Source organism: Cyrtonyx montezumae, unplaced genomic scaffold (genome assembly GCF_038088225.1).
Source record: "Cyrtonyx montezumae isolate F1298 unplaced genomic scaffold, pur_monq_1.0 scaffold_10, whole genome shotgun sequence".
NCBI lineage: Eukaryota > Metazoa > Chordata > Aves > Galliformes > Odontophoridae > Cyrtonyx > Cyrtonyx montezumae.
In genome coordinates, this window is record NW_027071826.1 from 25725963 (window position 1) to 25798051 (window position 72089).

Sequence of the window (72089 nt, forward strand, 5' to 3'; positions counted from 1 at the left end):
ACTGATCACCTCATCAACAGGATGCAGAAGATGAGGGCTGGCAGCCAGAGAACTTCTAGTAAAGGTTGAAAACTGTGAGACTGAAACACTTGATGCCTTTTTGCCTCACATTTCAGTAGCAAAATCTTGCAGATTCCCATGCATGTGAGACTGTTTTGGGAAGGAGAACAGTAACTAGTAGTAAGGTCTACAACCAATTGGAGATCTCAGAGTAAAAACCTGGATGTATTGAAATCCAGGATGGTACTGGATAATGCTCTAACTGGATGCATATGCTAGACTGTCATATTAAAATAGTGGTTATGAGGAGAGATTTCTGACAACTGCAAAATCTAACATGATATTCATTCTCCCATAGTGCAAATTGAACATCCAGGAATCAAGGACTTCATTGTCCATAAAAGTTGTAAAATATATATTTCCACCTTTTCTAAACACGCTACAGATGAGAAAGTGTCCAAAAGATCCTATGTTAATTTATCAATGTTAACCCAAACTTGATCCACCTGATTGCCATTTATGTTTAAATAACTGGCTTTGAATACAAGTGGAAAACAATCACTGTAAAGCACCTTGAAAATTCTTTTCACAAAGGCTTTTAGCTCAGTCTCCCATTTCTATTCCCACATATAAACTGAGGAAGCACGGTCTAGATAAATGTATGTAGTGGTTTCATCTAGAATGATTTTTCCTTCATAGTGTCTGGAGAGTGTCCAGAGGAGGATCACAAAAGTGATCCAAGGGATAGAACACCTTCCCTATAAGAGCAGGCCAACAGAACTGGGGCTACTTGGTGTACATACAGAGTGTTGGCTGAATATGAGCCAGCAGTGTGCCCAGGTGTCCAAAAGGCCAAGAAGGCCAATGGCATCCTGGCTTGTATCAGGAATTGTGTGGTGAGCAGGACAAGAGAACTAATCCTGCCCTTGTACTCTGCATTGGTGAGGCCTCACCTCAAGTACTGTGTTCAGTTTCAGGCGTATCAGTACAGAAGGGAAGTTGAGGCGCTGGAGCAGGTCCAAAGAAGGGTGATGTGGCTTATGAAGGGCTTGGAGAATGTGTCCAATGAGGAAAGACAGAAGGAACTGGGGCTGTTTAGTCTGGGGAAAAGGAGGCTGAGTGGAGACCTACGATTCCATGTTTCTATGATGTTATCTCAGAGCTCGTCATCTAAGAAAGATGTCCGTAATGACCTGCCAGCTCTGTTCCATTCCTTTGTCCCTAAAGACAGTTTCCCAAGAGATGTCATTCAACAATTCCCTTAACATCCAGAAGTTTGCTCTCCTGAAATTCAGGATCCTATAACAACAAATATGCCAGGCCCATATTCCTTGAGATCATTAACTCAACCATGGCATGGTTGCTACAGTCCAGACTGACTCCAATCTTCAACTTTTGATTTTCTCTGCAATGGTGAGCACCAGGTCTAGTAAAATTTCTCCTGTGATCCGTTTGTCTAATACCTGGACCAGGAATTTATCCTCAGTAGACACAAGGAATCTCTTGGACTGCTTGAAGCTCACCTTGTTTCTTTCTCAGCATACATCCGGATGGCTGATCCCTGATCAGGATGAGAGCCTGTGTGACTGATGCTTCTTGTAGCTGAAGCAAGAAGGCCATATCCGCAAGCATCCCTTGATTGGCATCAGAGTTTGAACTTCTGTACTGAGATGAATATTTTCATATCTTGTTTAATTCAATGAAATTTTTGTATGCAGGGACGCTAAAGATTTGATTTCTGGTGTTATTCTGAAGTATTAGAACCTGTGAGAAAAAAGCATGAAAAAAAAATCCAGCCTTTGCAAATGGCAAAATGATCTGTAAAGTTTCAGCATTTGCTATCTCCCTAATGTTTATTCAACTTCAAAACATTTCCTGTGTCTCTATGAGGAAACAAAAGTAAAATATTTACTTTATTCCCTTAAAACTAAAGCAAATGAAATCAAATTAATGAATTTCTAAGTGAATATCCACTAGAAGGAACTTTGCCCTGCAATTTTCTTTCTATTCTACACAGAACTGCCACCGTAGTAAGTTTCATGCAAATTTCATCCTCTTGTACACACTCTGACTCGAGATACTATTATTTAATTTTATTACATAATATGCAAATTTTGTTTGAGAAAGTTGATCTCTACTTTGCATATAAACCAGTCCTAGAGATAATTCTCCTGAAATTTACTAATGGAAGCATATTTGGTACCCATTTGTCTTGGATTATAAATGAAACATTGAAGAGCATTATTCAAATATAAATTATTATTTACTCTCATAGAAAAAATATAAATATATTTGTATATCAATCATTAACTTAAGTCAGAATAGAGGGTCTTGGATAATAAACTGGAAAGAGTGGCTTTTTTACTCTTTGCTTACTTGTTGAAAAGAAACAAATAAAAATAGATTAAAGAATATATATATATATGTATTTCCAGTGGGATTGTTGTACAGCAATATACTTAGATTTCATCATTAGTCTGCATCACGACTGTCTTTGTAAACACCTAAGGATTGTTACAGATATTCTGTAAGTACACACTAAGGACTTAAAGTAGGTCACCTTTTTGCCACTGTGGAAATCTTAATCACAAAAATATCATAATGGGTTAAATGTTCTCATAATTGTAGTAGTTATACGAGAAGTTATTTCTGTATGGGTATATTTCTCACAATGGGAAATAGCATGCAGTTAGACATTCGAAATGAACATGACAGGAAATGAGGAAACAAAATACATCATGTCAACTAAATTCTTCTTACATCTCTGGGATGATAGCTAGCACACATAAAGAGACAAGAATGGACAATCAGCTTTTTCTGAAATCTTCTGTTGGGATTATGTGCCATCTCATGCAAATAAGGTATATAAGCATGATAGAGCGCAGTGATACCAATTAAGAGCAAGCTATGAAAAGCAAACATTTCTTTGATATATTAAATCACTTTGTTCCTGTTGCTGTTTTCTCTATGAGTATTTAAAGTCTCACTCAAAGTGTAGCAGAAATGCTAAGTCATGGCTTGAAACAGTGATTGAGAACCTGGTGGGAAGGCTGGGCCAACTCAGGGGAGATCAGGTACTTGCAATGTACCTGAGTGACTGGAAGCAGTGAAGCCAGAATCCCCCCCTTCCCAGATCTCATTTAAGGGTTGGCAGTGGAGGCAAGGGTTTCTTCCTGGATGTTCCTGTGTGCCTGAGATCTTCTAAAGGTAAGCAGCTTCTTTCCTTTGTATCTGTGCCCACAGCTGTTGCATTTGAGCAAGTCCTCACTTGCTGCAACCTAGTACTTAGCTACTCTGCTTTCACTGCTGTGCTTTCTGTTGTGTTACAGCATTATACAAAGCAATAGCATTTTCAACAGGAATTATCTGCAACAATTGGAGTTGGTGAATATGTTTCTAATTCTACAAGCAAACATACTTACACATTACATAGCACTCTTCAGTAATTGTGAAATCACTTCCCTAAGTAGGATTATTTTCATTTAAAGAAAAGGCCAACATGTGTATTCAGGTTACATAACTTATTTCTGCCTTATATGGTAAGGCAGTAGCAGGACTGAGAAGAAAAGGCAAGCCTTCTCAAGACTGCTTTCTGATTAATAAAGATACTTTTCCTGAGGTTATAAAATTCTCTGTTCTGTAAAATACATAGACCTTCATCTTAAGAATAGAATTAAGTTGAAATAGATGCCAAAATAATTGCATATGTGAATTTGCTAACTTTCTAACTCATTTCCTTCTGTTTTAATTTATTTTGTGAAACTTTATGAAGTTATCCCTTCACACAGTCAAGCTCAGATGTCCTAACTGTGTCCTCTGCCAGTTTCTAGTGCACCTCTATCTTAATCCCTGGGGAGTGGGGGCAGTGTGAGAAGCAGGAAAGGCCTTGATGTTGTGTGAACACTGTTTGGGAATAGGTTTTTTATCAACACTGTTGTCCAGTCACAAATCAAAAACGTAGCATCACGTGAATTACTGTGAAGAAAATTAACTCTCTCCCAGCAAAAACCAGAACAGGGATCAACTAGATTGTACAAAGTGAGAGATGTTGGTGGGGGTGGGGAGGGAGTTCTCCCAGGGAGAAAATCCTTGGATTTCTTACAAAAATTAAATCCTTAAAACAACAACAAAACTAACAAAACAAACAAACAAACAAAAAAGTCTACTAAACATTGGGCTATTCTACTTGAATGATTTTACCTTAATTGAGAGTAAATATGAATGTTACAGTAGTATGTTGCTTTCTTGCATAGTAAATGTAAAACAGTATCGCTTAGTCACTGTACATGTACAACAAACACATACACATACTTGCACTCTCTGAGTTTTCATACATTTTTGAAACATAGCAGGCATTGAGATTCACTACTATGTTTGTCACCTATTTTTAAAGAATATGAATTATTTTAAAATATATTGTTTACCCATTGTGAATGAATTGAAAAGTGAAAATTTCTGTAGTGCTTCACTGAGGTGTGGACTAGGCTTTCTTTATTAATCTATTTTACTTAATAATGTAGTATCAATTTTTCTTATTCTGTTTTTATTTTTTAAAGATGAGTAAAAGATTTACATTTTTGTAGTTTTTTTTTTTTAGTATTCTGTTTTTATTTTCAGAGTGTTTGGTATAAACAAATATTTTTTCAATTCCCTTTTTTCTGGGAGAGTTTTCCTATTTTGTAAATAACATTATTTTTCATTCCTTATATTGGCTTAAAAGCCAAATGAACAGTGCAGGGAAATAAATGTGCTTCATTTGTCTTTCTTGGTGAAAAACATTTAATATGAAAAATTACCTCTTTTTTTTTTCCTGGGAAGGCAAATTTTGCATACATTTTACATTCATAAACATGTTATTTTAAATTGAAAACAGTTGTATCTCACTGTAGTGACAGATGTCTTCTGTTGGGTCGTATGACCCCTGAATCCAAGCAATCTGTACATGCTCTACACTTTCCTGGAAACTCTGTATTATTGTGTCTTCATTGCTACAAGAACAGTATGTGTCCTGGCAGCAGTTTTGTATGCAATATTCATTCAGATTAAACATCAGGACATCATACCTCTGTCAGTGTTCTGCTAGATGAACTCATTTCAAAAATATACAGTATCTTTTTATGTAGTCATTTCAAATAAATAATTTTACTTGGCATTCCACTTCTCTGAATTATATTGTACCAGGCTACTTAGAACCTCTTCTATTTGTGCCTCTTAGGAAATTTAGAGGGGCTACATTATATTGTATTTCATCAGAGAGATTCTCTACTCCATCCAGTTTCTGCTTTGGGCCTCAGTATGTGAGACTTGAAAGATACATGGAGGAAATCGTTGAATTTTAGTCATTGAACTTCCCAGATTAACAAACTAAGGAAAAGTTCCAGGTTGTTTCAGGCTTTACAAGGTAGTGCCCTGCCATTCCTGCACTGAACTTTGTGTACTTTAAAGAGTGAGCTTACGAATTCTGTTATGTCACAGCTGTTAAAAAAACAGTCTCGTAAATAATTTTATTGCACTTCATTTTGAGCAAATGACTTATTTAGATTTTTTGGACTTGCTAATACATTCTATTGTAAATCTGTGTAGGAGAGCATATTTGAGTATGAGTGTTCCTTGTTCACTCTCTTTTTATAAAATGAGGAGGAATTAATATTATTAGTTCTTATATACCTAGAATACAGCTGGCAAATCTCAGTCATGATATAATCATAACTTTTTCAGTGTCTTACTCTGTTGCTGTATGTCTTTAATGTATAATTAAAAACAAATAAACAAAAAAGCCCCAAAGCAAGCTGTAAACGTGTACATTGCAAAGAGTTTCTTAGGAGTTATCCACCTCAATTCCTCATAAATCTCTTTTCCCTTCACAAAGCTCTTTTTGCACTTCCTTCTTCTTTCAATGCATGTGACCTAGAGCAATATAAGCATGAAGTTAGAGAGGTCTAAAGAGAAAGAAGAATGCCCTTCGTTGTTTTTTTTTTTTTTTTTTTCAAATACTTAGCTAGAACAATTGCAGTGATTGATGCATGAGTTTGTTTCTAGAACAAAAAGACTGAGATGCTTGGTAGAGAATCATCTGTATCCTGCTCTCTGAGTAAAGGAGGAATTTGTGAGCAAAGCTGCATCCAGACTTTGTAGATTCCAGAGGTCTAAAATTATATTTTAGAAGTATCACAGAATTACATTAGCAGCCTAAATATTATACAAGGAGAAATCTTCTAAATTTGCCTTACCTCTTGACTGTTCTTAAACTGTCTTGGCTTTGAGGAACTGCAATGTTTGCCAGCACTAATTTTATCTTAGTGTCGAAGGAGGAGATTGTTGTAAGAATGAATTTAAAGAAAACTGAAAACCTCTTGCCTAATTACAGAAATGGTCTTGGAGACCAAATAATATTTATTTCCTGATCTGAGAGAAATTTTCAATCACTTGGTGTATTTTATATTTGAAGAGAGAGGAAAAATGTCTTTGTTACTGTATGTTCTCCAATACCATGTTGGTTCCTCTCAAAAAATTAGTGGAATGTTTGCAAGAGCTTTCATTAGACATGCATTTTCAGAAACGCTGGCTTATTACTGTGTATCTTTCTATCTCTCCATCTGAGATGGAGAGAAAGAGGTTAACCTGTTCATCACTTCTGTCTGCGTAATTTGTAGACATCGGAGACTTTGACTCATATATAGAATGTTTTGGGACAGCCTAACCAGTTGCCATTCCTACAGTGTGCCTTTCTTTTTCTTGCCAAGCACATTGCATATTAAAGTCAGTGCCAATTTATGTTTGCATAGCAGTCTATAAACTATGATGGTTCATCAGCATCCATGCCTTTCACAGTCAGCTCAGACATGCCTGCTGTGGAAGTGTAAATTTATGACAGAGAAGTGGGATGCAGAATTGGGGTGGTAACCACTGCAGCTTGAAAAAATTAAGCCAACATTGTAAGTGAGTCAACATTCATAGCTAGAACAGAACACCTCCTAAACTTCAGTCTAACTGGTGTGTTTTGTTCAGAAAACAGATGATGCCTGGTGGTGTTTTTTCCATAGACATAACAGGGATAGCTATATTCAGAAACACTGCAGTGCATGCATTGCTTTATATTGTTGAAGTTCAGTGTATACAAGTTTAGCTAGAGCACTGACTTGCTCATGTCATATTTTTCTTTTGATAATTCTTGAATTTAATTTCAGTTCCCATCTAGGCAACCAGTAGAGATGTAAGTGCAGGAAAAGAAAAACTTCATAGACTGCTAACAGAAAACTATTAAAAGATGAAATAAGAATGATGAAACAATAAGTAAGAATATAATAAAAACAAATAAACATCGAGGTTGGGTTCTCTAATGTGAACTGCCTCTTTCTGAGAACAAAGATGAAACACTGCTTCCAAGATAAGAACAAGAATGTAGTATTTGTTTCATCTGTTTTCTCAGTAAATGTTTGAAGAATTTATAAACAAAGATCTGTGTAAGAAAAGGTCAAGAAGTATAGTTTTTGGGATTAATGAGTATAATAAATGGTGCAAGAAATACACTTACCAAAGTAATATGTCACTATTTTTGATTCACAAAACAAGCTAGTGATTTGGAGATACTTAAGAAAACTTTTATCCAATCAAAATGAACTTTCTGCTGTTTTTTTCAAATCTGAAGTAAAATGACCTGAAGAAAACATGTTTGTGTACTATGACTGACATACGGACAGCATTAGGAAAATATAAGTACACATGTGAAGTACTGATCTGCTGACTTTCAGGAAGTACTGAAGTGCTCCACCATAAGACCTCTTGGAATAAAAGTAGTATTCCTATGGCATGGCAAGTTAATAACTGTTAGTAAGAAGGGAAATTTTCAAGTCCTATGTTAGGAATGACAGATTTAGTGGCCAGAACTGGTCTAAACTCTGAAAATCTTGTTTGAATTCTGTCTGAAATGGCAATGACAGTAAGATTTTTTTTTTTCTTCGAAATTTCCTTTCATTTGTTTATTCATCAAACAAAATGCATGCTACCGCACAAATACAAGTAACTAAAACAAAAATGTTTCTTATTTAAAAATTAAGATGGACATACATATACAGTAGTGGAATTTTATGACTAGTTATCAAAGATTTTCTATTTTCAGGGAAAATAAAATCTGTAGAGATGTCTACTAGCTAAATACACTTCTACTGTGCTTAGACTCTGATAGTTTAGGTCAACTTCACCCTGAATACTTCCTTTCAAATTTTAATGCAATATGAAGGCACTAAATGAATTTTACAGGGTAAGAGTTTGATAACATATCCTGCAGAAGGGAGCATGTCTGTTGAAGGGATTTCCTGTTCCAGTCTGCAACTCCACATCTCCTTCCCTCAGGAGACATTAGTTTTCCCTCAGGTTTGCTAGGAAACCTGTTTGACCTGTTTTAGATAAAAAATTCCAAGTTATTTTAATGAACAGTTTTGCTAACACTGTTCATTTTGACAGAAACAAATAAGGGAGTATTTGCAATGCAGCTTAGATAGATTGGAAGGGATGGAGACCTCCCAGTGGACACAGTGATAAGCAGCTAGCATAGTGAAAGCTTCCACTGACACAGCAGCAGTGGGAAGAGGATGTGTGATCTAGGCCAGGGTGTAAGAAAGACTATCTAGCAAATCAGACAAAACCAAATCTGCTTTATTCTTTCTGGGAAAGAGGCAACCTTCATTCAGTATCAAATAAAGATGCTATGCGAAAATGAAGTTTGTCACTATAAGCTGAGAGTGAAGGATTTTATTTACGTAACAACTTTATTTGTAAGTCTGTAAAGGTAGAAGGTGCCTTAAACATCACTGAGTCTGACTTCCTATAGACAGTAATTATTTGAGGGAAACAGCTCTGCCAAGTTCACATTTCATTTGAAAATCTGATTTGCACACTGTTGAAAATGCTCACTTGATTTTTATGAGATGTCTGGATTGCATAGCTGAAAAATTTACCATAATTTCTGTCTCTTTTTGTTAAGTATTTACTATAGCAAGGATAGATATTTTCTTAGTTCACATTTTCTTTGAAAAAATATTTGCAGAGAGTTCATAACATGCAAATATTTTCACTGTCCATACATCAGAAGGAGTTTTCAGCTTCACAGTTTATGCTTCATCATTAAAACATAGAGATTAAAACTGAATATTAACCTGCTTAATTGTTCTTATACCACACCAGATACTGATAAAGTATCCTATTGTTCAAAGACCACCATAGAACCATTGCACAACAAGATGGGTTACTGACTGGTACTTGCTGAAGTAGAATATTATTTTAAAGAGGTGTTCATGCAGGATTTGTTGTGTGAAAGACAATGGTGTGGGAATTAAGTCTGAGTAAAATAATTAACTTTTCTTAGCTTTGTGGAGCTGCCAGGAATGTGTTTGGGATGGTAGCAGTAATAGGAAGTGTTACTTTTTGCACAGAATGGACAGGAGCTGGTATGCTGACCTCTCCTGGTGTTTAGCACTGAGCCTGTTTCTCACTGTGAGATGAACCTCTGGATTTGAACAACCATTCTGGAAAATCTTGCAGTTGTTCAACTTCACTTGGTCACAGCTAGACAGTTCAAAGAAGCACAGAAAATAATTGGCCATTCATCAGCTTCAAGGTTTTGACAGAGGCTGGTTTTTATTATTATTATTATTATTATTATTATTATTATTATTATTATTATTACTACTACTACTACTACTACTACTATTATTATTATTATTTTTGTTTGTTTCCAATAACTCTGACATTAGCAAAACAAATTTAACAAGTGGAAAAGTGTGGAATAGCTTAGCCACTGTTTTCAGTTCCTGAAGTTAGTGTAGAGGCCTAGACGTATGCAAGCTGTTCTGTCTGAAGCATATGGCCTGGTGTGCTGCTTTTACAGATCCAGCGTATTTTGCATTTTTTTACAGCGTGACATATGGGCTTTCTTTCAGATTTTTAATGACTTGTTGTAAGGAAATCTCTGCATCCGTTGTCCCGCCCCGCTAGGGCCTGGGAGCCTGGGTGAACCAGAAAAACAGAAACTCATGGCTCCTTGAAAAAAAGTAACTACAATTGTTGCACCACCACTAAGCAATTAACAGGCGCTGTCCTGGGCTGTTAACGTATGAGAAGGCTAAATATCCTCCCATCACATTGTCTGCCACTGCCAGTATTGCTTCTCCTTTGCTTCCTCGGTATAAACAGTGCCATAGAATTCAAGAAATAGTCAATGTGTGATCATCATCTTCAAGTCAAAAATCTCAAAGGAACTCTTGTAAGACAGCTGGGTAGATTTGCAGACTGTTCACAAGGTTTGAAGTTAAGATATGTAGGATTCAGCCCATTTGAAATCAGCCAAAAGGAGCTCACCCCTCAGAAGCTTGAATAGAGTTAGCAGGATATTTCTGCTTCTAGTTTTAAAATAGTTTTAAATGTGGTGATGGAGGACTCCCATAGAAAGTTATGATCATCAAAATAGTACCTGGATTTATTTGAAAAACTCTTGACTCCAGTGATGGTCAGTAGTACATATTTCGAGGCTTAACTGGGAGTTACTTTTTAACTTTGTAGCACAGTCCCTTTCATATATCTCAGAATTAGCTGCTGTGGTCAAGAATCACAATTTTAATAGCAGTTGATGGAATAATTTCCATTTTACATTTGAACAGTGCAATGCTTTGCACATCCTTGTGGTGTGAGAACTGAAAAGTTATGTTAAGAAGTTTTGTTGCACTGAGAACATATAAGACAACATTTTTAACAAAAAAAAAAAAAAAAGGAAATGGGAATACTTACATTAACAAACAGTTACATTGTGAACCGTCAGCTTTAGATTACTGGTAGAAGTGTGCTTAAAATAAAGAAAAATCTGATGTAGAAGTAAATATTGCTTTAATATCATACATTCTCCAGGTTCTAAATCCTGTTTCCCTGCTTTATGCTACTTCTGATCAATTGCACAATGAAAAGCAGCTGAGAAATTACTGCCAAAATCTTGTGTATCATGATATGTCATGAAAAGTAAGATTTTTCATGTTTTTAACCAGCTTGCTTCACAAAGAGTGAGCTTGAACCCTTTTTATGGTCTTTAATTGGTGAAAGAACATTTATCTAACATTTAATTCAAACTAATGAGGGTTTTAATGTGCCCTGTGTTATAGCCTTGTTCTAGAGTTATGCAGTAGTCATGCTTGGGAAGCACATCTGTTACTTGTGTTAGAGTGTGTTTACTGTCTGTCTGCAAGACTGTATATCTAAATGTATAAGGGATGGCCCTCAAGCAGTAGCACTTAAAATATCATGTCCATTTAGAGTTTAGGCTGGATTTTTGAGTGTTACAGAAGCAAGGATTGAAATTGAGAGGGCAAGGGAATACATCCATTCTTGTTCTCCCAGGGCATGTGTTCAGTCTTTACTTACATGGTTCTGTTTCTATTGTTGTCAACAACCATTCTGTAGTCTCATATGGAAGAAAAAAAAAAAGGTCTCTCTAAGACATGTGGTGACAGAAAGGAGGGAATTCAGGTGCATTTATTTCTACAGTAGAGTAACTGGAAGCACGAAAGACCCTGAGTAATCCTTCTAGAATGGAGTACTGTACAGACTCACTTATTTATTCATAAATCTACTTCCACAGTAAAACTTAACATGTATTCTGTTTCAGTATGTTGTGTGATAGTAATGGGAAAGTGTAAAAGAACTATGCAAAAAGAGAAAAAGCTGTAGCCCATATTTAAAAAAAATATATAGTAAATATATATATATCTTATTGAACTTTCTATTACTTTTGAGCTTTTCTGCTCATTTCCAAGTCTGCCCTTCCAGCAGCACAAATAACCAGAGATCTAGCTGAGATTTTATACAAGAAGGGATTTAATGTTCCTTGTCAACAATTGTAAAATTGTAAAAATTTGTTTCCTTGACAATACAAAAACTAGGTAAAAGATGCAGTGTTATAGGCTGTCTTGCAGAGGCATCAGTATATGAGAGAGGGTCTCTAAAAGTTGGCAGGTGTATTGAAGGAAGTTCACTCTTGTCCTCTTATTAATAATTTCTAAGACTATGTTAAGGGTCATTATCAAAGACAAGCTTATGTAAAAGCGCATAAACTGCATTTAACAGTTTTAAATGCCATTTTTACTCAATTGTAACTTAGAAAGTAATGTCATTAGGAAGTGTTTCTGTCAGCATTTCCTCTATAAACAGGGAGTTTTGAAGGGGATTCTTGGACTTTTAAGAAATACCTGAGAAAGATGGAGGGGAAAAATAAGACTGAAATATGTCTAACGATATAATGAATGTACTAGTTGTATTGCATCATCATAAAAATAGCATCTGTTCTTATGCTTTCATAGCTCTGAACCCTAGTGCAATAATAGCTCTACTAAGCATCTCACACGTCTCATTTTGAAGCTGGCAGATGATTCCTGTATCTCCTTGTCTTTCTGCTATTATATTTCAGTAGCTTAAAACTCTGTGATGAGAGTTAGAAATGTGACAGAGTTGAGAAGTTTGTTTAAAATGAAGGAATACAAAATATGGGGGGAAAGTACATGTTAGGTTGGAGTAAACTAAACTCAGCCAAAGATGGCTGTCAGTGGTTTATGGGCTGGTTTGTCCTGGTTCTGTGACTAATGGGGTGACAGACCCACACCACAGGAAAGGGGGAAAACGGAAAGGATAGGGAGATGGGCCTAAAAACAGATCAACACCAATGTTCTGAGGAGGAAACAAATTTGCTAAATAAGGTATTGGAATGAAAAATAATATAGTAGAACATAATATAATTGGAATTAAAGCTAATAAATAGAATAAAATGAGAGTGTGTGTCCAAAACTGAAGGTCTTACCCTCTAAAGCTGAAAGTGAGATGGCTAGGAAGCTTCCACTGATGAGATGCACAGTGAAAAGAGGAAGTCTTGGGACTTGCATGCAGTTTTATCTTTCCCTCTGGAATGCAAAGTCCTCTGGGGTATGAAGTTTTCTTCTGAGAGCCAGGTACCTGGAAATTTGGCGCTCCGTGGAATTGGAGCATTAACTTTTTAACTCCCAGTACCTTGCATGATGTTATGATGTGGAATACAAGTAATGGAAATCATAAAACCATAACATTTAACCCCTTATTTCACATCCCTACATCATGCTTTTATATATATATATATATATACACATGGAATTGCTGACTGTACAGACCTGAGTCCCTGGGCAAATACAGTTCCATAGAGAGGTTTTCCCAACATGCTCTTTACATGTACTACAGGAACCCTATTTCCCTCTACAGGATGTAGGGAGCTGGATTGGTTAGGAACATCTCGATTGATAGACCCTTGAGTGGTGACCAACCAGGTGGCTTCTGCCAAATGCTTCTCCAAATGCTTAAATGTTCTGCCACTCATTTCTTTCAACATAATGGGTTGTTAAAACTATATCGTACAATTTTTCCAGAAGCTCTTGCATGATAGGGGATATGATAAATCCACTCAGTGCCAGGATCTTTGGCTCAAGTATTAACAAGAGAATTTTTGAAATGAGTCCCATTCTCTGATTCTCTTCTTCCTGTAGTGCCGAGTTGCTACAGGACTTGTTTCTTGAGACCTAAGATGTTTTGGTTGCTATCATGGGGTACTGTATATGTTTCAAGCCACCCAGTGGCTTGCTCAGTCAAGTGCATTTTAAGTTGATGCAGAATTTATCACATAACCTTGTTGAACTTTTCATATACTTGTCTCCAAATTTCTGTTTCTTCGAAATTTTGATAGATTTTAGTTTTTCCAGTTTACTAGCCAGCAGTCTGAAGACTCTGTTACTGTAAGGCATGCTTTCCGAGTTTGCTGTTTTCTGTGCATGTCTCTCTGGGTAGTAGCTTTCCTTGCTGAGGGTAACTGTAGTATTTGGACATAGAAGAAATCCTCCCTTATTGCACGGTGTTGCTAAGTTCTTAACAAGGTTTTCAAAACAGTCTGCATTTCCTCAGGACTTCTGATTGGGAGTTCTGAAAATATTAATTCTGTAATGGGTATTTACTCATTAGCTTAAAGTAAAACACTGGTAACAACTACTTGGGTTATGAAAGCAATCAATTTCTGCATTAGTTCTGAGGTCAGTCTCTGCCAGGCTCAGACTCAGTGTTTTTGCTGACTTCTAGAGATTTGCCAAGTGGTTATCATACTGAAGGAAAAGACTGACAAAAATCTTCAAGTCCAGAGACAAAAGAAAAAAAAAAGAATTGGGTGAGAGATGTTGTTTTTTATTTCAATTGGGCTAATATTGTGACACATAGGAGTATCCATACATCAGTAAGAATGTTATATGCACGTAGGCTTAACTTATTTTTTGTTTAAGCCATTTGGTGTAGGCTTAAAAAAAAGATAATGCTGAAAATAATAAAAAAGATAAGGAAATTTAAGAAGTATATAAAGAAAAAATAATCTGATTTTTAAGACTGATTGACTTGCATTTAGAATAGATTAATACGAGCATTAATACTCATGAATAATGAGCTGCTCTATCTACTTTTGCTGGTCCCCAAAATTCAGAAACAGGTTTTCAAAGCCGCTGAGAACCACATCTTCTACTAATATCAGTGCTATGCCCTTCTTATCTTGTAGAAGTTGGAATCAAGTATGGTTTCAAAGTTTCCAAATATATGGGAAAAAAAAGTCTCTCACACATAAGTAAATAGAATTCCATTTGTATATCAGAAAAATCTGAGGAAAGTTGTCTGAATGGAAAGCAGCAAAGAAATGTCATATAAACAATGTGACAAGAGTACAAAAAATATACAAAGAAAATAATACTTAAAATTAAATAGTCTTTTCTAAGCAAACCATTCAAATCTAGCTTTGTTCCCAATTTATTTGTAAGGGAGGATATGTTATCAATTGTACAGAAAATACTGAAACTTTGAAATTAAACCCTTAGACTGGTTTGTAGTCATAACTAGCACAGGGATAGCAGAGTTCTCAGCAGTCTGTGATTGGCACCAACTGCTCTTGTCTTAAGCCATTTCCCTCTCCCTAGCTGTAAGTTTGTTTTTTGTATGTGGGACAGTATCAACAAGAATAACTTAAAGTAGTTTATAGAGAATATCTCCTGGCATAGGTCTATTAAGAAGGTCTATTAATTGGCCTGAATCAAGCAAAATATAAATTTTAATTTAAACCTTGATTGCCTGTATACCAAAGGTTACTGTCATAATTCTTGCTTCTTTTCTTCACTAAAAAACATTCCAGACTTAAAAAAATTTCATTATTTCCCTCCACTAACAACCCTGGGAATAGAGCATCTGTCTCAGACTTTGTTTCTTGGTCTTTGGCAATTTCTTGCTTTTCTGTACTATCCACGGTTGGCAGATTGGGCACTGAAAGCATGGGACAGCTGTTTTCATTCCTCTTCTTGGCACTATAGATTAGATATAAATTCATAAATTAAACATGCTCAGGACTGCTCTTGGCACTGAGGCCAGCTGGAATGGAGCATCCCATATCCATGCTATTACGCTACTTCCCTCTTCAACAATGGTGACATAATCCAAACTGCCTAATAGGTGCAGCTCTTGGCCTGCTGTAGCTCCCAGCTGTGTACAGCAATTGTCTGGGAGAGTCATAGCCAACCCTGAAGCCAGAAGTGCACCAGAGACTTTTTAACAATGTGTATGATTATGTTCCAATTGCTGGAAATATTCCCTGCATGATTCTGATGTAAATGCAGTTACATCATTCTTTACCAGAGAGAAACAGCAATTTCAAGGAATGTCTTGTGACAACCCCCTATTCCATTAATTGGCATCCTACAGTTGTACATTTGCATCTGTTGAGCACTATTTTTTTTGAGAAACTACTAGCAAAATGTACACTTTTTTTTTTTTATTCCTGCAACTTGTGTCATCAAATGTATGTCTGGATATTTGTGTCTCCGATGAGAAAAATGTGAAATTATGTGAATTATGTGGTTGAGACTTATAAGTACTAAGCATTTTTGTATTTCATTCCCCTCAAGACTGAGAGTTTGTTTCATTAGTTTCAGCTAGTTATGCAATTTCACAGCTTGTGCAAAAAAATGGGTAATATTAACTAGCAATTTGATTTTGTTTTAGAAAAAGTATTGCAAAGCACTTGAAACCTGCTGCCAGGTTACTTCAATGAGCAGAAAAAAATTGCTCATAGAATTAAAAAGTATTGAAAAGATTAAGATCTAGCCTTGAAAAACACGAGTCAGCATGTTTTTAATTTATTATGAAATTTGGGGAAATATTCTTAAAAGAAAATTTATTCTAGAGCAGGATATTTCAACAAGAATGTGTGTCAATTAAAAAAAATCTGTGATAAACTTAAAATAGATTTATACTGCTTTGAACAGTATAAGGAATTAACACTGTCTTAAAAGCATGTTTTCTGCAGAATTGATTAAACCTTTCAACCTCTTTTGTAGAATTGAGAATAGCAAATTTTAATCTCAGTTACACTGGTGTGAACAGAAAGAAATTTCTTGGAAGACATCAGAGTTACACCTAATACATACTAGTATAATTGAGAGCAAAATTGAGCATACACAATCATGATCTGAAAGAAAAAGCCAGCTGGCCTTCATCTGGGAACACTAAAACACTGCTTGCTAGGCAGTCTAATCAGTGGCACCTCAAGCACTGATTGGAATTTTTATATGTTCATTAATATTATGTTGCTTTTTCATTCTCTTCCCATTTGTATTTTGGAAGTTTCTTCTCTAATTGGCACAAGTAGATTACTACTGTTTTTGTATGATTATTTTAATCTCACATACACATACAGCAGATAGAGAGAGGATGGTGCAAATAAGCCAACTGTTGCTTGACAAGTGTACTAACACATTTTAGTATACTTTAACAAAAAGATAAAAGATTTCCTAGAAAGTATTCATTAACACATAAGAGCAGAAGTCATATTTGATTTCCGAAGGAGCAAAGGCTTAAAAATAAGGGACATGATGCATCTCATAGAACATTAATAACTTCTGTTCCTGTGCAATCTGAAGTTGGATAATTATGCTCCAGCAAATTCTATTTTGAATGCATTCTCATGCTAAATAAGGTCTCTTCCATCTTCTTCATTGTCTTATTTTATTACTGGTAATCTTTCCCTAGCTCTGTACTTTGCAGAAAAGACATGCTATCTCATATCTCTTGCCTCAGGACGTGAAAATATAAGGTGAGGTTTTTGAGTGTTTGAAATAAAAAGTATTGTAGAATCACAGAATGCTTTGGGTTGGAAGGGACAACAAGGATCTTCAAGTTCTAATCCCCCTGCCACAGGCAGGGCCACCAACCTCCAGATCTGGTACTGGATCAGATTGCCCAGGGCCCCATACAACCTCGTCTTGAATACCTCCAGGAATGGAGCATCCACAGCCTCTCTGAACAGCCTGTTCCAGTACATCACCATTCTCTCTGTGAAGAACTTATCCTGATATCCAATCCAAATATTTCCTCTTTGAGCTTAAAATCATTCCCCTCTTGTATTATAACTATCTACCCTTTTTAAAAAGTTGATTTCGCTCCTTTTTATAATCCTCTTTTAAATACTGGAAGGATCCAGTGAGGTCTCCTTGCAGCCTTCCCTTCTGCAGGCTGAACATGCCCAGCTCCCTCAGCCTGTCCTTGTAGGGGAAGTGCTGCAGTCCTCTGATCCTCTTTGCAGCCCTCCTCTGAACGCTCTCCAGCAGCTCCACTTTCCTGTACTGGGGGGCCTCAGACCTGGATGCAGTACTGCAGATGGGGCCACACGAGGGCAGAGTAGAGAGGGACAATCACTTCCAGGTCCCTGCTGGCTACTGCTGCCACCCCTATTCTGATGTAGCCCAGGACACCATTGGCATAGTATAAGCAAAATCAACGCCAATGTTGTTTCCTGAAGTGTAAGCCCAACAAATTAACTCATCCTTCTGTTTTGGGCCTTAAAAGATGTTGGATAGGAGTATGAATTCTCACAAGAACAAACACAGAAGCAGCTATAATTCGATAGTAAAACGGACTCTCAATTTAGTCTAAATGGAATCTCACTTCATCTAACACCATGTTCTGGATGTTCATTCAAATAATATGATTTGTTCAGCTTTCTTCAATATGCCCTAAATCTTCCCGAGTACAATTTCACTCACTGCAGCTACCGTTTTTTCTGTTTTCCAAGTGGAGATCAGTGGAGTTATGCCATAGATGTTACTAACTTTATTATGTTTATATTGCAAAACAGATCTATGAAAGATAAATCAATAAATTCCTTACTTGCATGACCCCATAAAACTCCTTTACCAATTTTTCTACGCAGTAAACAAGTAACAGATATGTGTTGATTTACAAAACAAATCAAGAACAGAGTTGCATAAATAATGCATAGCATAGATGTCTTTTATCAGTTTGCTCAAATGAACATTATGTATTTGCTAAGAAACGAGTATGTTCTTGACATCAATGAAAACTTTTTTCTTCTTCATTAATATTCAGTCTTGACAGAAAAAGAGGAAACAGGATGCACTGAGAAGTCAAAGGGCAGAAACTTGTTTAAGCAATTGTAACAATTACTTGTTTAAAACTTGTTTAAGCAATGAAAGAAGGTGGAAGGGAAAGGGGAAAGGCCAGCACAGGGTAGAGATTTGTGATAAGGTATTTCAAAAGCTGAGTTTGTCACTCTTTGCTGTTAGAGGACATAGATCTGTGCATGAGAATGACAGCTACTATATAAAGATTACAGACTTGAGAGATTGGTAGTTTGGGTTGATCACAGTGTTGAAAAAGCAGATTCCAATTTCTAGCAATACCAGGAAACGAGTCTGGTGCCCTCAGCAGTATGAAATCTGAGTGCTTTTTCAGTTGCCTTATATCTAAAGCTCTCCTTAGATATAAATCAAATGTTTTTGGGTAATACTAAGCAGTGTACATGTACATAGTTACTAAGTTGGTATACTTACAGATGTGACCTTTTTCTACTGGTTTGTTACTTGCCATTTCCTAATAAGAATTCATATGTACAGCAGTAGTTTGTGAGTGGAAGGGAATGTGGTGACAAGGTGATATGGATACACAGATTCTGGATTTCCAAACTATATTAAGTCTAAGCGGTTTGGGACAATGCAGCATGAGCAAAAGACTGTGAAAAACACTCACCAAAATCAAGGTCACACAGCTCGTTACTGGTAGAATTCAGAGTTGTACTTGTGTACTCTGTGAGTTGAAGAGTCAACTGAAGTATAAAACTTTAGAAATTGACACAAGTAAAACAAAAACTTTGCTACTTATAATTTCTGCAGAAAGCAAATTAAAATATTTGAGAACACAGTTGAAATGGAAACATCTAATCAGAAATCATCAAAATGTTTGCAAGTAATTGCTCACTATTCATGTAGTCAATATTCTTGTCAACTATTCAATTTTATCAGGCTACTTTCTTTTAATCCAGTTGGATCAAAGAAAATTTATTGACACCAATATGCAATGCAAGACATTTTAACCTTGTACCTCAAAGCTTTATTTTATAAAAAAAAAAATGTATTTTCTGATTAAAATATTCTTACAGTAAATATTACATAGATTATGTTTTGAGTTACAAAAGAACAATCTGCTCATTTGAAATTCAGAAAACACTCAGATTATGCTTTCAGGTGGCAAAAGCTCCAGGGTTCCCTGGCTGTCTTTTGTGTGACAGTCTTGAAGAGTGCTAAGGGCTGGCAGATGCTTGTCAAACATTCATGTAAACACTGCTGTCAAAACTGTGTTTTCTGGTACTGGCTCCACACAAGAGGTCAGCATGGAACAGAATTAAAGGAAAGTGAAAGACACAAATGTCAGCTTTTGTAATATTACAGGATTCACTGGTTTCTTCAGTAAACTATAAGTGCTAGTAAAGATAAAGATTCAGAAATTAAGGATTATGGGTAGAATTTTTAAAAGTGCTTACTCTCTTTTCAGAGCACATCTGATTAAAATGTAATTTGTCCCAAGCTACTTACTTACTGTTTTTCTCCTTCAAAATCTAACAATAAATGTTCAAACTTAAAAAATCAACTTGCACTCCAAAATCTGACCGTAGGCATGTGGATCATACTTTATTAATATACTATTATTACAGATGATAATACCTATTTTTTAATTCTTTTTTTTTTGTTTGTTTTTGTATGTCAAAAGATAGGTGATGAAGAATAAATAATGGGATAATTCCTAAGGCATTGAAGCCGCTGGCAAAGCTTATTTAGGTACTCTAGATTTAGAACCACAAAAGAACTCCTTCACTGTGCAGGGAAGCACTGTAATGTTCTCTGTTTAGTAGCAGAAATCATAGTGCCACTGCTAAGTAAGCTCAAGTTAAAAAAACTTCTGTCCTCAGATAAAAACTGGATGAGCTGTCCACTGGCAAACCAAGTATTTGAAATTGTCTAGAAGAATCATTTACTTTGAGACTCCTAGAGTCCAGTACTCTGTGTGTCTTTCTGTGCTGAGAATTTCTCAATTCCAGAATTTTCATGTAAAATAGGAATATATGAGACTGAAAATATTGTCCTGTTTACAGTAATATTATGCAGAATGTTCACACGATCCTAATGGTATTCATATCTACTGCTTCCTAAATACATATTCCAGTTCTCAGGTATTAGTATATCCCTGTAGTTCAAGTCATTCTGAATTTAGTTGACATTGTTATTAGTAATTGGACTAGGCAGTTAGTTAGAAAATAACTCTGAAGTGGATTTAATGTAAAATAGATTTTTGAAATATGCACCTGAACTCACTTTGACTTCAGTGACTTTTGAATGAAGTTGTTTTCATGTTTCTGAGAGTATTTGTAAACAGAGATGGGTGGAATTCAGAATCAGGCCAAGGAGAAAACAGTGACAATCTCTGTAGATTCATTTTCTATTTTCTTTCTGCAATGAACTAATTGAAATTCTTTATTCTTGCTTCTTTAATGTGTTTACTGATCATTAAATAGTGATTTTCTTTTTTCTTCGACTATTAACTCTGTGTGGTAACATATTTATGGGATGGCTATATGATTTATTAATATAACATCCACAGGCAGCAACTGCTGACATATATTGAGGTAATAGTAATCATTTGTGTCTGACCTCAAGAGGTGAAAGGTTGCTCAGAGGTGAAAAGATAATTTTTTTTTAGTATTTCAATAGTTCTGTGTTATAGCCTTTACTCTTCACTGCACAAACATTTATCCAACCCTCTGAAACTACAAACCTTGTTGAAGGGGCATAGTGGTAAACTAAACAATGTATACCCACTTTACTAGTCTTATAATACAAAACTTTTTTCTTACATCCAGTCTAAATCTCCCCTTTGTTAGTATGAAGCCATTTCCCCTTGTCCTATCACAGCAGACTCAGCTGAGGAGTCTGTCCCCTTCTTTATTATAGCCCCCTTCCAGACACTGAAAGACCACTATATTGGGCCTTCCCAGAGCCTGTTCTTCTCCAGGACTCCACATCTGGATGCTGCACTCCACATGAGTACAGCACTCCAGGATTAAGATACTTGTAAATAGGTACTCATAAAATTGGGTTTGTGTTACTTTAGAAGCTCTAACAGTGGATAGCAGACAGCCAGGCAATAATACGTAAATGAACATGTCTGATATGATGAACAGCAGTACATCTAAAAATACACAGCTATTGTTATATTTCCCGTCACTGCTATTCAGTCATACTCCCATGACTTGTAAGGATTCCATCATTTAGGAGATGTTGCTTTCAACGCTATTGTGAAGTGCAAGTTAAAAGGTCCTTTTCCATTTTTCAGTTGTAGTGCAATGCCTACTGTCTCTGTGTATAGACAACTTAAAACACAACTCCAAAAATTCTTCATGGCTTTTTCACTGCATATTTGTTGCCACAGCTACATATATCATGTTGAAACTGTATGAAAATTGACAATATATTAAATATAGCTGTAACTTACAAGTTCGAAGACGATATTAATCTTTAACTTATCTGCTTCAGATCATACAATGTATCCACTTTCTGAATAGTAGATAGAAAATTACAACATCTCTTACATCTTTGTAAGTATTGACAGAACAATTGACAAAAATGGTCACTGATCATCCTGAGGTGTATCTAAGCATTTGATGTATATTTATAAACATTTAGATGTAGAATTTGTCTCTAATTAATTATAGCAAGTATTTAACTTTTTTCTTTTCTTTATATTAGTGACTTAATAATTTAGAAATAATACTATGAAGTAAAATTAGTTATTGTATAATTGTGCATATTGAAAATTAATTCTTTTTAATTGGAAAATGTTGGTTGCCTACTAAAAAAGGCAGACTTGTTTCCTGGAAACTGTTAACTTATTAAAGCCAGATGTGCTAATTTTCATTTGTGAGATAAAGTGAAAAGGAAAATAAATCAAATGAAATTAAATCAAACAACAATCTAGCTGTTACTTGGATTAGCAGAACTCCATAAAATGCAAAACCATTCCTCTTTGGTAGATATTTCCTGTCAAACTATTCTTATGAATTCTTTAGAACAGATCCTGGGTGTGTATATATGTATGTATGTGGTATGGCTTATAGCTTATACATAGTAAAGGGTAATATTCTGGTGTGAAAAAGCAAAGATTATATTGTAACATAGGTAAACAGGATTTTCATTTACATGTCATATAAGATAATCTTTCCACTCTATATAAATATTCAGGTAATATTTCATTGTCTTAATAGGGGACACCAGAACTCAATAGAATATATAAAAATATGTTAAGACAGTGAAGACAAGAAAGGTCAGATAAGTTACAAAGAAAGATGAAAGTCTGAAACTCTTTAAAGAAAAAGAAGGCTATGATGAAGTAGGTTAATAAATTTTGGAAGGTAAAAATGTCAACATTTTATTCCCAGTCAGAAAGATCTAATTCTAGTTCACCGCTTTCTCCAATAAACCTACTTACAACAGAAGATTACACAAAGATCCAAATAACTGTCAAGGATAAGTGGACATTAGATTCTCGAGAAGTTTCTTCACTGATAACTCATTTGCTTTTTCTCAACTGCTTTTTTTGTCAGTTCAAAGTCAGCATGTGAACATACCAACAAGTGATGATACTGCATGGGCTGAGAAACAAAAAGAAAAAAATGACTGAGTAATACACAGTTTTAAGTATTTGAAATCAAGGCACTGATTGTTATGTATTTCAGCAGTGAATTTATTCCTTGTTTAGGTCTTTCTGAGAAAAGGAGTTAAGCAATGAAATAGTATTCCTGAATTTAAAAAACTTCCCTTCTTATTTTAACCAATGCTTCTGTTAGAATTGTTCTGAATTTATATGCTTGGTTCACCACAGCAAAAAATTGTTGACCACAGTGTAATTAGACACTAGAAACTTCAGTTGCCCCTCATATAAGCTTAAGATGTCATGAGTTGATAAATTAGATGAAAGAGACTCATTACTCAGGGACTGAGTTTGCCTTCCCTTCAGGCTCTCAGCAGAATATTTGCAATATGGCAGATCTTTTGATGGTATTTTATGTGGCACATTCTGCTAGTTATGAATGCTCTTTATCTTTGAAAGCAAAGAAGCAAGTACAGTACATTTAACAGTCCATTGTCAACTATTGATGAGATTTATGCAGAACTGTGGCAAAGCATTTTGATGACACTGAATGAGAATCATTTACAGCCAAGTCTCAATGCTTACAAAATATAGATGACAAGATAGAAGACATACGTATTGCTGTGTGAGTACTCTCCAATAATTGTAAATGAAAATGCACTGATGATAATGGCTTATGCAAAATGGCATAGACTCTCATGAACTAAGCAAATAGATATGATGACAACAGTAACACTGCTGAACTGCTTTCTTTCTCTCCATACAGGTCATTCCCAAAGAATTTTCCTTCTTGTAGAATAGCATCTCATTACATTGATTAGAGAATGTAGCTGTTTTCTACATATGCTTAACTTTTAACATCCAATGGTTGTTAAAAGGCTGCTACTATAGGAGAATTCATTTTTTGAGAGGAAAATACTCATTTTTCAAGCAAGACAATATTGTTAAAAAAGCAGTATCTCTTCATAAAAAACTTAAATCAGAAGAAAGACTGGGTGAATCCGATCCTTTCTTGTGATGGTGGAAACCATCCAAGTCATCTTTTTCCCTTTTAAATGCTCATTTATTCCATAGAGAATGGGACAGAGAAACAAGTTCCGCTCAGCTACTGAAGACTGAGAATTGTAGTCAATGAATTAAAAACACAGGTACTCTGTTGTGTATGCATAAGTGAACAGAAGTGAACATTTAGTGAACAGAAAATCAGTGGGAGCCTTTCCTACTGATACCTGTTTATCCTGTGGCACTTGTCTTAAAATACATGCTTTAACGTCATGTCTTAAATCACAAGTTTTCTTTGTTCATTCTGTGGTTTCTGGCAAAAAGTTTTCCAAGCCAGTTAAGGATAAGTTTACTGCAACTGATATACCACAGATTCTTGTTTACATAGTGTGTTGTATGGATGTTTAGACCTCTTTCATAACCTTAAAACTCTGCTTGTTCTGAATCAAAGCTTCACCTGTCCTTAATGTTATGCTCCCCTTTAGGAAGACTAGATTTCAGTGGCATTCTGAAATTTTGACATTTTTGTATGCCAAGAAAATTGAAAAGTTGGAGAACACTGGGGAACAGTCAGTGACATCTTGATGTATGGCACCCTGGAATAGTCTCAAAAGTTTTGATGCAAATTGGAAAAAGGAAGTGAGGATAGGAGTACAAAAGCATCTTGAAGAGAGAATAGAGAGACAAATCATATCATGGAAAGTGTCAAGCTGCTTATTTTTATTAAGAAGGGGAAGTGACTTTATTGCAGTCATTGGGTAGGGAAAAATTAGCAGTTCTTGCAGAGAGATGCAAAACAAGAACTAGTGACTAAAAACTGAAACTAGAGAAATTAAAATAGATTAGAAAGACCCGTGCAGTTTTATTTATTTTTGAAAGGTGTCAGCAACTGCCATGGTTCCCTCTCATGTCTCATTTGCTCATTTTATTTGATTTATTAGCTTTAATTCTAATTATATTGTATTATTTTGCATTCCAATATCTTATTTAGTAAATTAGCTTTTCTCCTGCTTTGTTTCTAAGCCCTTCTCCCTTTTCACTTTCCCCCTTTCCCAGGCATGGGTCTGTAGGTCCCCCACACCAATTCTCACAGAACCAGGCCAAACCAGCCTGTAAACCATTGACATTTTTGGAACAGGCAACCCAAGAGGGTTGTCAGCTTAATCCTTTCTTACTAAAGCCAAATTAGGCCTGGTTGCCTTTTCAGAAGATACAGCTTATTCAAAAAGAGATCATGATCTAGACAAGTATTAGTCACCGAGTTCAATGTAGAAGTAAAGGGATAAAGTATTATAGTGTACTATAGTGTAATGGTGTTTTCTGTATTTAAAAAATATTGAGCTGTAAAAATAACCCTATAACTAGAATGCATTAAGATGCATGACATAACTATTATAAGGGGTTTTTATTTTTACCATCCTGCAGTTTTTTTTTTTTTTAGATAGATACCACTATTATCAAAGAAGACTATTGGAGATTTTCCAAGCAAATATGCTCTTGACAAGAAAAGTTTGATTTCAGTTGCAGATGTCTGCATTAAGTTGAAGAAAAGCATTCTCTGATGAGGTACTTCAAAGATGAACATTTTGAGATTCTGATGGTAAGATCTTGCTTATCTAAACAAGATATTAAGGACTCATCATTTACATTCACTGTGAATGACCAGTGGTACAGTTTCTTTGCACAGAAATACCAGATGTTAGAATGATTGGTAAATATTATTCACTTCAGTGTGTAAATATTTACACTGATTGATTTACTAGAGGTAAAATGCACGAGAGCCAGCAACCTGTGAATTGATTACCACAGTGATGTTATACTCACTCAGCATTCATTTCACTGTGCTGAACTGCTGCCTATTTATTAATAAGTTCCTTACTGATCTTATCCTCTAGTAAGAGGCATTTGAAGGACTGTAACATTAAATTGCAGAAACATGAAAATAAATTTGAATGTTACAGGAAATGAACCCACAACAGTTATTATTTTGTTATCATTTGAACGGTTGCTTTATTTCAGTTTAGTTCTTCTTTCAAAATTTTTTAGCTTCTAAGAACTAAATTTAAACTTCCATTAAATAGGATTGTCACTGACGTGCTCTACTCTATGAGATGCTGAGTAGCCACAGCTATTATTTTCCTAATGTCAAGCACAGCAAAAAATTCTCATCTTGTACTCCAATATTTATCTGTAAAGGGTGTGACTATTTTAACCCAACTATTCACAACCACGTTCTCTGTTCTGCTGCACTGTGGTATAGTACTGTAAAACTGGACATTAAAGAACAGAAATCATATCATAGAATCATATGCTGCTGCTAGTGAATTACTGGGTCTAGTCAATTACCTAGCATCAGTATATTGGAAACCAATTGATTAGTTCTATCCTATTAAATCCCTGTCTAGTCACTACTACACAAAGCCAGATTCTTAAGCCTTTCATGCGGACAGAAAGCTTAGACTTCTGTGCGTTCCTGCATGCATAGTGCAGGGAGATTTCCATCCATTACAAAAATTGCTGTCTATTTGAGTAAGCACTGTGCTGAATGTCATCATGGCTGCATGCATCTAAATTACTACACTGAAATATCCCACTCATTTCATTTTTAATGAAACATTCTTGTTGTTTTATAATATTTAAAAGTTGCTTTATATTGATAATATAATGCAATATATGAGCCTTTCTCTTCAACATTCTCCATATAGTTGTATGCATTTGAATGTAATGTATATAAAGTGGGTTTATATTTTATTTCTGCTCTCTCTTTGTTATGCTATTTAAGCCTCTCTTTACTATTCTTCAGTGTTATCTGTAAAGGACCTTATTATCTTCCATCTTGACCTGTATTATGGACACTTTTTCCTACAGGAATGTAATTCTTTCTAAGATACTATCCAATAATTTGTGGCTGGATACCACTATGCACCTTTCTAAAGGACTTGCAGTGCTGAGAGAAAATCATTATGTGATTATGGGGAAATATAACAGTTAGGCTGACTACTCCTGAAAGAGAGGGCTCTTGCCTTTCAACTAGGCAGAAAGCTTTGCAAGTTCGAACTTGCAGCTCACACTCTCTCCTGTCTGAACCATGAACTAGATAGTTTCAGTAGCTTTTTTTTTTTGCTTTATTTCTTTTAGGTCTCTGAATAGCACCTAGGAGATGGAAAGTATCTGCTCTTATGTTGGAACTGGTATGTTTTCTCTGTACATACTATAGTGCAGGAAGGTGAGGCTGCTGTTGTGATGAGACTTCACAGTCTTGAGCTACTATGATCATTCTGTGGTAAATTAATGACTATTTCAGCTGTATTAATTTTCTCAGCACCGTACAAGTGTTAAAGTGTTTAGAAATGTATTTTACTTTGAATGAGAAATCCACAATTTGGATGTTTGTTGTATACATCCAGGAAGTGATGGTCCTGTATGGACCTGTAGAGAATTAGCTGTCACACTTGGGCTTTGAGTCCTACAGAAAAATATTTTGTGAGATTGGACAGGACTGAGGAAATAGGAACCTTAATGGGGGAAGTTCATCTCTGGTCTGACTGATGCTTGTGATCCAGCTACCCCACAGAGCAGAACTATACAATACTGTAGCCTAGTGAATAAGGTCTGTTGAGAAACAGAGAACACACTCACCTGGAAGAATTGCTGCACTAATCATGATTCTATTGCTATTTTTTGGAAGCTAGCTCAGTGTAGTACTATGTAGAGACTCCTATCATGTACACCTTCCTTAAGAGCAGTAAGGCATATATAACAATGCAGTATGTAGTTTCAAATACATATACATAAAACATGACCTTAATTGTAATATGCTTTGGTAAATGTTTTGACTGAATGTCATTCCACCTATAAATACTCATTACTTAAACCCATCCTCAACCACCCAAACCAAGCCTTTTCTGAATGAGGACTATTTTCAATGTATTTCCAGTGGAAAGATATTTTACTGCACAGTTCATCCTCCCATTTTAGCATCTCTGAAAGAAAAAAAAATCCTTTAGCTAGTTTGTCAAAGCCCATATAAAATATCACCAAAAATAAATGAAAGCAGATTTTTGTACTGTAAATACAAATCAGTGTATGTTTTCATTCTTCTAACTGAAGTAATCTCTCTAATAGGTGTTGTGATAAAAATTGAAATCACAAACCTTGTTAGTAGAATGTTTACCTTATAATGTTCCCGAGTTCATTTTCACCCAAATTTATTACATAAATACTACAGTCACAGAATCATTTGAATTGTAATGGACATTTAAAGGTCATCTACACCAGCTCCTCTAAAACTATAAGGGATACCTACAGCTAGATGAGGTTGCTCAGGGCCCCCTCCAGCCTGACCTTGAATGTCTTCAAGGACAGGGCATCCACCACCTCTCTGGGCAATCTATACCAGTGCTTCACTGTTCTTATCATAAGGAACTTTTTCTTATATCCAGCCAAAAAAGAAAATCTGTCCTTTAGATTTCCTTCTCCAGGAAGAATAGCCCCAGCTCTCTCAGAATGTCCTTGTAGCAGATGTGTTCCATCCCTTCGATCACTTTCGCTGCCCTCCTCTGGAGGAACTGATGGGTCCACGTCCCTTCTGTACTGAGGATTTCACAGCTGGAGACAGCATTCCTGGTGAGGAATCACCAGCACAGAAAAGAGGGCCAGGATCCCTCAACCTGCTGGACGTGTTTCTTCTCCCCTATGAGTGCAGGCTGAGAGCTGGGGCACTTCAGCCTGGAGAAAAGGAGACTCTGAGGAGACATTACAGTGGCCTTCCAGTACCTGAGTAGGGCCTACAGAAAAGCTGGGGAGTGATTTTTTAGGACATGTATGAGGGGAAATAGTATGAGGGAAATGGCTGGAAGAGGGTAGTAGTCTAGGCTGGATGGGGCTTAGAGCAACATGGTCTAGAGGAAGGTGTCCTTGCCTGCAGCAAGGGGGTCAGAACTAGATGATCTTAAAAAGCCATTTTACAATTCTATTCTATGATATTGATGCAGACCAGGATGCAATAGGCCTTCTGATCTGTAAGGGCACATTGCTGACTCATGTACATCTTACAACCCACCAATACCCCTAAGTCCTTTTCAGTAGGGCAACATTCAATCCTTTTACCCCCAAGCTTGTATTGAAAATGGAGGTTGCCACACCCCAGGTGCAAGAATTTGCACTTCTCTTTATTTAAGCTCATGAGTTTCTCCAGTGCTCACTGCTTGTCTCTATCACAAGGTTCTCTACTGTGAGTAAGAAACAACATTTGCACAACATAATATACTAATTCATATTAATATAAGTACATTCCTGGGGTTCAGTAAAAAAAAAAAAAAGCCTCACCAGTAGGTCAAGGGGGGTAATCTTCCCCATCTATTCCACCTTGGTGAGGCCTCACCTGGAATACTGTGTCCAGTTCTGGGTTCCCCAGTTCCCAAAATACAGGGATCTCCTGGAAAGAGTCCAGTGGAGGGCCACAAAGATGATAAAGGGCCTGGAGCATCTCTCTTATGAGGAAATGCTAAGCAACCTGGGCCTGGTCAGTCTAGAAGAAAGAAGACTCAGAGGATCTGATCAGTGTCTATAAATACCTTAGGTGCAGCAGGTAAAGAGACAAGGCTGGCCTCCTCTCAGCAGTGCGTGGTGATAGGATGAAGGGAAATGACTACAGAGTGAAGCATAGGAAGTTCCACAGAAAGGTGCACAAGAACTTTACAGTAAGGGTGACAGAACTGGAAAAGGCTGCCCAGGGAGGCTGTGGAGTCTCCTTCTCTGGAGATATTTAAGACCTGCCTGGACACCTACCTGTGCAACCTCATCTAGAGAGCCTGCTTTGGCAGGGTGGCTGGACTAGGTAATCTCTAGAGGTCCCTTCCAGCCTTTACAATTCTGTTTTCTGTGATTAAATTCTTATTTTCTTTAAGCATCATATATATTTCTCTTGAAGTGGTATACTCTAACATTTTGATAAGCAGCAATGATGGAAAGAAAAATACCTTTCATCATAACATTACAGCTGCATCCTGACCCCCATCCTCTTCATTCCTCAACTCCAGTAATTATTTCAAACTGATAACTTCAGTAAGGACTCAAGAAAATACTGACTTTTTTTTTCCTTAGAGGAAGAGAGAGATTTGTTATAGGTTAAAGCTTTTTGTACTGAGAAAATTAAAGTCCATGCAACAGCTGAGTAACCAAAAAAATCAATTTGGAATTATAGTATTATTTAGTTTTTGTTAGAATATTTGTTTATTCTTCATTGGAGACTATTAGCTCAATGAAGATGTTTGTTTGAAGCAATTATTAGAATAGGTACAACTGAGGCTATATTTAAACTTCTTCACTTGTCTGCAAAATTTTTGTTTGACTAACAGTATTCTTAAGATGTTCTATATAACACATGTAGACATTAATTTAGATTTTGAAAAGACAGTCAATACGTTTGAGCAAAATCAATAGGAGACCTCATTTATTTCAATGATAAGTCACTTAACTCTCAAATTTGATCATGCATCACTTTAAAGTATATTGAGGCAAATTCTCAAGCTGTGTAAACTGGTGTCAGCATACACTCGCCCCTTTTTAAACTATTGGAAATGCATTGTGAAAGAAATAGAATAAATTAGTGAGAAGCTGTTGACACCATTTAAGTATTCTTTAAAAGTTGCATTTAATTTTACAATTTAAATTCACAGTAGGATTATTCTTCCTATTGCTGTTGGCAGATTTGAGAGTGGCAAATTTTAGCTGAACATTGAAAATTACTTCTGAATTTCAGCTAAAATGCTAACTATTCTTTGAAAAGGGAAAAAAATCATTTGTCTTATTTTCCTTATGTTCACACAAAAAACATCTTGTTTTCTGGAGCAATAAACCTAGTGCTTTCCTATTTTAAATAAAATCCTGATATTGTCAAGCTGGAGAAACAGAAGAAAGGATCAACATGAGATCAGAGACCTGTTCTTTTTGTTTGTTAAAGACACCTGCATTTGGATGATTTAAACATTTAGCAAAAGTTAGCAACATTTTTTCCAGATGTGTGCCTGTCAATACATTTTCTGAAGAGGGCATTTGTATTAAGCATGTGGCAACACAAGGAAACACTGAATTCCAGAGTCCATTGAGGTTACAGGTACACAAGCCACAAACAAGATAACTCCCTCCTGAGCATGTCCAAGTGTTTCCCTGTGAAGGGAAGATAGACATCTGCAAAAATCCAAGTGTATGTATACCTGGGGACAAAGCTCTATACAAATGCTTTTCTAACTCAAAGAGCTTCTACTTGTGTAGAAAAACATATTTAAGGCATTCACTACAGCTGCATTTCACAGTTCAAGACACTTAAAGGATGTTTTCAATTTTGTGCCTCACAGTCCTAATCCAGAAGCCACAGAGGTCTAACAAAGCACTTCTATGTCTTACAGGTCATATGTCAAATTATAAACTAAGAGGAAATCAGTGAATCTAGTGATTTTCTTAAGGTTTTTTTTTTTCATAGTAATTGCCAATAACAAATACTTTATTTATTAGGGAGAATGATAGCACCTTTGGCATTTGCACAGTTAGCAAGCATGCCATGTTCTCTAACTCACTTTACCCCTCAGTTAAATACTGTTATTTTTGTGAGATATGTTGTTACTTTCTTGGGGCAGTGTGTTAGTTTCTTCAGTAAGAATGAGTTCCTCCTGTTACATGGGGTGGAAAAATGATGCTTTGAGATTTCATTCAAGAAGTAGCAATGGGAAAAGATATTTCCATTTTAATTCATTTTTGTTACGCAGTAATTCATAAGAACTAGATTGTTACACACTGTGGCTGTCTGTCTTTTAGCATTCTTATAGAATATCTGTAGTAACATGAAGCTGACAGTGTTTGGCTGAATTACTATTTAATTCTTACAGCAGTCAACCGAAGTAAGGGCCCTTTCCTATGAAAGGCACACATTGAGAAAATCTTTGCCTAAAAATCAATGCCCTAACCTAAACAAGTAGTGTTAGACAAAACATAATGACCAAGCAAACAAACAAACCATGAAGTTAAATTAAACACTGAGAAATTAACCAACTTGCCTAAAGTCACACAGGAAACTGGCAGTACACAAATTGAAACCTAGTCTTCTGAGAACTACATTGAACATTTCAAGTGGAAACCTGCTAGGGCTGCTGCAAAAATAAGGCCTCTAATTTTATTATTTTGACCCATGTCTGAGAAAGGTATTGGTGGTATGACAGTAGAGGTTGAACCGTCCCACCAATATTCAGTTACATTTTGTTTCTGTGTGACAAATGGGAACAGAGGGGCAGTAATACAATATGGTATCTGATGTGGATCTGCAAGAGGCAAAGATTCACCATTGAATTCCTCCACATTAAAAAAAAAGGCAACTATTGACATTCAATGACACTTTCTGAACATCTATGAAGACCAACACCAAGATGTGTGCATAGGGGGGCAGTGAATGGTGCACTTCAGCAGCAGCAACATCAGTCACATCCAGTGGTGCAGATTCTTAAAGTATGGCATGCAGGTTTACATTCTTCACTACTAAAAATGGCAGCAACTAGGTTGAAAGAGTGTTTTGTAGCTGAGAATTCACTCTATCAATTAGCGTTATTGTACTCTTTGTATCTGTTGTATTTCTCATGAAAATGAAAAGGAGGCATTACTTTCAGAGCAATCCATACATATTGTAACATGAGATGGCAATTAAAGAGATGCACTTCAGCCACCTTGATTTTCAGTGCTTTTGTGGAGCTGCAGTGCTTTTCAGTGTTACCTTTGTCACATCAAGACACATAAAAATGAAAACCAAACTCTAATACACTTCTAGTCAGTCATACAATTTCTCATCCCCAATAGAACTCAAATTAAATAACTGTTCTTTACCTCAATTCTCTTTTAGCTTTCTTTCTCTCCTAACTAGCAATAAATGCTTAATCTTTCTCTAATAATCATAATGAAATGAGAGAAAATAGGTATTATTAGCAACTATTTATTAGTTCATACAGGCAATGGACACCTGGAAGGTTATAGAAAAAAACATGTTCATTGCTATTCTGCTGTATACAGCTTACCAAATTACTTAGTAGGTTATCTGAACTAAATAAGCAATTAAAATTAAGAAGTTTCTTATGATTCTTATTACCGTAATTCATACTTTGCTTGGAAAAATATGATTTATCCTTAATCAAAAATAGGGTTATTTGGAAGAAATCCATAACATAAGAATCATTTCTCCTCTCATGAAGCTTTGGCTTTTTCATTTTGTTTCTGTGATTATGCTTGAAAATGACTCTGCAGGCTTATATCTGATCTCTAAACAACATCTAAAGTATCATTAATATGTTAATAGTTTCTTCCATAAATGAGAATAAACTGAATTCATATCTTCACTCAGTGGGAAATATTAAAACCAGAACCTAATAGAATCTAGAACCACCTAATATACTGTGTCAAATAGGAGCACAGTCTTCCTCCTTTGAAGTGCTAAGCAACCTTAATGTGAAACAGCAGCTAGCTCCTTTACAGCTAAGAAGTATCAGCTCATATTATCACTGAAGAACACAATTCTGTACATGTAGTATTAATATAGGCTCAATCCAAAACCATTTTAAATTAATGCAAATATTCCTACTGATTTTCATAGCCTTGAAAAAAAAGATCTTGTATCTGTGAAGTTTTCATGAAGACTGCTTAGTGTAAACAATGGGAAAAAATATAATGGTAGCAACAGCCAGGTGAAATTCTGAGGTTGAGAGTAGAGGAAAAGACAAAGATGAATCAAAGGATACAGTACTGCCTTAAACTCTAGGAAAGCGCTTAAAAAACCCACTAGTAAAAATGAGATAATGGATATTTAGGCTGTTGAAAAAGGATACCAAGTTTTTACAGTTGGAATAGAAAGTAATGCCTCCTACAACAGACATAAAAATCTCAATGATAGTATTTATAATGGAGCAAATTCTTAGCTACAAAATACTCTTTTACAACATATTCACCACTATAACTAACTTGCACAGAAGAGCTCATTGAAAAGGTCTTCATTTTTTGTGTGTGGCAGCTGTGCACGGCTGTCCAGAAAATGACTTCTCTTCCACATCACTGTCACCACAGCTGAAAATCACCTCCTACTGCTCACATTCACTTTTCACTCTCCACAAGTTTACAGCATGTGTCAGTGTGTGCACCATTTTTTTCTGCTTGGAACAAGAACTGAGAACAAGCACAAAGGCAACATTGTGGCCTATTAAATTAATGCTCATACTGAACCCAACAACCTAAATTTGCTCTCATATCTTGATTAATACATATCAAGAGAATTAAAACTCTTCTGTTTCTCAGTACTTTTATTTCTGTGATAGCTGCCTCTCTTCCAGCCTGGTTATTTTAACTTCTGTACTTTTTAACATATTCTTTCATTTTCTTAATCTGTTACATAAGCTCTTACACTCCAATATTTGGCAGAAACCGTTCTGCTGTTCTTGTTTTCCAGTAATAATATGCTGTTTGAGAGAAGTCTAATTCCAGACAACAGGTCTTATGTATTTCCCACCACAGTGGAAAACATACTTTTGCTTCTACATAGAGCATCCAACCCGAGCTCTTCACAAAGCATCAACAGTGTTGTATGAGTAATGTGATTCAAAATAACTCATTCACCTGGGTGATTCATATATTAAATGTCATTTGTCACCTAATAAAAAAGATGACAGATTGTTTCTTCAGTTTTGCTAAAACTATTAAAACTACACATCTAAAAATAACAGATAGAACTGTGCAAGAGTTACTGACTGCAGAAGACATGACATTTCACAAATGGAGTAGGTTACACAGTAAAACAAGTTGTTTTTTTTTCCCAATGTTAGTACTCTCAAGAAGATTAGTACAGTATAGTCTGTTTCTATATTCTGTATTTAGATACTTAAAATACAGCAGCAAGGAAAGAAAACCATAAAAAACAAACACAAGGAGTTCAGCATTTCCAAATCAAATGTTCATAAAATCAGCTGGACTTTGCAGTCCAGCTTGTATGCCACACAAATTCAACTTGAAACACAACAGAAATAAAATTGAGTTTACTATCTATTAAAAAACAAACAAACAAAAAAAAAAACAGTGGAAATGCAGACAAAATGTTTTCCTTGTAACAAAAATCACAGAAACAAGAAAAACCCGGGATGAAGACTTGAAAAAGATGTGAAACATCTGAAATATTAGACAACTGCATAGTTAAAAGATGTATAGCTAACAGTATGGTAGTCAGGAAGTATAACAAGAAAGATAACAACAATGAAAGGGAATAATCAAAAGTAGATGGAATGCTCACCCACATCCCAGGCTTACAGTAGGAAAACTCCAAAGGGAACACCCTCCAGAAAAAGAACCTTCTCCCATGGCAGACAGCCTTTAAATGAGGTCTAGGAGAGGTAGAGCCAGGCTCCACCCCTTCCAGACACACAGGTGAATTTTCTTCACCTGTGCCACTGTGGATGAGTGCTTGCCTCAGGTGATCCATCAGTGCTGTGATTCAACAAGTCCCATACAAACACCATAGTATCTAGACTCAGAAAACAGAACAAAGCAGAAATTTATATCAATAGAGATGCAGAATGGAACAGTTTGTCTTCATTTTCTCTGCTTTCAGTTTTTCCTAATCTCTCTCACTTTTTTTTTTAATAAGTAATTTACTTAAGGAATTATGATTATACCAGATAGCATTTTGTTTAACTTCTGTTTGAAATCTTCAAGATCAAAACAAAATTTATTTTAATTTTGAGAATTTGGGTTTTGCATTTTAGAAAGGAAGAAGGATGAACCACAATAGGAGAGAAAAAGTATAGGAAACAACAACCACCATAAAGTGAATACCTTTCAAAATAGAGTTTGATTGATTGGTTGTGCGATATTGTTATCTACTCTAGCACTGGTAAGGGAATGGTCTCAATGACCAACAAAGTCCCTTTACGATCATTTCCAGTTTCTTCAGGGATCATTTCTGTTTTAATATGATAGGTGTAATTGAACCATAAGGTGATTAAATATATTCAGTTACAACAAGAAAGTGAACTCTTTATAGAGCCCAAGTAGTTCTCAAACTGATGAGGTTGGAAATTTGCATTCTAAGTAATTGATTCTGTTGGATAATGATGATAAATCTTTTATTTGTATAGCTACTTTCCAAAGCTCTAAATAGCTCTTTCTAACTGCAAGAGAAATGAGAATGCTTCAGTCATTGTCCTGAACCTTAAAAATTTGCTTTCTGTGTGCTTATTTATAAATGAGGGTTATGCTCTGCTTCAGGGTACGCTTCACAGCTTTTCAAGTTAGTTCGTGATTTTGAACTCAACATGGACAGAGTTTGATGCAACTTAAAATACTGAGGAGAAGCAATCAGAAAAAAGTATCTGTTTACTTGTATCCAAGTGAATGGTTCCTAGCATCTCTGTCCTAGGCAGTCTGCTTCATTGCTGTATGGAATGGACCATGAAACCTCATGGTCATCTTCACGGTATTATGTTGTTTTCTTTATAGAGCTGTCAAAAAGCCAGGCATCTAAAATTGGTATGTTGGGAATGAATGGAAGCAAGTGCAAAGGGAAAAGTCAAATAGAAAATATTTTCCCTAAAAATCAAGTAGAAAGGAATACAGAAATATTATACTGTGATAGAAACAACTTATCGTTACAGAAGCAAAAAATGGTGTTGAAGTATTTTCTCGCTGTTAAGATCAAGTTGCAGAGCTTAAATCACCAGTAGCATACTTGTACTTCAGAAAATCACTGCTACTTTACAACACGTCATTGCTATATTTAGCAACAGTGAACTTGCTTAAAGAAACTGTGCCTCAGTTCAAACTGAAGAGATGCATGCTACTTGCATTTAAATTATTGCCCTTGAAGCTATACTATTGATCAATAATTCTCATCAGTTTTTTCCCACTATTTTATTAACAAAGCATCACTTTCTGTTTTTGCTTTATAATTACTCAAGTCACTGGACTAATACTTATTAGTATATTAGTATTAGTATTAGTAGAAACGAAAATACTGCAAATGTAATCTCATGATTCCCTTGAGAAGTGTCTTTTTTTTTTTTTTTAAGGAGGAAAATTAAGTATTGTTTTATTCCTTGATGTTTGTTATTAGTTTCAACTTTTATGTTGAAATGTTGTAGTACATACTGGAGTACTTTTTTTTTACTAGAAATAATTTGATGATATGTGTTTAGGTATAAGGGAAATGAAATTTTTTTTTTCTCAAATATTATCAACATTTAAATACAGGAAGATAATTTTTGTTGCATGAAAAGGAAAAACACATGTGAAAATGAAGTTTAGAAAAAGAATTAACAAAACATAAATAGGCAGTTGAATTTTGACAGATCTGTGATTTTCTTGTGACTGTGGAACTGTTTGACACTGTCTTAGTATCATTAAAAAAAAATTATATATGTATTTGTGGTTTCAAGATCAGCCTGACAGTAATTTTTCTGGAGAATCTTAGGTGGGTATTTCAGTGCATGCTCTAGTCAGCTAACTTTCAGTGTATTTACTGCCTCCTCCTATTCTCATGATAATGTTCCTGTAAAACTCAACAATACGAACTTGACTGGAATTGACATGTTAAATACATTTCTTCTACAAGTTGTCAGAAATCTCTAGGTTTTACTTTCTTATTCAAAAGTCATCACATTTAGATAAGAATTCAATACTTCGTTAAAATTTTTGCAGTTGTTTTCTCTTTTCCCGAGATAAAATATTAATGATTAAAAGTGCCAGACATAAAACAAAGGATGAACTTATAATAAATTATCAACATTACTTTTTATAGTTATTATAGTAATGAGGTACACTGGTTGTCTAAGGGTTTTTTGCTTATAAAGGTGAGACTGAAATCCCAGTGTTCTGGGCTTCGGAATTTTTGAGTGTTAAGAAGATCGTTTGAAAAAACATTGTTTGAAAAGATATTTCATTTAATTCATGAACACTTGAAAGAGGAAAATAAAAAGCGTGTTCATTCAATTATAGATAAAATACGTATATTTTTCTCCTCCATAATACATCTGTGAAATTCAAGTAAACAATAGCACTAGTTTTCTAAGCATGAATAGTAGGACAGAATCATGAGATGACCAGTGTTTTGATTGTTTGAAGAATGGGAAAAAATACGAAGGTAGTAACCTATATTCACTCTCATTCTAATGTGTATTAGAAGAGGTTGCAAAGCATAGTGTCTACACTACTAATGCAAAAATGCAGGTCAAAAAAAGCAATAATAACTACCCCTCTTACACCTTTCAAGTAGCCATCTTTGTTTTCCCTTTGGAGGCTGCGGAGTGCTGTTGCTTATCTGGTAAGGATCAGTGGAAGCTAGGCCCAGAAATACCTTTGAGTGAAAGGGGAGGTGGAGCTTGTAGGCTGCATCCTGCTGTGCTAGATTCTGGCCAGCTGCAAAGCTCTCAACTGCTGCTGTCCTTTTCCCACGCATGGCAACTGGGGCTGTGAGGTCCTGTGAACAGATTGTGTTTGAGAATCCTTGCTCTTATGATTCTTCTCTGTATATCAGAATGAAATATCCTGCTCACTGTCAGCACAGGATATGGGACAGAGAAAAGCTGTGAAAATTGTGATGTAAGCCAATACAGTGACACCACTGTCCTTGTTGATTTTCCACAGAAGCCTTACTAAAAGTTGATCATGCCTACAATTTACAAACAGGTAAGGAAATTGCTTTAGCTGATGGACTCAGTGATCTCTTGTGGTCCCTCCCAAGCCCTGCAGTTACATGATTCTGCAATAGCTGCTTTTAAAATTCATAATCTGCATGGAACAGAGCAATTTGAAATAGTGGAGTGTTGCTCACCTCAGAGAGATGTAGCCATGTTTTAATCACAGACCAGGGGTGTATGCAACTGTTGCCATTGTCCATCTCAAGAAATGACCTGGGAAAAGGATCAGGGCTTGTTGTTATTTTCTGGTTACATAGAACAGCCTTCTAAGAGATCAATATCCTTAGAAGGATTCTCAAATGGGACAGAATAAAAAATGAGAATAACATTAAAATGGGAACGCTATTGTGTGCTCTTGATCATGTCTGGGTAGAGTGATGGAGTAATGGGTATGATGAGAAAAAAAGGTTTATGTTAGAAGATGGTAAACAGTATCATGCACAGAGATGAGCTAAACAGAAGAGAAAAGGCAGTGCCCCTGAATCACTAATAGAAAGAGGCAATAGCTATGCATTTTAAACTGGTTCTGTGGTGTTTAATCTCAGCTTTGTAGAGTAGAGATGCCTGCAGAGAATTTTACTTACCTCTCTGCTATAACTCTCAGATTACTGATTGCAGCAAATTGTCTACAAGGAGGGGTACATCTTATTTTGTTGTCTTTAATTTCTATTTCTACCTACATTTTATGTCTTAACAAATCTGAAGTCTTTTATTTCATGGTCTGGCTTGTGTAGTCTACATATTTCTAAGTGAAGGCCAAACACCTAGGATTAGAAGAGAATTAGCAGATGTACTACCATCCAAACTAGAGGGGATTCTTTCAGAAGATAGCATAGACAGATTCCTTATTTCTGGGATTTTTATTTATACATATATATAAATAATTACATATATTACATATATTACATTATATATTACATATATACATAATTACATTATATATTACATATATAAATATGTATATATGTATACATTTATGTATATATATACATGTATATGCTTTCTAATTACCTTCTGTCTGGGCTTACATGTGAGAAAATGCATACTATTATGGATCATTTCTGCTTATAATTTAGAAAATATGCTGTTATAATTCTATTGAAATACATTTGTACTTAAGAATGTGTCTTTTGAGAATGTTTCTTTGTTTTCAAGGGGCTGTTGGTTTTCACAGTTTTGGTAAACATGGAGTGACATGGACATACCATAGGTGAATAATGCTGTGTTGAATATTTGAAAATATATAGCAATGCATGAATATATTTTTGGGACTTGCAAGATATCATGGACTTCTGCATTCTACAGTATTTCCTGTGGAGGGTGATCTCACATCACTTAAAAGCTCCAATTAATTTTTACTGGTCATTCCTGTAATTGAAACACTGCAAATAAAGCAATGTAAGAATGTGATAGCCTGGAATCCACATACGAAATTGTGATTAAAAAGAGAGATATGAAGCATGTGATATAGTGTGTTTTATATTTGATAATAGAATATTGTCCCTAAAATGAAGGCCATGTTATATCATGTGCTGCACCCTTTTGCCCTCAATCAGTAATCTTAGTTCCTAGACATGTACATAGTACATACATTAGTTGAAAAAATAAAAAAAGGCTCAGAAAGTTATAAAAGAGAAATGCCACCACTACCTCTAGCTTCCATTGAATGTATTATGTTGTTAGGCAGCAATAAGCATAGTAGTTTCAGAGCTCCTTATTGATCCTGATAGATTTGTGTTCACAAATGTTTTTCTAATCTAACATCTGGGGCAATACAAACTCACTATCAAAGATATAGTATTACAACTTTATAAAAAACATCATGAGAACATAGTGTATGTTCAGCAATCCTCCTAGGACAGTGTCCTAACTGCTCAGAAAATCTATTCTCAATAAACATTATCTGTCATATCTTTGCCCTGGTGAGGCCTCATCTGGAGTAATGTGTCCAGTTCTGGGCTCCCCAGTATAAAAAAGACAGGGATCTCTTGGAAAGAGTCCAGCGCAGGGCCACAAAGATGGTGAAGGGCCTGGAGGATCTCCCCTATGAAGAAAGACTAAGTGAACTGGGTCTCTTTAGCCTTGAGAAAAGAAGACTGAGAGGGGACCTGATCCAGGTTTATAAATATCTGAGGTGTGAGGGACAAAGTGGAGAGGCCAGACTCTTCAGCAGTGTGTGGAGACAGGACAAGGGGGAACGGACAGAAACTGCAGCACAGGAGGTTCCGCACGAATGTGCACAAGAACTTCTTTATGGTGAGGATGACGGAGCACTGGCACAGCTGCACAGGGGGGTTGTGGAATATTCTTCTCAGGAGATATTCAAGACCCACCTGGACGCCTACCTGTGTGACCTGGTGTAGGGAACCTGCACTGGCAGGGGGGTTGGACTCGATGATCTCTTGAGATCCCTTCCAACCCCTATGATTCCATGATTCTATGATTATGATTTAGTAAGGTTTTCTTTGAAATTTTACCAGAATCATATGACTTTTAAGTCAAGTAAAAAAAATTCTGCCATAATATAATTATATCACAAATGCATTTTAATTAGCTCATAATTTCATTAGCTTTCCACATTAAAAAAAAACCTTTTTCATAATAATTCACAACCTCTTTCTGTAAATATGTTTACAGTTTTGCTTGCTTTCTCTGTGTCCTGATTTATCCTAACACAGTCACAATAAATGAGAGTCACCAGGCATTTTTTAGAATGTATGGAATAGCAGCTGTCCTAGTATATAGCATATGCTTTTCCTTTCCTTCTTTTAATTCTAACAACTTGGACTAGCAGAGAGTCATAGAAATATTACACAAGTATCCAGATACCTCTTCAGAATCACAAGATAAGCCAGAACTCAGGAGCATGTATAGATGTTTCTCAAATTATATAGGAAGAGATCTAACTGTTATATTGTGACAATAGCAATGTTATGTCTAGAATATTTTTGATGCTGATTACTTGTAACTACCTCACTAAGAAAAGAGAAGATCCAGCTGCACACAGAAGAGGAAGTGCTGATAAAAGGTCTACAAGGACACAAGAAAACTAAAGGTAAATACGAAACAGGTTTCTAGAAAGAGGACAGAAGAACAGGTAGATGGTTTCAACAGTTTGGTTAACCTAACTGTGCATCGTGCCATCAAATAAACGGATTACAACAGCTGTAGAACCATTACATGAATTAGATTTTTCAAAGCCAGCTCAGATGTACTCTTGTACCTATGCTATCACAGGTACTAAAATCTAAGGAACCTTGTTAGTAAAGTCGAATAAATGTATTCACTCAGCAGACAACTAGCTTTTGTATATGCTACTATCAAGGACCTGCTTTTTCTTCCTTTTTTTTCTGTTATGTCACAGCATAAAAAGTTCTGGTACTCTTTCATTTGTCTGTTCCTTAAACTTGTCCAAAGCAAGTTCTAACATGACTAGTTTAAACGGAAGGTTCTAGATTATTTTATCTGAAGCAGGACTAGTCCTGCAGAATGCTCACAGGATGGGAACTTGTCCCAGTAGTGTACTAATGAACTGCTTTTAGTGCTACTATTTCAGACTTTGCCAATTTATATTTCATTAGGAACTCATAGATGAGGCAGAGGTCTGCATCAGTCCAGTGGTAGTGTTCCTGTCCTTTGACCTGCTTCAGTTATTTCTGCTTGGTGATGTATAGCACTTTTGAAATTTTATTCTAGTAGAATCTTGAAAAACAGAGAAGTTTTAAAAACGTTTGCCATAAAATGAATATTGAATACAGTGCAGAATTAAATTCTCTTTTTCAGGTACCTTTGATCGAATAACTCTTACACATGCAATAGATATTTATTTGAGCTTTTTTTAATATTTATAATGGATACACTAAAATATTTTAAATACAGTTAGATGTACACTCGTATCTGCATTCATCTAATCATCTCTATATATTTTTTAAAAATCTTACATTATTATGGGGAAAAAACTTAAATTCATACATTGTGTGAGGCCATCTTAAGCCTACTGCTGCTATGACTAGGCTCATTAATTCCACAGATAAGTTCTCCTGTTGTAGTGTCCCCTTCTGAACCTTAATTCAGTGAAGTACACATTTGTTTCAGGAAGATTCAGAATTATGTATGTGCTCCATCATCTACAGAAAGTATGCTTTATAGTGCAGTTGAGACCTCTGCAGAAATGTGTGTGTCTACGCAGAATCATACTGTAAGAATATTAGAACTAGTTCTGTTTCTGAAGTAATGGGCACAGCAGCGCTGTAAAGCATCTTTACTTCTGCAATATGAATTCCTTCAGCAGTTTGTCGGCACAATTTATGACAGCTATTTATATTCACTGCAAGCCTTAGGGAAGTACAAAGCTCAGAAAGGTTCTGGCTGGAAAGAGTCTGAGTCCTTAGAAAATATAAGCAAAATGGAAAATATTACTTGTCTGTAATTTTCTTTCCAGTGGATCAGTAATTTAATTTCATTATTCTTCCTGATACACTTTGAATAAATGAAATAACATTTGAAAAGAACTTATGAGAATAAAATTATAAATTCAGTAGCATCTGCTATGAATTTATTCAGATGTGAAAACAATAATATTTTGGGAGCAAGAGAATTTTTACTTCAGGACAAAGATATTGCAAGATTAACACAGCCAAAATAAGAATCATAGGTAAAAGCAAGGGCATACTTATGGAGTTCTGAGATTTGGAAAACGGAGGATAATTGGTGATGAAGTACTTCTAGTAGGAAAAAAGAAAAAGAAGAAAAGGTTTCCATAGCAATACGCTACTAATACATTCTCTTAAAGCAAAAGGCACTCTAGTATAAGAACACTCACTAGCAAAAGGGAGTGTTGATTTATTTAATAGATTTTATTCTGTAAATTTATGATTTCATTTTATAAGTTTTCAGAGCGATTAATGAACAGGGAGATGAGGATCTAAGGTATAGTCACTTGGCATTTAAAAGCATAGTCACAACACATTCACATAGGTGATGGATGTGAGCTTTGTTAATGAAACACAGAAGATATTATTTTGCTTTATTACATTCCTCCACCAATGGCAATGGGAATAAAATTCACATTTACCTTTGCACACCCCATATTTTAGAGAGAGCGTGAGGCTTACAAGGTTCTTGATGAAATAAACTGCAAGATTCGTGTTTGAAATAATACCACTGTGAAAATGGCATGTTCTGAAGTAATTACATCTTCCTTGTTTGCCCTACTTTTCCTCCTTCCCTCAAAGTAATTGCACATCCTCACTATTGCATAGGTGAAGAAATAGAGATGGTATAATACATAACATGTTTATATTCATAAAACAACTAAAACAGAAATGTTATAATAAAGATTGCTATGGTTTAAGTGGAATTTGTATTGTAGAAAGAGGTTAAACACTATTCTTGTATTGTCTAAGCTTAGCCTGTTCCTCAACATTTTTGTAACCTATTTTAAAGTAATTTGTCTGTGTGTGTAACATCTCACTGGGAAAAGAAAGCAAAGAAGAAAGAAGAAGGGAAGAAAAAGATATTTTCTCATCTTTTTCTCTTATATTCTGTAGTGGTTAAGTCATATTATGAAAATTTTCACCTAAGTATGGCAAAGTAAGTATTGTAAACCACTGGAATACTGATATCATGTGAAAGTAATATAAAATAACATAAAAAGCTAGGTTTTTATTTTCTGTCTTCCTCCTGTATTCATGTAGTATAACCAGTGTAATTGAGAAGCAAGATAGACTCATTGGAGTCAGTGTAATATGACTCTTCAATGGTCACTCATTCTCTGTGGAGATTTTTGTCTCTTTAGCGAAGCGGCAACATGGAGAGGGATAGGTTTCTTTACAACCTTATTTTACAGAGTAGTGTTTGAATGAAGAAACTGATATAACTGATAGAGGTGTTTGGTTGTGTGTATCTGAGGTATCAGCTGCCTAGGCAACATGCTGATGCCTGGAGATGAAGAGAGTAGACATCAGAGCAGGAGCACCAGAACTAGATTTCCAAAACTTGCTGTCTACAATGCCCTAGTTTTAACAATATGAAAAGCCATACATTTAAGTCATGTAAGAAAAGAAGAGTTTTGTGGAAGGTGAATTTGCCTAGTTATATCTATTTGCACTTTTATGGACTCAGGAAGTCTCAGAAGAAATAATAATATTCATAAGTTAGTAATAGTGAGGAAATAAAACTATATAGTAGAGTGGAAAAAAAAAGTCTCTGTTTCTATCTTATAATTTTGTTTCCATGGCTGACATTACTTTTTATTTGAATAATTCAGACAACAACATTTTTCTACTTCTATTTAGTAATTTGAAATAATATATTTATTTTTCAAGTAAATATAATGAATTAACTATATATGAATGATAGACACCCTTGATGTTTAAGCAGTCTTTCTGTTTTCTATTGCTTCTCAGGGATTCCTTGGATTTCTGAGTCAACAGGAGATGAACCATACACATTGCCATATGATATTAATAGAGTTTGTAGAAAACCTCTGCAGGCTAAAGCTTTTACCTTCATATTTTCCCTCGTTTTAATCTTGTCCTGAGTCTGTACAAAAAATTGAGCATGCTTAAGTTCTCTGATGTGTTTATTTTAAAGATGATATAATTTAGGACTAGAGTGCTTCTGTTTGTCAGCTATTCTTGACACAAGCCAGAGGCTAAGACAGAAAGAAGTGTTTACATAGTGTAAATGTGTACATCACATTTACTATTTTGATAAGTATCAACCAAAATGCCATCTATTACTTTGATATGCACATTTTTACCTTTGATAAAAACAACTCTCGCATTATATATCTGAAACTGAAAGCTTTCTTATAGCAATTCAGAATATGTTTCTTTCATTGTGTCAAACCAAATTTAAGAGGATTAGTATAAGAGATTACTCTGGTGTTTGAAAGTACACATTCTCTATAATAGTAAAAATTTGCTCACGTGCAGTTATTCTTTTGATTAAGACAACTAACAGGTGACTTTTTTCTCCTCTGCCTCAGATTTTGTAAGCACATCTCATATCTTCTGGAGATGTGATCAAATATTTAATCAGAGTCAGATACAGCAAAGATAGGCATAAGGACAAGAAAGGCTCTACTTTCGATGACTCTTTAAAATTCTATAATAATCTGGAAGTCCTAAGGAAGGAAGAATTTAGCCATTTAGGTTAATCTGTAATGGCCTCCACATTTAAGAGATTGGGATAAATTTCCTCCTTCATTTCTTAAGCTATCTGCAACTATAAGATGGTGATTATATCATTTCCTTTGAATTGTGCAAAATTTGTAGATAAATTCCCAGTAATTCCACATTTTCTTTGGTTTGTTTCCCTTTTCTGAAGGTGGTGATATCATCATTGGTGGTTTGTCACATAAATATATAATTTAGCCAGATGGATTTATTGCTGAGAATCATGACGAGAAGTTTCATTTATTTATTTATTTATTTATTTGGTTGTTTGTATTTTTCCCTTCTGCAAAGAAAATCTGCCAATGAAATCCAGTTAAACATGCTGACATTCTTTGGTATATGCAATCTAGTAGGCCATCCAAGAAAGAAATACATCAATCACAGTGACATGTTGACTCTTTGGTGATTTACATGCTACCTTAACTTTCTATTTCCTCACAGCCATATCAGATACAGTTCTGTATCTGGATTGTATCTGAGAATTTGGTTATAGAAATTTGATTATAAAACGCTTACTCTGACATTTTTCCTACTTATCATTCTGCTTCACAAACAGCTGTAAATCCTCCATGTTTGACACTGCACCTTCTGAAAGTCTATGGTAATGATGTCCAAAACCCACAAAATCAATTAGAACTGATTCTTCCAGATTTAACTTCTTTATTTTCCAGTATGCAGTTTGAGTTCCCTTCTCTCTACATCTGACATTAATAATCATCTCCCAGGTGTGATAGTACTCTACCCTAGTGACATTGGTATGACCTTGTACAAACATTTTTAAATTTTCTTTATTAGCAGTGTTACTAATCTTTTCCACCACTTTAAAATACCTTTGTAAAATAAAATAAAATAAAATAATTCTGCATTTTCTAATGCAGGAAATAATAAGATGAATACACATGTGGAAGTAAATATTTGTGTCAGTTTTTCTTATACCTTTGCATTCCTTGGCTAGATATTTCTATACAAATTCCTACTGAAGTATAAACTATTATTGGCTTGCTGAATATATTCAATGACTGTTTCAAACTCCTGTTCAGTGTTGCTCTTCTGAAAATCTGTATTAAGTTCCAAAAAAATTATTATTTTTTTTAGTTTGCTTAGGTGCTTGTCATACTGTATATCAGGTTATCCTGGAAAGGCAAGTACCTTAATCATTCGCTCTTTCAACATACTAATAACCTGCATTTAAGTGTTACTTTCAATCTCTAACTATTTGCTTTGACATACAGTGCTAAAACTCTTAAACAACCGAGTAAATAAATATGCCCCTTGTCTGACAGCATTTTCATTCACTTTTTGTAGCCATTGAAGTGCATTTTCTGCTACTGTTTCAACCTCTGCATAGAAAAAAGGACTGCTTCTGCAGGGACACTAATATGTAATCTGAACACAACCAAACTGTTTTATGCTTTATTTTGGTCATAGAATGAGACCATTATCTCTGCCAAGACTCTAGGAAGTGGCTTTTAAGAGAGGATGAATGCAGTTTCAAGAATATATATATATATGTGTATTTTTTCTGTCATCTTTTACAATGTCAACTTCTGACAGTATGCAGTAGTTCTTAATTTCACTGAGGATATCACACCAATCATTCACTGAGCCATTTGAAAGCTTTATCCAAGCTATGCAGGATTCCTAATAACCACCCTTGATGAACGGGTGTCAAAAAAAGTGTGCTGATTTTTTGGAAGGCCTTGCAGAAGGATCTAGAAAACAGCACTATTGGACTAGTTTGTTTAATTTGGAAAAAAGAAGGCTAAGAGGTGACCTCATTGCTCTTTATAAGTTCCTGAAGAGGGGAACTGGAGAAGGAAGTGGCACTCTCTTCTTCTCGCTAACCCATGGTAGCACACGTGGGAACTGCAAAAGGCTATGCCTGGGGAGGTTCAGAGTAGAAATTAGGAAAAATCTTTTTGCCACACATGAGGTTAAACTCTAGAACAGGCTTTCTAGTGAGGTGATTTTTGCCCCATGCTTACCAATATTCATAAGATATTTGAACAATGTTGTCAATAACATGCTTTAACTTCTCATTAACCCTGAGGGGTCAGGCAGTTGGACTCAATGATCCTTGTAGGTTCCTTCCAAAGACTCTTGTCCCTTCCAAACACTGGGATTATAATAGCACTGCAAATAAAGGATGGTTGTGGGAAAAAATATGAAAATGATGTATTGAGTACAGCTAAAATGCATTTTATGCTACAAAAATAAAGCACTACTTGAGAGACCAAAACTACATTTGATTTTATGGTTTACTTTGTGTCTGTATTGCAATGTTTGTTAGAGGCTACAAATTTTGTTAAAAAGAGAAATGTCTTCCCATAAGACACAGTAACATACATATTCAATGAACAAAACAAATAACAGTATTAGCAGGAAAAGGCCACTTGTTACAACAAATCTTGTATTACATGGTTTATTAGTGGATAGGACAAAAGCATGGTTACATACTACTTTAGAATTTCAGCCTATGATAGATTTCCTGGTAAAGTTCTAGGAAGAAATGTTTGACAGCAGTATGGAAGTGTGCTTAGCCCAGGAAGACCTAGAGGTGTATGTGACATGATATGACCTATATCAGTTTATGTTATTTAAAATATATCAAACTCGACAGTTCCAAGTTAGTAATAATTTTATTTGGGGTATTTCATGATTCTGACAGACAAATTCAGTATAATAGCTTAGTACTGCATTTCTTTACCATCTAAAATATTAATGCAAGATTGACTAAATATCTCTCCTAAAGTCGATATGGCCCAGAGGTTATTAAGAAATCCTTTTTTGGTCTTCAGGGGATTTGGTCTACTTTCCATACCTACAGAAAGCTTTTGTGTGCTCAGCTTTTGAAGAATAGATCCTTTTTCAAAGCAAAGGCAAAGGAATGCTAATAAATCACATCTTTATGAAATATTCATTAATTCAGTGTGTTCTTTACAAGGCTGCTGCCAAGGCAGTGCAGGGTGACGAATTACATTTTACACACACAGGAAATGGTTGACAAGATACATTGTCTATGTTGAGGGTTTCCTGAATGGTCACATACAAAGCTAACCATCAAATGTTGTTTACACTATTAAGCAAGCAGGACAGAAATGCAGCTGTCTACATTTCTGCCAAGTTCCTGTACCTTCTCTTTTATGAAGTGTCTTCCCTCCTGGCTTATTTCTACTATTTCTTTCCTTGTACTTATAAGGTACTTAGAATGCTATTTGAGTGAAGTTAGTTGCTAAAAAAAACAAGAGAAAGACAGCCTTGTGTTGATTGTCATATCTTACAAGAAGGTGTGGCCTTTCCTTAAAGTCTCTCTGTCATCTGTCAACAGTCATCAGAAACACACTGCATGAGAGCAAGTGGAATGTACCTTCACTAGAGAGCGAAATAGAATCTCTTTCTGATGGACTCTTTCAACTCTTGAGCCCTCAAAAAGCAACCTTTTGGTAGCAAGGACATAGAGATCAGTATGACTGCTCTGATTAGGGTTAATCAGAGATTAGTGGAAGACATTCCTTGGATGCGAGGGAGTTTGGAACAAAATGATTTTTAAGGTTACTTCCATGATTCTACAATTCTGCAAATGAATTTTAATACTGCGATATATTTTAAGGCACTGACCTGACACCAGATACAACTGGCACTAAAATCTCATTTTCACATAAATATACAATGCCTTCAGCTTTCACAATCAATATAGGTGTTATGAAAAAAATACTATTAAGTGAAAATGTTAATTTAAACAAAATTTAATGTGGTAGGAACAACAGAGGTATGTACTTTTATCTTCTTGTTATCCGCATTTCTATTAAATTCTGTGCAATATGTTTATTTCAGGAAACCAAAATATATCATTTTGGGTCAAATTGTTATGAACTTCACTACCATGACCACTCCAAAATTTATGAAAATATGCCAGCAGGATTTACGGAAAATGATGCCAACACTAAAAGGACTAACATTTTCTATTATATAGCAGAGACATGAGCAGTGAATGGGGCCTCTCTATAGTATTGAAATGCATGATAATTAAAAATAAGAATTTCAAGATGTAAATCTAATGGGAAATGTTCTGTAATTTGTTTCAGCTTCTAAGGTCATTTTTAACAAATTCAAACAAACTTTCTTTTGAATCATTTCAGCTCACTAGGGAACATACATCACTAAAATATCAGCGAAGCATGTCATCTGGATTTTCCTCTGTTTATAATCTTCCCCACCCTTGAAATGTCCCCTATGCTGAGGTTATGAAAAGTTAGGTAGAAGAACTAATATGGGTATCCATATGTCTTCAAGCAATTTTGGGAGATTTTTGTTCCCTTGACAGAAGCTAAGCTATACAGATTGAGCCAGGAAATGTGTCCCTGTGATTTCATTCCTCTCTACTGAGGGAAGATAGTTCCTCACTGGGTAAATTAAGTCCCTATTCACTTTATAATTTTGTCAGCAGAATGTTAAAGTGAAATAAAAAGTTAAATACTAATTAACACATTCAGAGATTTGACATAATCAAAGCATTAAAACAAAATATTTAATCAAAATACATTTGATTATTTTTCTCCAAATTTAACTTTTTATTTTTTTATTTTTATTTTTAGTTTTGGCCTTGTTCTATTAAAATTATACAGACAAAAAAGAGGGCTCTAAATGAGATTTTCTACTAATAGAATTTAAATATTTATATTTATTACTGACATTGACATCTCCCCTTATTTAATTTGTTAAATGATTACACTGAATCTGTAGTATCGTTTTCATGTTTTATCCACCTCTTTGTGGTGCTGAATTCACTTCAGTAAATTCTGAGCTTGAGGCTGTTTGACTGAAAAAAGTAAAGCTGTAACTTCAGAAGAATCAGATTTCCCTAAGCTTCATCCAGATGGTGGCAGTAACATAGTCAGCTAAAGACATGAGATTGCCCTCCAGAAATCAGAAAAATTATGGTGAAAGATTTTCTTTTCTCTTTGAACTTTTCTTTCAGCCAAAGAAATGTATACTGGAGATGTTGGCCTCCAGACCAGACTGAAAACCCCATCTCCTAGCACTTGGTATCTGCAATCTCATTATGTGCCATCTCCTGTAATGGTATTGAGGTTTCAAAATCTGAACTGTGGATAGGGAAGGTTCAAGGAGTTGCCATACAGTGAGTCCCTTTTGTAGTATTTCTAAGACTGCAGCTCAGGAACAATTTTAAAAAAAAACCAAACTTAGTAATGAAGAGCTATAGAGTGCAGTCAAAATATGCCTATTCCATTTTCAATATCTATCTGTATAAAAACTTTCTTATGAAGCTGGAAGAGTCAGTTGTTCATGCACTTACTCCACATTCACCCATACTTAACAAAGGTCACTGGTGCCTTTTGTCATACAGAAGCTTTCCTTTTTTATTAGTAGAGCACAGAAGAAAATCTTGAGAGTAAGGATTGTAGACAAAATCTACATGTTTAAATAGCATTTGTTCAAAATGGAAACATATGTGCTGATTTGAATCTCTCTTCTCAATTCTTTTTTTCTAATCTGGATTAGTAATTCAAGAACAATAGCAATGAAGTAATATTCCATGAATAAGATTTAATCTGAAAATTGCCTGCTCAAAAATGAAAGTCAGAATCATGTCATAAAATTTGAAGCAAGAGAAAGGACTGAATGGGATGAAAATCACATTTAGAAAGAAATTATGCGCCTTAGCACTGTTCAAGAAGCGTTTAGATGAGGTGCTAAGGGATTTGATTCAGTAGTTGGGTAGGGATAGTGATAGCAGGATGGTTGGACTAGATGATCTTGTAGGTCCTTTCCAACCTTATGAACCTATGCTTTTATGGCAGCAAATGGCAGGTTCTGTGGTTTGATTTTTTACAGTGTTCCTTGAAGAATCTGATGGTGGTCATTTACGATACAGTTCAGAATCTCTGTCACAAAGTGTCTGAACTTTATTCTTTAGAATCAGTTTAGGAGTTGATTAGACAGTAGCTCTGAAGTCCTTCCTGTGTATTTTTCCCCTTGGACCTTCCTACTTTTATACATGTGTGTGAGTAAACACAGAAGCAACACTTAAATTTCTTCTTGTTTTGGCCAGGCATTCCCTTTGGCATCCAAGGTTATGAGTTCATCAAAACTGCTTAACATATCAAAACAAAATCAAAAGCCAAAATCACTGGAGAGAGAGTATATAAGCATGGTACTTTAATCATCTGATATTTTGTTATTCTGTGAGAAAAATATTCTGATGGAATCTGTATGTTGTGTTACTTCTCACAAAAGAAGCCTGTAATGTAGTATACACTAAGTAAAAAGTCTGACCATTCGTAGGAATACTTGAAAGAAATAACCTCAAAAGAAATAACCTTGAAAATAACCATGAAAAATATCTTCTCTTCTTTTAGTTCCTTTCTTTTTTTCATGTCTAACCTCTGTGATTCAGTTGATTCCCCTGTGAGCACATTGACCTAATTCAACTTTAGCAGAGCAATAATGATGCAAATAATGGAATTTGGAGCAGGCTTTCTGATTAATCCAAGGGTAAATTGTTCACTGGACTGATTGCCCTCCTTGGAGAAAGTGAGAAATAGTCTCTTTTCCGTTCAGTTTGTTCTTTTCTTTGAATGTTATGTTATCTACAAGGATGATGAGTCTGTAAAATTCAAGATGTGTTTAAAGATTGTTTGGAAAGCTAAAATGAACATTTAACAGACATGCTGTCTTTCTTATTTAGCACAGTGGTTTATTTTTTTCCATTTTTCCCTTTTGCAAAAAGAAAAAGAAATGGTAGTTCGAGAATTTGAAGTCTATTTTCAAGTCAATGAACATCGAAGGTATTGCTAGAAGTGAACCTATGAATCATATTTTTCATTTACTAGAGCATAATTGTGGGGTAAATAATTATGCTTGGATATTTTGAGGCAGTATTGCTGGGAAGTTGAAAGCTCAAGAAAAGAAATCAGAGCTATGATTTAGGCATCAGAATTATTTTGTCTTTTTAAAACTTTACCAATAACATGTGATGCATTGATTCTCACCTCTGCAAGAGCATCAGGAATTCTTGAAATATTGGCTTGCAGAAAGGCTATCAAATGTCCCCATCTGTTATTAAATTTTGGCAGAATTTGAGTTACAAGAATCTAGCACAATCAAAATCCTGTATCAAAAAACATGAGGAGAAGACAGAGACATATCTTCCCTCATAGGAAAAAAAGCGTGGAACCTTGCCTTGTTTTTAGCTAATGTATGGGGAGAAAGAAGTTTGAATTCTGTAGAGATTCACTTCTCTTTTTCCAGTTTTCTCAAGAGTTTAGGGAGAGATGACCAGCATGCAGCTGAAGTGAAAAAAAGGAATCTTCCCTTAAAATGTTTTGCTTAACCAGTCTGGGAAAGCAAAAGAAGACCATAACCTCTATTTGAAAGTCAAGATTTTCCTAGCTAGGTGGTCTGGGATCTCTGACTGTATAGGAAGGTTCTCAAGTGTTCAGTATGAATTAAAAAATAGACAGCTCTCTTCTCTAATTCTTCATGTTCCCTGACACTCAAGATGTCCTTAAGCACACCATCCCATTCATCATGTAAATCATCAGTTTCTCACATTGAACATCCACTCCTGACAAAAGCAGATTGCAGCAATGTACATACAAGTTTGACGGGATATCTGATAGAAAAGGTTCAATTTATGGTACAGGATTGTACTTCTGCTTCAGTGATCACAGCATGTCCCTTTAAGAATAGAAACTAAAGCAACTAACTGCTTTCGAAGCACCCTTTCTGTACCAGAGCCTTTCCATCACTTTGGTGAATGTACATGTACTCTTGTAGTGATAAAGGCCTTACATGAATAGCAATTTCAACTTCATGTCCTAAAGGTAATAGGCATTATGCATTAGTTGTTGAAGGCAGAAGCAATTGAGCTAAGCGATGGCATCACTAGAACACAGTTTAGGCTCCTAGAACACTAACTTTTTGAAAAAAATCTTCTGGCTTTGTGAAAATTTTGGTGCAACTCAGGGAAATTTGGGGCTACATAGACTAGAGTTGGATATCCTAAAAACTCAAAGACAAACTGTTTCACAAAAATCCATATGAAAATCAAGATTCTAAAGACTACAGAGGAGAAACCAGCGTAAAAACTAGAATGACTCTTTTCGACATTAATCACAGAAAGTTATGCTGTGTTTCTCTGTGCAAATGTATGTTTGTTATTGAAATCTTAATTCTTTCCTGGATAGCTACCAAAAAATTACATGAGAGAAAAGAAATAACGTCTGTCTGAATATCAGCATCTGGGAGAATGAAAAGGTTGATGCATTCAATCAGGAAGGAAACAAAATCTGATCATTTGTACCTTTTTATGGAATTCTGCAGCATCTATTATTTTTTTCTAATTTTGTATTTTTTGCCTAATCAGATCTAAAGAAACAAATGTGAAATACTGAAAAGCAAGGTACAAGTAGGTTTAAAGCAGCAGAGATACTTAGGAAAATTAAACAAAATACATAGGTAAGTTTAAATATTTGTGTATGCATGTGTAAAACAGAGATTTGCTTGTTCAAATATATAAGCAAGTCTCTGACGAGCTTTCTCAATGAAATGTCTGTTCCTGATCTTGTTATGTTGCTGCAATAGCAGAGATAGAAATCTGGCAGAAATCGAGTGAAGTTTAAAACTATCAACAATATTTTTTACATTTTAACACTCCTGCTTGGTCAATTAATGCCTTGTTTTAGAGCCTGATTGTAATGGTTAATTAAGTAATCTTTGAATGCTGGCATTAACACTGCTTTCCTAAACCACTGCCACAAGCCTGCAATGCTGTAAATTGTTGACAGCTATAACAAAGCATCACATCCTGCTGCCTGGTTAGCTTAATATTCCAAAAAAATTCTCTGATTATGCATAGGAAAGCAAACACTATTTCTTTTTAATACTGCCACTCATTTAAAACAACGAAAACAATTAGTTGGTCATATGGAATTGATTTCCTCAAATTGTTTTCTTAAACAATAACTATGAAATCTGCTTACCTGTCACATATTTGAAGCTGTTTGTATTTAATTGGAGTCTAAGATGCACAAAAGTGTGAAAAAGTAGATTATTTATGTGCCATGTAAATAATCATTTGTCACAGGATAGCAAATACTTCTAAATAATATGTCGTCACATCTTTACCACATTTCAACTTCTCTTTCATTGCACTGTACAGATCAGTACCGATTTTTGGGCCTGAATTAATGTAATTTGCAGTACAGTTATGTAATTTGCAATACAGTTATACATATTATGAACCCAGGGCAGTATATCCAAATGGTTGCTTTTCCAGCAGAAGGTTAACTAATCTGAGTCTTCCCTTTCATAGTTACATAAATTGAATCTTGTTTTTACATGGAAACATCTTGACTTTAAAAGTTGTAACTGGTGCAAATAAAAATGATGATTAACACAGCTAGTTTACATGGCTAACAGCTACATGTACAGTGAATCACACCAGTATATTTAAAAATAAGGCATTTCATGAGAGGTAATTATTCACCACCACATTAAGTGGTAGGAGCTGAAAGTTATCTATGAAGATTATCTATGGAGGCTGCTGACAGAGAAGTATCATCTTATATAGTTTGGGTTTTTTTAATATACTTTCTTGTTTTTAACAGTTAAAAAAATCCCTCTGTTTTAAATATTGACCCCAGTTTTATTTTCATTAACTTTGTTGTTCACTTCAAGAAGGTAGAACATCTGGCTAATACATTTTAAGTATTCATAAATAATGATTAATACTGTAGTCTTTTCTCAGGGAATATCAGAATTAATCAAGGTTAGAACATGAAGATTTGGATTTGATGAAAAAAATGCAAATTTTAAATACCTCAAGCTGTGGTTTCAAGTACAGTTTCAAATATCACTGCTGCCATAAGCAGCAGTCCTGACCTCCTTCTCTATCTGACAGCTTATTCTTACTCTGCTTTGCTTTCTCCCTTGGGCTAACAGAAATGTTTGAGCTGGTGCTCATTGAACTACATCAGGGAACCAATCAGAAGTAGAACTGCCTTCTTTAGAATTTTTTCTTCTGTTGCCTACTGTGATTTCTTAATTTTGGAGGATTACTTTTTGTTCTATTTTGCTGCAAAACTTAGCATAATTTATTCCTTGTCCATGCTTAGAACCAGAAAGTGCCATACTGATATGAATAGCAGTTCTTTCTAAAATAGTATTATTTTGCTTTTATCTTCCCATATCTTCTCCTCCTCTCTTAACTGTAGAACTGCAAGGGTTTTTTTGTTTTGTTTTTTTTCCATCAAGATATTGTTCCTCAGCTGCTCTATTACAGCATTGTGATCATTTGTAGGGCTGCAGTGGTCATCAGCCATTCAGCTGGAAGCCAAGGAAATTACGGAGTTTGCAAACATTTGTATGAAACTGGAGTGGATCTGGCATGAGATTATGTCAAAAATCCTTTAACTTTTAATCTCCATAAGCAGCTTTATATTCCCACAATCATTCAGAGGATTTTTTTCTTATGTGTATTCCTCTTTGTGTATCTGTGATTAAAACACCACTGAGAATGAGAATATTATTTGTCTAACTTCAACAAACAGTTATGTACAATATACCCAGAAACAACGTGTCAGGCTGAAAGTTCCTTTACAAAATTGATGAAGAGAGTCAAAATTAGAGAGTCACGTTCACACAAAATAAAGCTTAAGATTTAAACTCGTATAATGGGTCAAGTCAGAAGCTGCGAGAACAGTATAGATTATCCAATTTTTTGTTATTTCTGAAATCGCAAAAAGAAAAACAAAACCCAACAACCACATAATAAGAAATATTTTGAATTTTTATGTGTGAATATTCACTTCAGAACTGTTTTGACATCTGATGTATATGAATCATAAACCATAGAGTCTTTAAGTCTATTCCCACACAAGGAAGCATGAATTAATACCTTGCACATTTCCCTGCACTGTACTACTTTATACTATATATTTTATTACCTTATAAATCCAAGTCAGAGATCAATTCCCAGTGAGCTATATTGAAGTCACAGCCCATGCGGAAAAATACACTGTACCTCAGGACAGTGCTAATGAAAGAACAGTATGGCCAACACAATGCAATGTAACAGAAGACGGGCATACAGATGTGGGTTTTTTTTTTTGTTTTTGTTTTTGTTTTTTAGTTTTCATAAAACCATGACAAGGTGTTCTCAGATCATGCCAAGGGTTGGATGATACCTCATCTGGAGATCTCTGGCAATTTTATTTAAAGATTTTTTTCCCCCCCCAATTCCAAACTCAGTGGTCAGATTATAATCAAGCATAAAATTAAAAAGCTTTAATTTCTAACTGCAGTGGCTTTGCTGCTTTTTGTCTAGTCCTTTTTATAAATTTATCATATTCCATCAACAAATAATTTAGATATTTTTAGTAATAGTAAGAAACAAACAAAAACTTACTAATCTTCCAGTCAAGTGTTTCATTCATTACTTGCAAGTAGACAATTTGAAATTATTCAAATTCTATATCTAAACATAAACAAACACCCAAGTAGCAACATGTAACCATTTGCACTTCTAACTTTTCTCATAACGATGTGGAGAACAGCAATTTAAGCATGGGCTAACATTGCACTATTGAAGAAAATAAGTTTTTACTATAAGAATAACAGATCTTTTTTATAGGTTTCACTATAGAAATGGAAGAATCCTGCCCACAGGAAATATTCAAGACTTGGCTTGACAAGGAAAGCCTAATTTAAGGCACAGCTTTCAAAACCTGGTTGGATCAGACTGTCTTCCAAGGTTCTGTTTAGTCTAGACTTATCAATTAATCTATCAGTTAAAAAATGAGGGGATATTTATTTTTTTCTTCTGAAAGTGTTAAAATAAAATCCGAAAGATTGTCTCTTCCTGGTAAATGACTTTTTTTTTTTTTTTCAGTTTGCACTTCTACAATAGTCAGTCATCCACTTAATGGCGAAAAATGTCTAAGGATATCCTTTAGGACGTTTACTGAACATCAAATATTGTATGTCACGTGCAAATAGGTTTGTCATTTTCTTAAGATTTGTATCCTCCTTTAATGAAAGATTTTAAATTAATTTACTAAGAACAGTTTCACTGAAAAAGTTAAAAGATAGATGAAATACTCAGATGTAAGTTATCATTTTTACCACAGGTTTGCACATAAACAGTGTACGATTGTATCTTTTTTTGGATGGGAAGAAAATTAACTCATTGAGGGACATGCTCGTTGCACATTTCTGTAGAAGGAGGAGAGGTCTCACCGTAAACCTGTGACTGTCAGTACAAAAAAATTTAACTAGTTCATTAGGGAGAGGAGTCATATACCAAAGATCTCTAATAATAGTCTTCAGCAGTGACAAATTAAACATGCAAATACAGAAAAAATCTCGTTTTACCTACTGTACATTTTGGAATTGTATTCGTGGATCACTAGGAAATGTAATGGCCTTTCATCCCCAAGGACACACTTCAAAGTAAAACTGTGTAAATTTTGAGATGTAACCTGCACAAAATTATGTTCTGAATTTGCATTAATGTTATATAATCTTGGAGATCTCCCTCTGTGAACTCAAGATAATAACATTTTAGGCTAGACAACAAAGTTTTTACGCATAAGATATATTTACTATATTAGTACATGTTATTCTGTTAAGTAATAAAAGATTATCCCTAAAGGAATGCAAGAAATACTCCATACCATTGAACTACAAATAACACTAGGGGAAGAGTATGAAGAGTGGGAAAAGGAACTCACATTTTATTAATGAGGTATACCTGACAAGTCTAATTCCACTAAACTATTTGAAGGATAGATAAAATTAGTTTGTTTTGCTGTATAGTAGGATTTTTATATGCCCAAGATGAGGTGAGGAAGCAAAATTCTGTTAATAATTTTCATCAAACAAATTTTCAAATGCAAATCATTTTTCTAAGACACTTTGCTCATCTGACAGAGTGGATAATTTCTCTTAACTGCACATTTTTCTTTGACAGTGATCTACCTGAAAACCATATTTCTTTGTCTAAGATGGGAACTTTAGAATGAAGAATAATCACACACATGGATATACACCCCCCTTTCTGTATTCTGTGAAGGAACTGTATTTCTTTTTCTTGTTCAGCTGTGCTTGTTTACTGTGCTTTGTATTGATCTCACTCTTCTGCAACATTGTAGGTGTGTGTGAAAGCAGCTAGAATAGTTTTTGCTTTCAGGAACAAAATAGCTAGGGCTCCCTCATTCCGTTTTTATAACGTGAGGATTCAGCATGAGATGCAATGCATCATCTCTCTGTCATATCATATTACTAAACAGAACCTCAACGGAGATCATAAATATGCTCTTTTGGAATAATATTGCTCTTGGCAGCAATCCTACTCCTTATTGGAGAGTTGCACTAAACATAGATTCTACTTTTGTTTTTCCTTGCCATTTAGATATTGCTCCTCTAGGTTTTCTAATCAAAACAGGATCAGAAGCAAGCAAGCTGTGAGTACTTCCCTAATAAAACACCCAAAGAAATAAACACAAATAAAGAAGTTATCTCAGCTTGTTCTAGCACAAGGAGAAAGATAGAGAATGACCCATATAGGATCTATGAGGTGCCATGAAGAGATCCTACTTCAGGATTCTCACTGTGGCATGATCTCTGCAAATAATATAAAACCTGCTGATGGTAGTTGTTATTAATAATTCATAACAGCTAGATCCTTTGTCCTAAATAGTAACTGACCATTGTTTTTTTGTCTTTTTTTGTTTATTTTCTTTTGTTCCTACCTTTCCCAAAACAGAGTAAAACCCACACACCACTTAAAAATTATTTCCTATACTGACCATATATCCAAGAGAATAGTAAAGCACAACAGATGATAGAAATGTGCAGCTAGAGATGAGATTGAACAAAAGAGAAGCTGGGAAAAAGAAGTCACAGAAACAGGAAAAAAACATGCCATGCTACATTAGCTGGTTTTACTTTGCACTAGAAAAGGCAAACTTTATCAGTATTACTTCTTACCCTTCACTTTGAGAAGTCTCCTTTTCAGTGGATAGCTTCACTAGTTATTTTTCCCCACAAACTTTATCACGGTTTTATAGTTCTTTTTAGTAATGCCTCAGGCTTTCCGAGGCTGTGAAATAAAATACAACACAACAATAAATATTGATATTAAGAATACCATTTGCAGTTCTCTCCAGATTAGAGAGCGGCACTTTCACATGGGTTTTCAAAACCAAATTTTCTTGGTGGTAAGCTGTGAGTGCCTGGATGTATTTCAAAGCTGAAATATACCTCTGATTTAAAAGCTACCCATTTTCATTTGTGTTTTTCCCATAGCAGAAACAATAAATAAATAAATAAAATAATATAATAATAAAAAAATAAACCAGCAAACAAACTGAAGAAACAAAAAAGGAAAAGGTACAGATCACGTGATCTGAAGAGCTCTTCTGTCTATCAAAAGGGAGCAAAATTGTAAGTGGACACCAGAGAGCCTAAAGACTAGAATATATTGCTGCAGGCTGTGGGCAATCTGATCTCTTAATCCAGCTGCTACTTATAAGTGCATTTTGTGCTAATTACTTAAGTAAATTATTCAATGGTTGTATTTACTTTGTGACTCTTTGACTTTCAGTATGATAAGACAGTAAAAAAATAGAAGGACACTTTTTATTTAAAGGACTTTGATCACAAAGATCTTAAACTGAAATGTTCTAGTCACATATGTGAAAGTTCAGTGATAACTCTGTTCTGTGGATATAATTCAGAAATGATGTTCATCTTCAACACTTTCATTGCCTTTTCTTGCAAAGTGAAATTCAAATACTTGAAAATTTAGAAGTATAATTCAAGGAGTACTTTCAGTAAATGTGATTTTCATTGCACCCTTTTCTTTGGAGGGACTCGAGACCTGTATATTAACAACAACAAAGGAACAGCAAAGATGGCTGGTGATGGGAAATCTTAGTAAACAAGAGCTGCATCTGAAAATATCATCATTAAAAGCTATGTAGTAGTTAATTGAGTCTGATATGAAATTTAGTGCTGGAAAGTTAATGACTAATGCAGCTATTTCACACAGCTTGGTTACTGCAGGCTCTATAATGATCTCCTTTGCTTCACAGCAACAATGAAATTAACCTCTCTTTTGTTCTGCAGGTGTTGTGTTCTGATAATGCATATCCTTTACAAGTATGAGCAAATTATTTGCTTTGCATGCAAATTGAACATAAGCTGAATCCATATGGAAAAGAAAATAAATACTTATGTTTTTGAGATATATACTTAAGTGTAACTCAAAATTCAGGAAGTTGGCATCTTGCTTGACTTAAAATTACAGATCAGATAGGATTATTCTTTTTCTGAATATCTATGTATATTATTCTATTGCCTTAAATTTCCCTGTACATAAACCTACTTAGGCCTCATTTAAGCATATGAAGCAAAGAAAACACAGAATTTTAAGTAGGATTGAATAGAAAGTGGGATTAGGGAGGTTAGAGGAAGGTTCTTAGGTTTTGATGATCAGAGTATCTACTGGGTTAAAGGAAACAAATGGCATTTATCATTTAGAGAGTAGAACCTACTAATGAATGGAAGAGATTTTTGCTGTGGTATCAGATTTCAATATCCTTTCAGCCTGCAAATTAACAAAAAATTAATAAAAAAAATTAAAAAAATAAGGAAAATGGTGAGAATATTTTGAAATAAAAAAAAAGTATATGCATTGAATGAGTAAGGTAAGTATCTGCTTCATTCAAATGAAAGGCATTTTTTTGGTTCATACTAGCCACCAAATTTTTAATGCAAGTCGTATTTATTAGCTGCATTATCAGTAGAGATTATGACGTTTGATTATGACTTCACTATAAGTACGGAAATTTGAAACAATTTTGAAAAAAAAGTTGACTTTTCACAGTTTCCAGGATTCTAAAGCAATGATCCAAGGAAGCTGACATTTCAACAAATGAATTGATAGATTTTATAAGACATTTGTAGTACTGATCTTAATGTAGAATGTTTTAACTTGCTTATTCCTCCAGCATGAGAGTAGACATGATGACAAGATAGAAAGTACTTACTACCTTCTCTGGAACAAGGATGCTTCTGCAGATGACTAACTCAAACTACTGCTATCAGTAAGACCATGCAGTATGTACAATCAGAACCCATAAAAGGAAGTCAAAAGGAACCTAATAACAATATTTTTTCAGAGGCTGGCATTCTTGATTTATAATTTCAAGTTCAGTTTAAGAGCTCAGTTTCTCCACAGACATTAGAAATGACACATAAACTTGGTTATAAATAAATACAGATTTTTTTTGTTGGGAGGTAATTATCCAGGAATGACATTCTCAGAGAATGGGAGACCATTCCTTTGCATAAGCCAGTTAAATAACATGGTACATTTTTATATGTCAGAGTAAGTAATATGTGAATGAAGTGAAAAATTAGATGCTGAGTTAAGTATGCAATAATAGGACACTCAGTCAACTTTTCCTTGATCTGAACATTACTTTTCTGGTTTTGCTTAGTTATGTTTTCCCAGAAATTTTATAGAAAGAACTATTTAGAAATCCATTTATCACTTGCAATAAAAGTACTTAAATTGTATTAGTTTCCCAGTATAAAAATAATATAAAGGAAGTATTTGACAATAGACCTGGTGAGTATTTTACATGTCTTAGAATGATCTGAAAATTGGTGAGGGAAGGAATTGAATAAAAGTGAAAAGTCTATAAATTCCTTGGAAGTACAACATTGAAAGCCATTTATTTTACAATAATTTATTATTATTATTATTATTATTGACCATAAAACTTCAAATTTAGAGGGGAAACTTCATTTCAAACTTATGCTCACAGTTTTGTTATTAAATATCAGCAATGTAACTGTCTTTTTTTGATCCGGAGATACTGTACCATAAAATTACAGAACATTCAAGAGTCATCTACAGGTTATTTTGTCCAATCCCTTTGCCCAAAGTAAGATCAGCAAGAACAGATTATTCAGTCTCTGACTGTCTCCAGGTATGGGGGCTTCACAACCTCTCTTGATAACCTGTTCCAGTGTTCAATCAGCTAACTGTAATCACGCTTTTCTTATGTTTAAATTTAATTATCTGTATTTCACTTAGTGCCCATTATTTATTTTCACAAGAAACCATAGAGTACCTGTCTTTGTCTTATTCCTTCCCATTGAGTATTTACACACATTATGTTCCCCTGACTATTCTCATCCCTAGTGTCTCCTCGTTTGACAGACTCCTGATAGCAGTCTCAATGCTATTGCCATAACAAATCTTTCTGGTCTGCAAGGCACAGCTTCCTGATCATGAGTGACAATGACAGGCAGGATGACTCTTTCAGAACCTTCAAGATGGAGCACTGGAATTGTGCTGCCTCTGGGATTCTGGAGTCTCCTTCTCTGGAAATAACTGAGACCTGCCTGGACACCTACCTGTGCAACCTAGCCTAGGGAGCCTGCTTAGGCAAGGAAACTGGAATAGATGATCTCTACAGGTCCCTTAAAGCCCCTACAATTCTGTGATTCCTCGACCTTTTCCTCCCCCTTTTGTGTGAGAGAAGTTGCAAAGGAACAGTGCTAATTCTGGTGCAGGTGGCTAACAGGAAAGTGGCAGGAGGCAGGCAACACTAATGTGATGAACAAACACTTTCTAGCCTTCTTTCTTTTCTAAAGGAAGCTGAGTCCTACAGGCCATCCAAAGATTTCTGAATCTGTACCAAATGCAAGACATATTAAAATAGGCAATAGAATTTTACTGTAAGAAAAGTTACAATGTTAACATTTCCAGTTACATCTATGAAGTTAAATCTAATCTCTCCAAGGAGCTGAAAGGAGTTGAAGGAGTAAGATAGAGAAAGGAAAGCTAAGAGAACATTTATGCCTAAATACAATGGAGACTGCATCCCACAGGATGGCAAGCAAGCAGTGACACTGCCAGTGTTCTTGGGCCTTGGGATGTCAGCTGTCAGCTGAGACTAGTGATGCTTTAGCATTTGTAGAACTAGAACTGTTTTACAGAAAGAGAAAAATTCCTTTGAGGAAATTTAAGACTAAGTTGAATTCACAGGTTAGAATTAAGGAGACTGATATACTAAACATACATCTTCAGGTGGTACTTTGCAGTATTCCCTATGGATCATGTATTAGTTTTACAAAAGGGAATGTAAGCTGTCTTGCTCTCCTATTCCTCACTGCAAGATGATGCAGTCCTAAATATATAAATATCCAACAGGATGTCTTATTTAGAGCTGAAGCTTACTACAAGATGCACTTATGACCTTCTTGATGACTAGGTTTTAGGACATTTTAAGAGGCATCAAAGAAATAGTACTACATTTACACTGTAATGGGCAACTGTGCAACATAAGCAAAAAGCAGGGGTTTTGTTTGTTTGTTTTTCAGTTTTGCAATAACTTAGGAATACAGAAAAAGGGATTTACTGCATTACAATATATATGTAGTTGGAATCAGTGTTACACCTTATTCAATCACACACCTAAGGTACAAAAGAATAATTAGGGAAAAATATAGACCCAAATTAAGGGTCACTTAAGTCTACTTGATTACTCAGATTGAGAACTCTTATCCTTGTTGGTAGAATTTGAAATTCATCCAAACCTCCTGGTATGTGAACAGATAATCTTAAAACTATGAGAATTTGTAGGGCAATGTAATAGCATATTTTTTTACTACAAAAGCATATCTATTCTATGGCAAATGAGGTTCCAAAAACTCCAAGAATTTATCTAAAATTTTAAATTCTCTAGGAATTGGATAAGTATTGCAAATTTGTATTTTCCATTCACTTACATTCTGTCAAATCTATGAAATCACCACTATGAACACCTAGTTTTTAAAGCATTCTTTCCATAGAAATACAGATTTACTGCATTCATGTGTACTTGTCTGGGAGACACTTCTCCATAGATGTGATTTTCCTGAAGTTTCTTTCCTTTGTATCAAGGAGTGCTTTCATACTGCATTTGGTACAAAGACTGCAGCAGAATGTAATTCCAAACCAACTTAATTTTTTTAACCTGGTAACTCAAAAGTAAAGCTTGAAAAAATATCATTTGAAAAGTCTGATGGATTATATTAGAAAGAACTCATTTACCCCTACAAAATGCCCCTAAGTTTTATATTCAATTATTCTCAGAGATTAAAAAAAGTTCATTTTTTCATTAATGCTTCTGAGTTTCAGGTTTAAATGTGAACCAAATGCAAGAGTTTTAGGGATCTCATGAGAGGATAATATTATGACCAGTCCATATTTTCCTATCTCCTGGTAAATAGAAGTACCTATTAGCTAGGAATTCCTGGAGGATTGGTAAATGTTTGGAAATGTGCTGGAGCCATATAAATATGAATTTACTCCAGCAGTTTGAAGAATAATTATATTTAAACATGAACATGGTATATTAATTTGCTGGTAATTATTAATCACTAAATCTACTGAATTAATCACGGGATAGTTTAATGACTGATAATCACAAAAAATACCATTTTTACTGATGAGAATCAAACACTGTAGTATCAAAGAAAGGCATTTGTTATTTTAGCAATGTCGTATTGGACAGACTTTTCTTTCATCCAACCTCCTGCAACATTTATATCTGACTGTTTTCAAGACCACTGTCCTGCAGCAAATGTTGCCAGCAATACTGAACACTTTCAATTAGTAGTTCTCTATTTCTCTGGTAGCTAAGCAACTGACCCATGGTGAAGAATACATAATGATCTTCTGCATATCTACCTTAGAGTATCAGACAAAACATAGGATTCAAGGCATGGATTTGTTCATCCCTGATGACTTTAGCTTAACATTCTGTGAGTTATGAAGAAATATATTTGATGAAAATAATATAAATCTTGGAATAACTGTCTGTATATGTATGTTGCTTTATATTTCCATATTTGTTAGTAATTATACTGTGGTTATGCAGGAAACATTCAAAATTCTGTGAGTTGAGGTAAATACAATAGTGTGAACATTTATAAAAAGCTCTGAATCTGATGTCATCAACACAAAAACAATCCTAATCAACTATGCAAGGGAAAATTTTGTGGCTCGGTTGTTTGTTTTTTGTTTTAAATATTGGGAGTTATATAATAGGGATCTCAGTAAAAACAACAGCTGGCACACTCCTAACTCTCGCAAAATAGAGAGGCTGCTAGTTGTCAGGAGGATGATAGCATGAAAAAATAGCTGAAAGAACAACCTTATCCATTGCAAGGCTTCTAACAGAATAAATGGATCTGTAAATCAGAGTTGGCCTGGAAGTATTACAAGAATCTTACAATCTAGAAAAAGTATGCAAAACTATCTCCCTTTAGCTTTGATCAGAAGGCTGTGCTCATTCTGATTCAGTGAGGCTTTCACAATTGTAATCCCTTTATGTATGCCCTTGTGTACCATCTGTGGGAGGCTGCACAGTGTGGGGAGGACCAGGATGGTGTCACATATAAAGCAAACTAAGCACAGATGAAGATTCTTAAGAACACTGCCCAATAAAACCAAAAGAAATCAACCATGATTAGCACAAAGGCAGCATTTTAAATTACTGGACTTACATTACAGTGATTTAGATAGTTCAGATAAGAAACATAAGAACACTTTTGACTAACAGAGATTATTCGTCCACAAACACACTGATGTGAAAGGTGAATCTAATTGTCAATTATCAAACTGGTTTAGCAGTAGGTTTTACACAGTTCCAGTTTAAGGAGTGTGTGTACTGAAGTGTAGTTCAGCCCATTTAACAAAAAAAAGAACACATGGCAATCACTGAGATGACTGAGTAGTGTCTCAGAGATGCTTGCATATGAAATGTACAGCTTGTACACAGTGCTACAACAGCTCTTCTTTTTCAGTTATCTTAAGTCTCCAGGGACTGTTTAGGAATTGTACTCTTCTGTAAAATTAATTTGAAAGGAAGAGAGAATATGGACAGCTAGAAAGAATAAAGAAACAATTAGCTACCAGAAGTCTGTAGCTATCTGTGTAATAGTTCTTGGTTAAGATAAGAGGAACATATATTTCTCTTGAAAGCCATCATCCTGGGCTTTGAGTTGATCTGCCAGTGGCAGCTATAATCTAAATTTTTGATTTCCCTTATTGAAACAGACAATGGAACAATAAACTCTTTTGCTATAAGCCATAACTGCAATTTCCTACAGGAAGTGAGCATAACTTTTTCTGGCTCTTTGAAGTCCATACATGCAAAGATATCTTTATTTAAATTATTAGCTGTGCTTGTAAAAACAATGTTACATAAATAAATAAATAAATACAACCCAATTATAAACGAAATTGTGTGTTTATAAACAAAAGATATTTTGCCCAACAGGCAGTCCACATTTCACGATTAACTGCATATTGCCAATATTTGAAGCCTTCATATTGAAAAAATAACAATGATTTCTATGACTTGGCTCAGAGCTTCCTCTGTGATTGGCAAATGCCTAAGAAGTGCACAGCTGAAATAATATACCTGTCCTGAAGTTATTTCTTTTGCTAAGTTTTACAGATCTTAGGATCTACATATATAAAAAATGCTGGAGAAAAAAGAGCACCAATTCATCCATTAAACAAACATGATGTAAACTCAGAAGTGAGAGATCTAAAATAATTTACTATACACAGTTAAATAAAAATAACTTACATTCCAGTTCCCAGTTCCCCTCCACACCAAATGTTGGGAGTTGGTTGAAGTTTTAAAACTCGTGAATTATTAATATAAACCACGTGAAAAATGACTATCAGAGAATCCTAGAATGGCTTGGCTTAGAAGGGAACTCAAGGATCATCAAGGTCCAACCCCTGTGTCACAGGCAGGGTTGCCAACAGCTAGATCAAGCATTAGGTCAGGTTGAAAATGGCCTCATCCAACCTGGGCTTGAACAGCTCCATGGACGGGGCAGCCACTACATCTCTGTGCAACCTGTGCCAGTGCCTTACCATTCTCAGTGAAATACTTCCCCCAACATCAAATTTAAATCTCTCCTCCTTTAGATAAATAGTTGCCATGTCACTATTTACCCATGTAAAAAGTTTATTTTTTTCCTATTTATAAGCTCCCTTTAAATATTGGAAGGCTATAATGAGTTCTTGCCACAGCCTTCTCTACTCCAGACTGGCCAAGCCCAGTTCCATCATAAGAGAGCTGCTCCAGCCCCCTCATAATCTTTGTGGTCCTCCTCTGGCTCATCTCCAAAAGCTTGTCATCTTTCCTGCACTGGGGGCCCCAGAACTGGTTCCAATACTCCATATTGGGCATCTTGAGGGCAGAGTAGAGCTGAACAATCACCTCCCTCTCCTTGCTGGTCACCTTTCTGATGCAGCCAAGGAAACAGCTGGGACTTCCTGGCTTCAAGAGCGAACTGCTGGCTCAAGTACTCCTAAGTCCTTCTTAGCAGGGCAACTCTCAAGTTCTTCTTCTCCCATTTTATACACATATCTGGAATTATCTTGACCCATGTACAAGACCTTGCACTTTGCTTTGTGAACCTAATGAGATTCAACAAACTTTTGAGTTTATATGAAATATGAATCTTTTCCTTCATTTAAAGGAGATGATTTTACTTAGGATCATAGATAAAATATATTGTAATAGATTAATAGACCTGGGTTCTATTCCAGACTAGGACTTAGAATCCCTCTGTGGTATGAGGAGATCATACTATGATCAAATCATGAGCCCTCTCTTTACAACGTCCATATTTATAAATACAAATAGCACGCAGTTATTTTCAAAAAGGAGCCACTCTGCATATAAAACTCTAATTTAAATTTATATATGTTGGTTTTTTTTTTTCAAGTTCTTTCATCCTTTTTACTATGAGTTCTTTTAGTTTTCAGGCTCATTCTTTGTGAATTTATTTAGCGTGAAGAAAATTTCATAGGTGCCATTGTCAGCTGTCACAACCATTCCAAATAATATCAGCCTGTTGCCACCAGAGTGGATGTTTAGCCATTAAGTACATGGCTGTCTGTCTTACAGTGTACAGATCACTTTATTTTTCCAGCTGATCTGCCTGTGACAGGCTGATATCTCTGAGGAACTGCAATTGCTGCCAAAGTGTAAGCAATGGTAGTACTCAATGCTATGCCAAACTACAGAATCCAAGAATTTTCCAACAAAGTCATGGTGGAGAGGGTCAAAGATTTTATCATATAAAATTTCTTCCAAAATTGATTTGTATTTTCATGAATTCAAGGGAAAAGTTGCGCCTGTTAGATATTGCTCAGTCATGAGCATGTCCTCATGAGGAGGATATGTGGAGTGGAACTTTTCCATTTTAAGTGTGGGAAACTAATACTTTCCAATAATATCCACATGCCAGAAGAAATCACTGAACAGTATAATAATAAGCGCACTTACTAGATGGACAGCAGCAGAAAGTGGCAGTCAGGGTGAAAGGAAGATTGGTTTTAGATTGGCATTAGTTACTCTTTAAACAATGTGCTTATACATCTATATAGTGTGTATACGGGAACAAAGGACCATCATCTCCACACTTCTGATGTGATTTTGACTCCTACAAAATAAACCAACTGCTAAAGGACTCAATATTTAGAGTTTTACATTTTTTTCTTAAAGACTTTGTCATAATTGACAGTTTGTGTAGAATTTTTGCACCTTTTTCTATGTGAGTGTAAAACTGCCTTTCAAAGTCAATTCCCTGTCATTATAAGCTCAACGTTTTTTTGCTCTTATGGTATCTTATTTTTACCAAAATCTAGGCAAGAACATTGCTCCTGTAAGATGATGTTATTTTTCCTTATGTTTATAACAAATATTAATTTCAGTGTACAAAGAAATCAAGAAAGAAAGGATGAATCACTTGAACAGTGCTTTGCATGTTCAGTTTACAGGCAAATTCTGTATTGTGCAAAAGCAATAGTCAGGTCTCAGAGTATTTCTGGGCTCTGAAAGTAACATCTAATCCCAGAAAGATGAAACTTGTCAGAGAGCAACCCCTGAAGGAAGGCTTTGCAGCCATGTGCTTGTGCAGTATCCCAACTGTTTTTCAAGTATGAATCAGAATGGAAAATCTCTTGGAGCTCTCAAGCACAGACTGAAACACTGTATCTCTAAATTGAACAGATGTATTGCTATAGATTATTTATTTTCTTGCACCTGAACCTTTATCCAGCTTTAAAGAAGTTTTCAGGGTATGTGGTGAAGGAGGTGTTGATTTCCCACAGCTGTGGCAATATCTGAAATCACAGTATGAACAGTGCAGTATCCAGCACTCCAGTACATGCAGGAAGTTGCTGTGCTGTCTGTTCACTAAAATGGCAAGCTAAGGAATTAGTAACAAAACATTTCAGTTGAGGTTCATCTTCTGTTGAGGATATCTAGCCAGAAGTCCTTAGGAATGCATCACAGAAATGGATTGAACTTTGAAGATTCACAAGATTTGCTGGTTTTATTCATTCTGAATTTATCTTGTGATTACATCAGAAGTAATAACATTCTGTAACTGCTTTCTCTTCCTTCCCACTCTTCACCTCACCACCAATTGTGTCTTTACATAAGATGTTTGTTTTTCTCCCTCGCACAATGAATAAAATACCAATATTCATGGAACAAGTAACTGCTCTTTTTTTTTTTATTTAAATAAAGAACCAACTTGATGAAGTATTTTCTCAATGAACAGAATAATTTCTATTATTTTCACTGAAGCAGCTGATCCTTACATGATACCCAAGAGCAAACATTAGGAGCACATGATTCCTCACTCTAAGGCAATTCTTCAGCTTCTCTCTCTTAAAGACCATCTTTAAATTATTAAAAAATAAAACAAAACATAACAAACAAAAAACCAAACAGAAACCCTGAGATTTTCTGGACTACATCTTCACTTTTTACAATGCGACAGACAATTAATTTCTTAATTTAGTAACATCTTCTGGGGGTTATTTTGCTTTTAGTACACTTCTAATAGAAGCATCTTTTTGCTACAGGAAAACTTAAAGAGACCTCAAAAGGGAACCCTCTTTTAGAAAATTGAAGTTCAGTACTTGAAGGGAGTGTATAAACAGGAGGGGGAATGATGTTTACATGGGTTTGTAGTGTTAGGACAGGGGGAATGGTTTTAAACTAAGACAGGAGAGATTTAGGTTAGATGTTAGGAGTAAGTATTTCACTCAGTGTGGTGACACAGGTTGCCCAGAGAGGTTGTGGATGCCCCATCCCTGGAAGCATTCAATGTGGCTCTGGTCAGCCTGGTCTAGTGGTTGGCGGCCCTGCACATGTTTGAAACTAGATGATCTTTGAGGTCCTTTTCAACACAGTCCATTCTATGATTCTATGATTCTATGACTTTCAAACTCCCATACATTGAAACTCAGTGCATCACTTTTCTCATTGCTGTGGCCAAATATGATATCTTGATTCTCGCATTACATCTTTCTTTTCAGACTGAGACTGTTATGGAAAAAAAAATATGAAGAGAGAGGCAGAACTTCAAAGGTAAATGAGAGTACATAGTGTGTGGGACAGAAGTTGCAGAAAAGCTCTGCAGTTCTGATCATCCTTCACACAGTTGGCTAGGGGTAAGTGTGAGGAACTCAGAGTTCCTTGCATATACCCTTAACACAGGTATGTTTGTTAGTAGCACATGTGTGAACAACTTCAAGAGATTCTTGTTTCCACACTAAATATTCTTGAAGTTTATAAAAATTATTCCCACTATCACACTTGCAGGCAAAATTATCCCAGTTTTCAATGTGCTTTGAGATTTTCAGATAATATTAACATAATGTTAACAACTATTCTATGGGGCTAATTTGGCACAGTTCTGGCTTCATGATATCCAAACTGAGAACTTGCTGCAGTACTCTATGTGTCCCATATAGCCAATGTATCTTCTTTGCTTTTATGTAGAAAATAGAATATCTCCCAGAATTGAAAGTATACACCTGGGTCTCATCCTATTGCAGTTATGAGATGGCTTTAATAAACAGTCTGGTTGGGGAACTGGAGAATGTTCCACAAACCCTCAGGAAATAAACACTCATAGGTTACCAGCTACATAAATACTTTCAAAACATGGAAAAAGTGAACAAAAACAAAAAAAATAAAAAACAAAAATG

At 35.2% G+C, this 72089-nt stretch overlaps 1 long non-coding RNA gene across 1 annotated transcript; it reads left to right on the plus strand.

The window, feature by feature from the left end:
• The first annotated feature begins 25610 nt into the window (after positions 1-25610).
• LOC136059679 (uncharacterized) lies at positions 25611-57766 on the plus strand. Its single transcript, XR_010623299.1, has 3 exons — positions 25611-25675; positions 54357-54448; positions 57624-57766. It is a non-coding gene; the product is annotated as an uncharacterized LOC136059679 (long non-coding RNA).
• The last annotated feature ends 14323 nt before the right edge of the window (positions 57767-72089 follow it).